The sequence below is a fragment of the Macaca nemestrina genome, chromosome 8 (genome assembly GCF_043159975.1).
Source record: "Macaca nemestrina isolate mMacNem1 chromosome 8, mMacNem.hap1, whole genome shotgun sequence".
In the NCBI taxonomy this organism is placed as follows: Eukaryota; Metazoa; Chordata; class Mammalia; order Primates; family Cercopithecidae; genus Macaca; species Macaca nemestrina.
Window position 1 is genome coordinate 124,927,315 of NC_092132.1, and position 72,089 is coordinate 124,999,403.

At 43.3% G+C, this 72,089-nt stretch overlaps 2 long non-coding RNA genes across 2 annotated transcripts; one reads left to right on the plus strand and one right to left on the minus strand.

Moving 5' to 3' along the window:
* Positions 1–2,978: 2,978 nt before the first annotated feature.
* On the minus strand, positions 2,979–48,482 carry LOC105481985 (uncharacterized). Its single transcript, XR_987326.2, has 3 exons — positions 48,249–48,482; positions 4,594–4,685; positions 2,979–3,439 (listed from the first exon to the last, which is right to left on the minus strand). It is a non-coding gene; the product is annotated as an uncharacterized lncRNA (long non-coding RNA).
* Positions 48,325–54,947, plus strand: LOC139355691 (uncharacterized). Its single transcript, XR_011606553.1, has 2 exons — positions 48,325–48,383; positions 54,605–54,947. It is a non-coding gene; the product is annotated as an uncharacterized lncRNA (long non-coding RNA).
* The last annotated feature ends 17,142 nt before the right edge of the window (positions 54,948–72,089 follow it).

The following is a 72,089-nucleotide window of genomic DNA, read 5'->3' on the forward strand; positions in this document are numbered from 1 at the left end:
AACCTTACTTTACTGCAGTCTTGAACTGCTGGGCTCAAGGAGTCTTCCCACCTTAGCCTCCTGAGTATCTGGGGCTACAGGTACACACCATCATGTCTGGATAATTTTTTTGTTTTTTGAAGAGACAGGATCTCACTGTATTGCCCAGGCTGGCCTTAAATTCCTGACCTCAAATGACCCTCCCACCTCAGCCTCCCAAAGTGATGAGATTACAGGGATGTGACACCACACTGGGCCCTCTTTATATCTTTTAAGATGACTCTGCATATCTCTGCTCTGATTTTAAGTTAATCTTACATTTAACTCTTGGCAACCTTGTTCCCCAATTTGGACAGGAAAACCACTGGCGTTCCCAAGTACTGATAACACAGATGCCACTACTACATGGCCTAAGGTATGAAGGAAGAATACCAGAAAAAGCCATGAAGACGCTGTTTTAAAAGTTGTTGTGTATTATGGAAATACTGTTCATTTTTTTAGGCGTTAATGGTATGGTGGTTTGTAAAATGTCCTTATTCTTAGGAGATGCAAGCTGAAGTATTTCAGGATAAAAGATCATGATGTCTGCAACTTACTTTTAAATGACCCAGCCAAACATGCACACACACACACACATACACACACACAGCTACATATACAGAGATAAAGCAAACCTGGCAAAATGTTATCACCTGTTCAATCTAGGTACAGGATATATGGGCATTCATTCATTGCAGTACTCCATCAACTTTATGTATATCTAAAACTTTTAAAAATAAAACATTAAAGGAAGAAAGTCGTATCCTTTAGGGTACTGTAGGGTAGAAGAAGGATGGAGAGAATCTTCCTTTTCCCCAGCAAGTCTTCTTCTAGAAACAAAACAAAACAAACAAACAAAAACAGTGGAGTAATCTAGATGCAACTGCTTCAGACTGACATGTTAAGTAGAAATCCATCTTTGTTTTAGACAGGGAGTCTGTAGAAATTATTTATGGAATTAAGGCATTTTTGCTTCCTCTGGCCGGAGCAAGGAGATAGGGAGAAGCAAGGGACAAGGGATAGGGAGTGTACAAGTCCTGAGTTCATCATTTTCTTTCATAACTTTGTCCAGTGAACTTAGGAGCAACCAACCAACTTCATTACGTTCCTTGGTTCTCCACATATAGTCAAAGGTATTATGTATAGAGTCACTAAACTCCTTACGTCTCACGAGGGGTGAATCAGGAGTATCAAATGCATTTATTTTCCATAACTCTCTGAAGAGTTCACACCAATGACTATTAGTGTTCTCTATACTATTAGCAGCAGAGTCCTTAGCATTTTGGGATCTAATCATATTAAGGAGCCAACTCCAGAAACCCCAAAACCAACTAAAGAACTCCATCCTTAATATTCTGTTCCTCTAGAACCACTCCTGGTAGCAAAATCTGTATTAGTCAGGGTTCTCTAGAGGGACAGAACTAATAGGATAGATAGATATAAAGGGGAGTTTATTAAGTAGTATTAGCTTAGAGGATCACAGAGTCCCACCACAGGCCATCTGCAAGCTGAGGAGCAAGGAAGTCAATCAAGTTCCAAAGCTGAAGAACTTGTCCGATGTTCAAGGGCAGGAAGCATCCAGCACATGAGAAAGATGTAGGCTGGGAGGCTAAGTCAATCTAGCTTTTTCATGTTTTTCTGCCTGCTTTATATCCTGGCCACACTGACAGCTGATTAGATGGTGCCCACCCAGATTAAGGGTAGGTCTGCCTTTCCCAGCCTCAGATGTTACTCTCCTTTGGCAACACCCTCAGAGACACACCCAGGATCAATACTTATATCCTTCAATCCAATCAAATTGACACTCAGTATTAACCATCACAGGGAGCAAGAGATTCCGGGCCAGGAGGTGACCTCCAGGGCAGGGCACGAGCAGGCAAGGGTGGAGGCAGAGACAATCAGGAGTGAGAGTGTTCACTGTTTTCCAGGGAATGGGCAGGGGGCTCCTGTATCCACCTTACTGCAGAGAGACTGAGCTAAGGGTACCACTGCAGCACAGATTAGGAACTGCTAAAAGGCCAGAGTTAACCTGTAAGAGGACCCAAGCAATGACTTCTAGAGGAAGACAATGGGTAACTGGCCCTTCCCTAAGGGACCCTCAAAAATATGGGGAGGTGAGAGGACTGGATTTGCTGCAGGGCCACAGGAGTGGAGGCTCAAGCCTTTTCCGTGGACAGAGAAGGCTTGGGGATATGTGGATTACATATGCAGAAGGGACACATTTTTGCTACCCACTGTACCCTAACACCAGATGGTGTTAACAGGAAGGCCTTTATTTTGCCAAGTGCTTGGTGGGCTTGTGAAAGTCAATTGGGGACAGAGGCTGATACCTCCGGAATGTTGACCTGTATAGTAAGGCCTCAAAGGAAAGTGAAACCTTCGCATTGAAGCAATGAAAGAATTGGAGCACCCAGGAGCCAATCCAGGTTAGAATGAGTGAGAACCAGAGGGACCAGGCGTGGGGTGGTTCACGCCTGTAATCTCAGCACTTTGAGAGGCCGAAGCAGGTGGATCGCTTGAGGTCAGGAGTTTGAGACCAGCCTGGCCAACGTGGTGAAATCCCGTCTGTACTAAAAACACAAAAATTACGGGCGTGATGGCACATGCCTGTAATCCCAGCTACTTGGGAGGCTGAGGCAGGAGAATGGCTTGAACCTGAGAGGTGGAGGTTGCAGTGAGTTGAAATTGTGCCACTGCATTCCAGACTGGGTGACAGAGCGAAACTTCATCTCAAAAAAAAAAATAAAATAAAATAGGACCAGAGATAGGGGATGGCAGAAGGCTCAGGGCTCCATAAGGGGACCCCATCCCACAAACTCCCCAAATGTAGTAAGTTCTACTTAAATTCAGGATGTTTGGCATGAGCAAGTCCCTAATGAAAACAAAAAGTGGCTTTCAGCACACCGAGACCCATGTTGCCCAAATGAACTGAGGTCTGTGCCTCCAGGGCAGTGAAGCCAAACATTCACACTGAGGTTTTGTAGTGAGAGGAAACAGGGTGTTTATTTGCAGGGCACCCAGCAAGGAGAATCAGGCAGCTCACCTGACCTTCCCAAAGGCTTGCAAGCAACGGTTTCTTTCTAAAGGCAGGCAGGCAGAGGTTACACTCAAAGTCATAAGTCGACACATGGAGGCTACCTATTGGTTTGACCTTAACACACAGGATATCTTGAAGTAGGGGCTTACAGGTTACAGGGGAATTCAAAAATTTTCTGATTTGCGATTGGTTAAGGAAGGGAAGCTCTATTTAAAAACTAGGAGTTAGCAGAAAAGAACGTTAGGTCTGGCCCATGGGCGTGACTTCCTTCAGGTCCTTCAAGAAAAAATGTAGAACAAGAAATAGCGGTCAGAGTTCAGTCCTCAGTTTCCTTTTTTCTGAGGTCTACGTGCCAGCAGATCCATTTGGTGGTGGTCTAGGTTTCTGAAAAATAACACAGGGACGTATGTTAAGATGTATCTTTGGTTTCTACAGGGAACCAAACATCTCATGGCTGTAATTTTATGGCTATTGTTTTATGCTGCGATTACCTTTTTGCTTATGAAGTTGCTCATTAATTTCTCAGGGATAGCTAGGTGCCTGGAATTTTCCTTAAAGGAACTCAAGGTTTTTATTTCCACACTGTGGAGGAGGGGTGGCACGGCAAGCCCCTAAGAGGGACAGAGACAGAACATTCAGACAGACCAGCGGGCCAGGGAAATCTGCCTCACATCTGCTGGCATACACAGATGTATACGGTATTTTCAAGTCTGATGAGAAATGGCTTGGATATATGTCATTCCCTAGCATAGGCACCAATATCTTCCCAAGTAGTTTCCTCCCACTTTTACTAGTGCCTTCTCCCTGCCGTCCCCTCCAGGGTTCCTGCCGTTTCATGCCAATAATTTTAATTACTCTCTTTGCAGAGGCTCAGTTCTACAGACAGCCTAATTTGAGGTTTGCCTTACTCTTAAATATATGTATCATTTCAATGGATTTATGAAGGGGAGAAAAGAGTGCAGAACCAATTAAGGAATCAAAGACAAGCTCATCCAAGCTCCCAAGGACCAAAAAAAAAAAAAAAAAAAAAATGGAAGGACGGGGCCAAGGACCTCTTCCCTCCTTTCGTCCTCTCTGACAGTGACCAACACCAGGCTTTCTGGTCAAACACCCTGTGCTGCTGGGTGGATTTTCCTGGTGTTTTCAGCAGAAGGAACAGCTGTCCCGGGATTTGCTGCTATTCCCAGGGAGCTGGAGCTGAATTGTTGGCCAAACTGCAGATGATTCGTTTAAGGCTCGGAATGAGAGACGGATAGGGCTTTCGGAGATAAATAATGAACTCCATGTGGGTACACCACTGAGCCGTGTATCCTCAAGGGTTAACAGCTTAAAGGTTATTGGGGTTTCTGGCTACACGTTAGGAGTCCTGCTTCCTAATGTAAGCTCCCTTCCCCCACATTCTTTAAACACATTACTTCCTCAAGCACTTCCTCTGGCTTAGGGGCGGGGTTGGGGGGGAAGGATGCAAATGTATCTAATCTCTAAAAAAAAACCTCTGGTATTTGCAGTGAGTTTCAGGCTGAAGAGAAGAGAGAGACCTGAGGCTGTTTCCGCCTACTCGTCCCAGCTCAGCCTCCAGAGAACGCCGCGTGGTTTGTTGCTTGGACCCTCCCAGAGCCTCTTCCAGATGCTGTTGGAAAAAAAGAAAAGGAAAGAAAAGCTGGGCAGCCAGTGTCACAGCCCAGATGCCATCTCGGTCTATCCGCGGAAATGCAAGCACGCAGCGCCCAGCCCAACCCAGTAGGTGCCAAGCCCTGGGTGCAGACTTGAGCTTCACGCCGCATCCTCTCTCTCTTTTCAGTCTCTGAGTGACTTGACTCAGCCAGGGAGAGGAGATACCTACACATCCGCATGAAGGCGCGTGGGAGGAAGCCGAGAAATGAAGGATGGCGCAGGGCCTACTGCAGGCACACGTAGACTAGCTCCTTCTTTACGGGCAAAACCCCCTACTCGTCCGCAGTTGGAAAGGAGTTCGTTCAGGGCAGGCTCTGCTCGCTGAGCTATGAATGTAGATAGTAACTAGGCGCGTGGAGGTCATTACACACCGTATTCGGATGGTGGAAATTATTGCTTATTTCAGTACACGAAAATGGTCCATTTATTTATTTATTTATTTATTTATTGAGACAGAGTCTTGCTCTGCCGCCCAGGCTGGAGTGCAGTGGCGCAATCTCGGCTCCCTGCAAGCTCCGTCTCCCGGGTTCACGCCATTCTCCTGCCTCAGCCTCCGGAGTAGCTGGGACTACAGGCGCCCGCCACTGCACCCGGCTAATTTTTTGTATTTTTAATAGAGACAGGGTTTCACCGTGTTAGCCAGGATGGTCTCGATCTCCTCGTGATCCACCTGCCTCGGCCTCCCAAAGTGCTGGGATTACAGGCGTGAGCCACCGCGCCCGGCCCAAAATGGTCCATTTTTATGTCTTAAAGTTATTAAGAATGAACTGGCTGGGCTGGGTGTTGTGGCTCACTCCTGTAATCCCAAGACTTAAGGAGGCAGAGGCGGGAGGATCATTTGAGGCCAGGAGTTCAAGACCAGACAGAGCAACCTGATGAGACATACACCCCACCGCCACCACCACCCCTACAAAAAACAATTAGCGGCCGGGCGCGGTGGCTCACGCCTGTAATCCCAGCACTTTGGGAGGCCGAGACGGGCGGATCACGAGGTCAGGAGATCGAGACCATCCTGGCTAACACGGTGAAACTCCGTCTCTACTAAAAATACATTTTAAAAAAATTAGCCAGGCGCGGTGGCGGGCGCCTGTAGTCCCAGCTACACGGGAGGCTGAGGCAGGAGAATGGCGTGAACCCGGGAAGCGGAGCTTGCAGTGAGTGGAGATCTCACCACTGCACTCCAGCCTGGGCCGCAGAGCAAGACTCCGTCTCAAAAAAAAAAAAAAAAAAAAACACACAAACAATTAGCTGGGCTTGGGGGTATGTGACTTAGTCCCAGCTACTCAGGAGGCTGAGGTGGGAGGATCACTGGAGCCCAGGAGCTCCAGGCTGCAGTGAGCTATGTGATTACACCACTGTACTCTAGGCTGGGCAACTGAAGGATACTCAGAAAAAAAAAAAAGAAAAAAAAAATGGCTGACTCACTGTAAGGAATTTTGGAATTTTATCTAGTTAAAACAGGCTCTTCCCTCCCACTTCCTCACCGGTCTGGCTGTGCCCCAGGCCCACCCTGAGTGGTAGCTTACCCAGGTGTGGCGGCGCTATGGTCAGCTCGGGAAGCGTCTCTGAGTGGGAAGGTGACTAGTTGTCTCACAGTAAAGTTACACTGGGCCTCAGTAGATAGTCTTTGGACCCCTGCATCAGCATCCCCAGAGAGCTGTGGAAATGCAGATTCCTGGCCCTATGGCACTATAAGTTGGACTCTGGGAGTGGCAGCTCAGAAGCTTTAGTATAAGCAAGCTCCCTGGCTGTTTCCTGTTGCAGATTAGGGTTTGAGAACCACTCCTCTTTCACCACATTGGAAACTCACTAAACGTTTGCCTAGTGAGTAAATAAATATAATAGCATCTAACTCCTGCAAAGGTATTAACCAGTCTCTCTAACAAGGATGGACATTTTTGTAAAGGAACTCTTGAAGTTTCCAAAACTTAAGTTTAAAATGGCAGCTCCTTGGGTATGTGGGGAGTGCTGTCAGAGTGGATACCATGACCACATCCCCTCCGAATACTCACATACACCCACTACTCACAGACTCCCAATCCCATGCCGAAGAACATGATCTTGGTGTTCTTTTCTCACTGCCTACCAAGCTTCCCAGCAGGCACTTCACAGACTTCATCTCCATATTCACATCAACGTACAAAGTACAAGTCCCAGTTTCCAGACAGGGAAACTGGGGTTCAGAAAGATTAAATAATTTGCCTTCTTATATTGCTACTAAGGGCCAAGGTGCAGATTCAAATCCATTCAAGTCTCAAAGCTTGCATGATCTTACCACACCCACCAAAATCTATTTCATAAGTTCAAAATGGCATCAGAGGTTCATAAACAATCAGGACAGGCAAGGCCCTGCAGGTTTATCTAGAACAACTTTCCCACTTTACACGTAAGAGGCAATGCAGTATGAAACTGAGGCTAGCTGATATGTTTTGTATGAGCTGCTTAGTTTTGTTTAAGAAACTTGAATTATTCAACATTGAAAATCCTTGAGATTTTGCATTAAAACTCAGACTTTTTCTCCGTTATAAAAGCAGATTTTTGTAACCCTGAGCCCCGTTCCTGATTCTGTTCATGGTTAACTGTATAGGTTTTGAAATCCACAGACGTGGGTTTGAGTCTTGGCTCTAGGCCTTATTGGCTATGTGACCTTGAGTAAGTCACTTAGCCTCTCTGGGCCTCTTTTCCTCAAGTAAAGTAGACACAGCAATAGTATCCACTTTATACACTGGCTGTGAACATGGGATGAGATGACATGTGTTCACTGCTTAGCACTGTTGCTTAATAAATCTTAATCAGTATAAGCTTAGATTGTGCAGGCCTTGACAATGGCAATACACCTAGTCTATGACAGAGCCAAGACTCACACCCCGATTCCAGATCCCAATCTCCAAACTGCTTCCACTGATCATCCCTCAACCACCCTCATGCCCCTCACCATTCCCCATGAAGTACCTAGGTAATCTTGCAAGCAATGAAGAAACCTGAGTTTTCCAAATGTCTTCGATGGCATTAACCAGATACATCATTTCGCCTCAAGAGACAAAGTGTTCTTTGTGTAAAGAACACCCAACTGAGATCCAGATTCTAGTCTCAACTGGCGTACTTTACTATGCAAGTTACATGTCCTCACCGGCCCTCAGTTTCCTCACCTGTAAGATAGATAGTGCTTATATCATTGGCTGAACTGTGTCACCCCAAATTTCATATGTCAACGTCCCAAACTCCAAAATTTCAGGATGTAAGTATATTTGTAGATGAAGTTTTTAAAGAGATGATTGAGTTAAAATGAGACCATTGGGGTAGGACTCTAATCCAATGTGATTGGAATAGATTCAAATCCATTCAAGTCCCAAAGCTTGCATGATCTTGCTACACCCACTAAAATCTGTTTCATAAGTTCAGAATGGAAGCGGAAGAGACACCAGGCACACACATGCACAAGGGACAACCAGGTGAAGAGGGAGGAAGAGGGTGACCATCTGCAAGTCAAGGAGAGAGGCCTCCAAGGAAACCAAATGGGCCGGCACCTTGATCTTGGACTTCCAGCCTCCAGAGCTGTGAGAAGATAAATTTCTGTTGTTTAAGCCACTCAGTCTGTGGTGTTTTGCTGCCCTAGCAAACGAATACAATCTGTTTTACAGAAGAATCATTGAAGAGCCTGCTACGTAGTAGGTATCTGGTTAGTTCTTGTCCTTACACAAGCTGTGCCCTTACACAAGCTGTGCAGGGGGCGTGGGATCCGCCTGATGGGGACTTTTGCTGTGCTGAGGCTCCTTCACTGAGGGAGTCTGCCAAGCACCCTGGAACGCGTATGCTGTCTGGCAAGAACGCCCTCTGCCTTGGACAAGACTGGAAGGATAATGACAGATTTGTCAACTCTCCTTCAAGCCACCACCTTCCTGTTAGCACTTGTCATTACAACAAACCCTTTCTTCATTTCAACATCTTTCTTAATGTGCCTCAATCTCTAAATACCAACTCAATCTCTAAATACCAGCTCAATCTCTAAATAGCAACTCAATCTCCATGACATCTTTTAAAAGTTCTTAATAAAATCCAGGAAGCTACCTGGACTCACAGATAAAATTTCTCTCAACGTAGAATGAGTTATTCATCGGACACATTCATTCTAGTTTTCACACCCCTTGGGTGCTGATTTTGCTCATTCTAGGAGCCCTGTGTTTCATATCTGATTGCCCTGACCTGCTCTTGTCCTTGCATCTATGGCCTCTTGTGATTCATAGGATCACCATCTGATCTTCTGAAATTTACTTGAACCTCCAACTCCATGAAAGAAAAAAAGACTATTCATATTTTTGGTTGGCACCACTATGACTACCTGTATCTCTCATGTTGTTTAAAGCAGACATTCACTCAACTCTAAAATACTACACAATACTCTTGAAAACGGAATCACACATCCATTATACAGAACTGCTATGTTGGCTAGTGGCTGCTGAGCGCTTGAAATGTGGCCAGTCTGAATTAAGTTGCACTGTAGGCCGGGCGCAGTGGCTCATGCCTTTAATCCCAGCACTTTGGGAGGCCGAGACGGGTGGATCACGAGGTCAGGAGATTGAGACCTTCCTGGCTAACACAGTGAAACCCCGTCTCTACGAAAAAATACAAAAAATTAGCCAGGCATAGCGGCGGGCACCTGTAGTCCCAGCTGCTCAGGAGGCTGAGGCAGAAGAATGATGTGAACCCGGGAGGCAGAGCTTGCAGTGAGCCGAGATTGCGCCACTGCACTCCAGCCTGGGCAACAGAACGAGACTCTGTCTCAAAAAAAAAAAAGATGCACTGTACATGTAAAATAGACAACAAATATTGGACTTGGTATGAAAAATAAGAAAGTAAAATGTTTCATTAGTAATGTTTTAGGCCGGGCATGGTGGCTCACGCCTGTAATCCTAGCACTTTGAGAGGCCGAGGTGAGAGGATTGCTTGAGCCCAGGAGTTTGAGACCAGCCTGGGCAAAATGGCAAAACCCCATCTCTACAAACAAAATTTAAAAATTAGCTGGGTGTGGTGGCCTGTGCTGGGTGTGGTCCCAACTACTTGGGAGGCTGAGGAGGGAGGATCACTTGAGCCCAAGCAATAGAGGCTGCAGTGAGCCATGATCATGCCACTGCACTCCAGCCTGGGCAACAAAATGAAATCCTGTCAAATAATAATAATACTAATGTTTCATATTGATTATACCTTAAAATGATAATATTTTGGATATATTGGGTTAAATAATGTATATTCAAATTAACTTCACTTATTTCTTTTTTGTTTTGTTTTCAACACATCCATCACCACCCATGCTGTATATTAGATCTTCAGAACTTGTTCCTCTTACCAAGTTTGTACCCTTTGACTAACATCTCCCAATTTCCTGGAGAGCACTGTTCTACTCTCTGCTTCTGTTAGTTCAACTTTTTTAGATTCCAAAAAGTAAGATCAAATGGTATTTGCGTTTCTGGGTCTGGTTTAGTTTTTTTACTCTTTTAATGTGAATTCTAGAACGTTTGAAATTATGTATGTGGCTCACATTCTGTTTCTATTATCAAGCTGTTAAAGAAGGGAAATTGAGGCACAGGAATGTTGTCAAATGACTAGCTCTGGGTTTCATGAGATTCAGAACTAAAATGAATGACTGATAGCCTGGGAAAACGTCACTAAAGGAATATGGCCAAATGAAATACAAATGGCAGCATTGGATGTGATTCGTTTGAAATATCTCTCTAGCCCTGAGATCATTTATCACTTAGTATCTCCTGAGAAGGAAGCAGGTGCATATGAAATCAGCCCAGAAGATCAACAGAAAGCCGTATGGCATATGAGTCTTGAAGGGTAATGAATGAGCTAAGAATTTTCCATCTCTGATATCTAGAGCAGTCATAACAGAATTCTTTACTCCCACTACCACATCAGAACATATATGACTAAAAAAAATAGTGAAACTCATATGACAAATATTTTCACTCTGTTATCTCTTCTTTATCAACAATAGTTGGGGTGGTTGATAGCCACTCGACAAATCTCCAAATGATGTCATCTAAGGTTCTGAAAGGATCATTATCTTGTGGAGGGACCCACCTGGGTATGTGCATTGCATCTAAGTGGAAATATGAGGAAAAGGTAGGGCGCCTCAACTCATTCTGCCTCAGCCTTGAGGAAGGATAGCCCACACAGAGAGAAAACACCAGCATCCAGTGTGCCAAATGTCACTGAGTTTAGGGGCTCAGCTCCCAGCAGAGAGGTCCTCTTCTCAGCCAGATCTTGTCTGTGCCCTCGAACTCTCAACCTAATCAGAGCCATTCAGAGAAGACCCCTGCTCACCTGTCACAGCCTAAAATGCCTTCCTTATCTGGAAGTCACCACTGCAGCATCCTCCGCAAGACAGGCAGAAACACTGATGTAAGAAGAAGACAAAAACAAGCCTGGGAACAGCCTGAAGAGCTATCAGTTACGTTTATAGAAAACTTATTGGGTTCTTTCCAGAGCTTGTTTACTCTTGCCCTCATATATGACTATAATGAAGTAATTTATTAGTTTCAGTAGAAAGGAGTGGGGGAGAAAAAAGGAAGAAAATACCAAGACTGACCCTGAAACCATGTCAAAGCAGCAAGGAAGAGAAGGATGATGAAAAATAAATTCATGAATTCAAAAAGCATCACAGTTTATAGCTGGTCGATGTAGTTCTGTAAGTTTTAATACAGTGTTTGTTTTGTTTTTGTTTTTGTTTTTTTGAGATGGAGTCATCCAGGCTGGAATGTGGACTAGAGTTGCGCTATCTCGGTTCACTACAACCTCCACCTCCCAGGTTCAAGCAATTCTCCTGCCTCAGCCTCCGTTGTAGCTGGGATTACAGGTGCCCACCACCACACCCAGCTAATTTTTGTACTTTTAGTAGAGACGGGTTTCACCATGTTGGCCAGGCTGGTCTCGAACTCCTGACCTCAGGTGATCTGCCCACCTCGGCCTCCCAAAGTGCTGGGATTACAGGCGTGAACCACTGTGTCAGGCCCACAATACAGTGTTTTGAACACCAAAATAAAACAGTAGTTATGATCATTGATTATGCTTAAAATTTGATCTTCATATTAATGACCCAAAACATTCATAGAGGTTTGTATTTTGCTCCCTGTTTTCTGCTTTAACAAAGATATACGATGTTTAGAAATAGTTTGGTCACATTTCCTTAAATGTTTAATCCCTTGCAGAGAGGAGCTTGTATATTTTCCGTTCCTCCAACAATACCCCACAAAAGAGGCTTTGTTAGAGAAAGCATGCTTATGGTGGTCACAGAACATATGTCTCAGTAATCCCCGGACAGAAGTCAGTTGTCCCATCCTTAAGAGCCCTAACGTGCCTCCTGCACACTGCACACCATTTGTGCAGTGGCCGCGTGGGCCAGGGGCTGGCTGGCTCGGCTTCCTGAGTCAGCATACTCTCCTCTCCACGGAGCAGATGGGCCAACCCTCGGGGAAAGGAAGCTCTTCTAAGATCCTCCTGTCTTCATTCTTCCCAAATGGGCTTTGCTATAAAAAGCAAATTAAACAGCCATTGTTCCTTTTCTTCATGGCGCTGGCATGCTAACATCCTGCCTAATACCAAAGGCTCCCGGATGTTTGTTGCTGGCCTAGGGATGCCTGCCACTGCTTACAGCAATAAGAAAAAAATATGCCTTCCACTTGGGAACAGAATCTCTCTTAAAAGTTCCAGGCCTTTCTTTCTCATCATGTCCCTCCCCTCTTTTTTTAATGTTATGACATATAGTACACAGCAGAAAAGGGCTTTTTTGTTAGCTCAGCATTCTTCTCCGTGCCTGGCGAAGTACTCCCACGGCCTTACAAATAGGCTTAGGCATCTAATCACAAGAGATCCTGAAGGCCTGGCCCTTAAATCTTCCCCGCTACGTGATGTTTCTCAGTGCAACACTTATTGCATTGTGTTCTGGAGTCCTTCTGAAATACCAAGAAGTCACCCTCCTCCCAACCTAAAGAAGAACACATAAAATACTTTCTAAAAAGACAAACAGCCGAGGGTAAAATAATAAAGCCATATTGAGCCCCTACAAGACAAGGCCCTGAGGGGGAAAAAGGGGAAGTAAAACTTATCATGTGTCTTCAGGCAGATTTTGGTCTCTGCAGAGAGAAGAAAAACTGGGAAAAAGAGAGAGAAGAGAGAGAGGGAAATTGAAAGAGAGAGAGGAGAGGCAACCTGTATTTACCATTTATCACATTGTAATGTAATTGCTGGTGTAATTTTCTCTCTCCTCTTGCTATACACTCCGGGATCTATAATTTAGGCTTCTATTTTATATGTAAACTTTATTTCAAATTCAATTTGTTCTGAAATCTGATATTTATCGGCAACTCACTGAAAGTCAAACCATCCTGAAGTGGCTCATGGGGCTATTTCTCCTAGGAGAGTATCTCTGCAGCTTCTTTGTGGACCATCCAAAGGTAATTCAGCACTGGCTGAAATTCTATTTGATAAGCTGAGATCCCGCTTTTCACACTTCTGTATAGTCCTATGACTGCCATTAACCACAGAGCCCTCTCTCTCCCTGATGGAATTAATAACTTACCGGCCAGGCACAGTGGCTCACACCTGTGATCCCAGTACTTTGGGAGGCAGGCAGATCACTTGAGGTCAGGAGTTCGAGACCAGCCTGGCCAAAATGGTGAAACTTTGTCTCTACTGAAAAAAAAAAAAAAAAAATTCTGGGCATGGTGGCATGTGCTGTAATCCCAGCTACTCGGCAGGCTGAGGCAGGAGAATCACTTGAACCTGGGAGGTAGAGGTTGCAGTGAGCCGAGATCACACCACTGCACTCCAGCCTGGATGACAGAGACTGTCTCCAAAAAAAAAAAAAGGGAATTAATAACTTACCACAAACAACTCAAACATTCAATTCATTACTCTTCAATAACCCTAAGGCAGGAATTCAACAATGCAAATAAACCTCAGGAGAGTTCCAGATACAAGGTACCAGAGACAGGCAGTTCTAGGAAAGTGAGTCCCAGGAGGAAAAATATGGCGGAACAGTAGGCTTTTAGCCAAAAGGATTTTCAAAACTAATTACTCTTCCATCTTTTAGAGAGAAGACCAGATATTTTAAATACTAGTTTTTGAAAGCCAAGTGGATTCCTGGGACATTTCACAGTTACTTATTCACTACACCACTGCTAAACTTGGGGGTCTTTGAGGTTTCCAACCTCAGCTCTCACATGAAGCTTTTCAAAATGAAACCTTGGTAGGTGTTTACTGAACAGCTTCTCTCTACATGGTCAAGCGGATTTGTTCTCAGTAAAAGGACAGACATTTCTGGTAAGTAAATGACCCAAACAGGAAGTGAGCCCATGACAAGTGCGCAGAATGTGCTGGAAAGTGTGCAAAGATGAGAAAGGTCCTTGGGGACATAACTCATGCTTTTCCCAGCAGAGCTCCTCAGCATCGTGGTCTTCTTCCCCTCACCCCCCTGCAAGGAGAGTCCTGGCAGGAAGGTGCCAGGCAGGACCTGTGTGACCAGTAGGAGCTCATTTCCTGGCCCATGGCTTCTACCTGATGGTGTGATACTGACCAAACTAACATTGTAGGAGATGCAAATTATACGTTTCCTACGACTGCTGTCACAAATCACCACAAACCTGGTGGGTTTTTGTTTGTTTGTTTGTTTGAGACGGAGTCTCACTCTGTCGCCCAGGCTGGAGTGCAGTGAGGCAATCTTGGCTCACTGCAACCTCTGCCCGCCAGGTTCAAGCCGTCCACCTGCCTCAGCTTGGGACTATAGGCACGTGCCACTACGCCCAGCTAATTTTTTTCTGTTTTATTTTAGTAGAGATAGGGTTTCACCATGTTGGCTAGAGTGGTCTCAAACTCCTGACCTCAAGTGATCCGCCCACCTAGGCCTCCCAAAGTGCTGGGATTACAGGCATGAGTCACCATGGCTGGCCCAAACTTAGTGGTTTAAACAATACCACTTATTATCTTTCAATTCTGGAAATTGGAAGTCAGAAATGGGTCTTTCTGGGCTAAAATTGAGGCATCAGCAGGACTGTGTTTGTTCTGGAGGCTCTAGGGAAGAATCGGTCTCTGTGTCTACAAGAACACCCTCAAGCTGTGCCTTCCTCTATCTTCAAAGCCAATAAGGGTGGTTGGGTCCTCCTCACGTTAAGTACCTCTGACCTACCCTTCTGCCTCCATCTTTTTTTTTTTTTTTTTTTTTTTTTTTTTGAGGCGGAGTCTTGCTCTGTCCCCCAGGCTGGAGTGCAGTGGCGCGATCTCGGCTCACTGCAAGGTCCGCCTCCCGGGTTCACGCCATTCTCCTGCCTCAGCCTCCTGAGTAGCTGGGACTACAGGCGCCCACCGCCACGCCCGGCTAGTTTTTTGTATTTTTTTTAGTAGAGACGGGGTTTCACCGTGTTAGCCAGGACTGCCTCCATCTTTTAAGGCCCTTTGTGTTAACATAAGATAGACTAGGATAATTGTTAAAGTCAGCTGATTAGCAACTTTAATTCCATCTGCAATTTTAATTCTCCTTTTGCCATGCAGTATAACACTCACAGATTCTGAGGATTAGGATGTAGACATCTTTGGCAGCCAGTGGGAGGAAGGTGGTAGGGCGCACATTGGTCTTCCTACCACACAAGCAGACCAACATAAACAGGATGTAAGATGGGGAAGCATGCCCTCTAGATTAATACACATGAAAATGTGAAAACACCAGGCAATACAAGGTGCAAGCTTTAAAGTGAAAAAACACAAGACATTCATGGGCAGGGGCCAGAATGCCCCCGTGTGTCAGGGGAGATCATAATGAAATCAAAGAAGGATGAAGCCCTCCCAGAGATTTTTGATCTGTGAGAACTGATAGGAACCTCGAGAAGTCATAGCGCTACTTTTATTGAGTGCTCCTACACTTTCGTGGTCAAAAACTTTGGTGCAATGTTTGAAGATATTAAAAGACGCAAACCGGGCAGGCGCAGTGGCTCACCCCTGTAATCCCAGCACTTTGGGAGGCTGAGGTGGGCAGATCACGAGGTTAGGAGTTCGAGACCAGCCTGACCAACATGGTGAAACCCCATCTCTACTAAAAATACAAAAATTATTGGGGCGTGGTGGCACTTACCTGTAATCCCAGCTACTCAGGAGGCTGGGGCAGGAGAATCGCTTGAACCTGGGAGGTGGAGGTTGCAGTGAGCCAAGATTGCGCCACTGCACTCCAGCCTGGGTGACAGAGCAGGACTCCATCTCAAAAAAAAAAAAGAGGCCGGGTGTGCTGGCTCATGCCTGTAATCCCAGGACTTTGGGAGGCCAAAGCAGACGGATCATGAGGTCAGGCGATCGACACCATCCTGGCTAAGACGGTGAAACCCTGTCTCTAGTAAAAATACAAAAAATTAGCCAGGTGTAGTGGCAGGCGCCTGTAGTCCCAGCTACTCGGGAGGCTGAGGTAGGAGGGTGGCATGAACTCAGGAGGCAGAGCTTGAAGTGAGCTGAGAGGGCGCCACTGCACTCCAGCCTGGGCGACAGAGTGAGACTCTATCTCAAAAAAAAAAAGAAAGAAAGAGAGAAAGAGAGAGAGGAAGGGAGGGAGGGAGGGAGGGACGGACGGAAGGAAGGAAGGAAGGAAGGAAGGAAGGAAGGAAGGAAGGAAGGAAGGAAGGAAGGAAAAAAAAAAAAAGCACCCATAGTTTTCACACTATTTACCACTATTTACTCAATTCCTACCCCTATCGCTTTCAATTCTAAGTCAGGATTGAAAAGAACTGTTTACAGCCCTGACAACTGAGAAGGCAAAGTTCTCACATGGCCCAGTAAACACGTTTTTTTTTTTCCCCAAGAGTTTGCTCATAGTAAATTGTTTCCCTATTAGCCTAAGTGTTGAACTGGATTTGAAAATCTGGCAAATATCTGGTGCCCATTAGAGTCACAGTACAGAGGGGACCTCCCCGAGAAGGGCTTGAGGGATACCAGTGTATCTTTGCACACTGATTGAGACCCATGGACTTCTTAAGAGCCAATTCAAATCTTCTTTCCTCTCATCTGCCCAGCAAAACTTTTTGGCAGGTAAGGAATGCTGAAGTTCCAGCAGACCTGAGATAGAACCTAGGTATGCGCTACCTACCCGTAAGTCAGAGTTTTTCTGTTGTGTTTGCTGTCACTCATGTAATCATCCCTGGTTGCTCCATTCTTCCTATTGCATTAATTATGGAGAAGATGGATTTCCTGGCTGTTATATTATAAACCATAATTTAACTATAGTTAGTTAAATTATGGTTTATAATATAACAGCCAGGAAATTAAAAATAATGAAGTTATAGTATAACATATATATGTAACATATAGTATAACATATATATATATATATGTTATCCGGATATGCAGTGGGTGTCAGTACATATCCCTCTCAATCTCTTCTCTAAATTTTCCCAAATTCAAAACTTCCTTATTTTTAGTTTTCCTATGAAATATTATATCCATTAATCTCTGTGTCTCTGTTTCTGTCTGTTGACCTCTCTGTACTTCTGTCTTCAACTCTGTCTCTGTCACTCATCTCTTCCTCTATCGCTCTCTCCCTCTTTCTCTCTCCCCATCTCTCATTATCTCTTCCCTTGCTTTAGAAATTCACCTCATGGTGTCAGATCCATTTTTGTAGACAAGAAGAGACAAGTACTATTCCAAAGTAGATTTTGGGGTACTTCCTTATCCTAAGCCACCTCATTCATTTTGTCCTACCACTGTTGGGCCAAACAGTCTCAGGTTTAATGTACTTCCCTTTCTTAATATGACTTACTGCTCTGTTCTTAGTCTCAGCCCAAACCGTTGGTCAGGTACTCATCCATTCAAGCCCCCCAAATCAATCTGCTCTGCAGATTTCTGCCTTTGCCTTCTTCTTGGTTCATTTTACTCACACTTTTAACGTTCCATCCAAAGTGTTCTCATGGGAAAGTTTTTCGCCCAGACACCTACCCACTTCACTCCTACCCTTCCCCATCTGGTAAACTCCTCTCATCTTCTAGAATTTCCATCTGTCCTGCAAAATTGTCACAACTACTGTGTTTAACAAACACACACTTCACTGTAGGGCACAGGGATATTTGCATAAATACCAGGTAGCAGCTCTTTTGAATAAAATTCAGAGAAATGGTCCAATATTATAATTCACGAATGTAAATTCATTCAGGAATGGTAATGTGTTAATCAATGCAGGCTCCTCCCTTCTTCTTCAGAGAGGGATTTTGCCCTGTCAAAGAAAAGAGAACAAGTCTAATCAAGATACTCAATCTACTCAATTCACTTAGTTGCAGAGATTTGTAACACTTATCCTGTGAGATTTTTTGCAAAGGAAGAGCTTTGTTCAAAGGCATCCATGCTAGAGAAAGCTCCAAGGTTCAGGAGAGCAATTGAAATTAAAATCAGCCAGAGTGGAGGTGAGGCAAGAATAGCAGAGAACTGATTGTTTTCCCGGATGAGGTGGACAGCTGAGGCAGGACAGGATTTTGTGAAGATCTGAGGGTAGGGGACGCAGTGCCTGGCTGATGTAGAAATCTACGGTTTCTTTGTGTAGGGAGGGGAGGGAGAAGATACAGCCTTGCCCCAGTGCTTGCTTTGGTTAAACTGGGATGTTTTACCCCACTGTCTGGACACGAGACGTAGCTACTGTCCAGAAGGGTAAAATTATTTTGTTCCCACCTTTAAATGCTTAGGAAAAATATCAAATGGGAAAATTGAACCAGGAAAAAAAACAGTTGATGCCTTGAAACAGAACCCAGTAAAAGTGAGAACATTTTCTTTTCTTTCTTTTCTTTTCTTTTTTTCCTTCCTTCCTCTCTCCCTCCCTCCCCCTACCTCCTTCCTTCCTTCTTTCCTTCCTTCCTTCCCTTCTCCTTCCTTCCTTTCTTCCCATTTCCTTCCTTCCTCCCTTCCTTCCTTTTTCCTTCCTTCCTTCCTTTCTCTCTCTCTCACTCTCTTTCTTTTTCTTTCTTTTTTTGAAAAAGAGTCTATTCACTCTCACTTAGGCATGATCATGGCTCACTGCAGTCTGAATCTCCTGGGCTCTCAAGTAATCCTCCTGCCTCAGTCTCCTGAGTAGCTAAGACTGTAAGTACATACCACTACGCCTGGCTAATTTATTTTAAATTTTTTGTAGACAGGGACTCACTATGTTGCCCAAACTGATCTCAAACTCCTGGGCTCAAGCGATCCTCCCCCTTCAGCCTCCTGAGTAACTGGGACGACAGGCACAAGCCACTGTACCTGGCTAGAGGTAGGAACCTCATTCAATGCTTGGTGACAAGGTCCCTGAGAAGAACGCCCCAAAGCGTTCCAGACTACATAGAAATTCTAGGAGCTTTCTTATACCCAAAAGAGGAAAAACTATCATTTATCAGCAGTTATTATGTGCCAGGCATGATTTATTGCTCCAAAAGTATTGCAATTCTTCAAGAAAAATATTTTTAGGTCCATTTTACAGTTGTAGGAACTAAGGTTGTACTAACTAAGAAGTTGGTAGAGCCAGGACTTAAAACCAGCTCAGCCTAATTCCAAAGCAGATGTTCTTTCATTCTTTAGGGGAAGGAGAGAAATGTACGTTCCTCAGTACACTGTAATTTAAGAGACTTCCTGTAAGAATACACTAGTTCCTACCTTTAGGCAATGGGTCTGAATGCAAGTCCCAGTTCAAATGCTTTTCTCCGTCATTCCTGTAAACACTTGTATTATTGAATCATTACTCTTGATGATATTTCAAAATTATGAATATTTAGAATGAAAACTTCAACTGTCAGCACAGAAGAAAGGATTCTTCAAGAGAAAGATACTACATGGATGATTTCTGATAGGCCTTTTGTAAATCACCTGTATCAGCGATCTTGGCTGCACATCAGAATCACCTGGTGATATTTTAAAACTAAATGCCCAACCTTAGGCCTGGAGCTTCTGTTCTGTAGGTTTGGATCCAGGATTAGCAATCTTTCCTTTTAAAAAGTTGCTGTGCTTGTGTTGATCTGCAGCCGGGGCTGATACCCACAGATACAGGGCAAAAACAGACTACAGATTTCATCTCTGTTCTGTCACTTGCAAATGCAATCACAATGCAATCAAAGAGAGGCACAAATCCCTGATCCAGAAACTCTTCCAAAGCAACACAAAGCAATCACAGAATCGTTTTTTAAAAATGCAGGCCAAAGCTAAGCATAAACTAGGGCAGGAAAACCACCAGATGTGAACATATTAAGCTTTATTTTAAGGGATCTCAATTGGAAATTGTTTAAACAGGAGCGTGAGTGCAGTGAGGTGGCAGATGGTGAGTGGCCCGAAGGAGAAAGGCAGCCTCCTCTCACAATCCTACATTAATCCAGTCCCACCTCTCTGGTCACCACTATGGGAGGTGCTGTACTGTTTCTTTGGCACAACTGCCCTCTGGCTATACCGGAGCCATTCCCATTTTAATCCAGACTTGATCCTTTCAAATAGACAAGGTCTCAGATGTTACCATTTTCAGAACTGTAACTGTAACAGTAATATCCCAAAATGTATTATGCATTTGCCCTATGTACAGAAGCTCATCATTATCCCCATCATCAGCCGTCTCCATAAAAATCTGGAGTTTTATTTATTTTTGTTTATTTGTGGGGAGAGGATGGTCTGTACAATTTTTATTGGAAAACCACATGCAGAGACGTACCCAAGCATAAGGACTAACTTGATGAATTTTCACAAAGTGAACACAGCTACGATGGAACCAGCACCTATATCAAGAGACAGAATGTAAGTGTGGGCTGCTTTTGGACTTAATACAAATGGAATCATATATGTACTCTTCGGATCTGGCTTCTTTCAATATTATTCTTTCAAATATTGGGTTTGTAAGATTCATCTGTGCTGTGGGTAGTTCATTCCTATTCTTTGTCTAGGGTTCCAAAGTATAGTATATCACAATTTATCCATTCTACTTCTTAAAAACCTTTTTTTAATTTTTAACTTTTATATATTTAGAGAGAAAAGTGCAAGACGTCTTATATGCATCTATTATTGCACTGGGGTGAGGTCTGGGCTTTTAGGGTGCCCATCACCCAAATAGTGAACATGGTACCCAATAGGTAATTTTTCAGCCTTCACCACCCTCCCATCTTCCCACCATTTGTGGTCTCCAGTGTCTATTATTCCACTCTGTATGTCCATGAGTAAGCATTGTTTAGCTCTCACTTGTAAGTCAGAACATGCAGTACTTGAAAGGCTGAGCTTTAAAACCAAATGCACAGAAAGAAGAATGAAAGTGTTTCCCATGGGCCATAGAATGTCAGGAAGAACTGTCCACTGTGCATGCTGTCTTCACGGATGGTAGTCTGAGGACAGTATACCAGCGCCAGGATCTCCTACAAGAGCTACATCCGCCTGCTACAAGGTCCAACTTCTGGGATTCACCAGGTTAGTTCAGAAGAGCTTTTGTTTTTTGTTTTTGTTTTTGTTTTGAGAGAGGGAGTCTCACTCTGTTGCCCGGGCTGGAGTGCAGTGGCGTGATCTCGGCTCTTGGGTTCAAGCGATTCTTCTGCCTCAGCTTCCCAAGTAGCTGGGACTACAGATGTGCACCACCACACCCAGCTCATTTTTGTATTTTTAGTAGAGATGGGGTTTCACTCTATGTTGGTCAGGCTGGTCTCAAACTCATGACCTCAGGTGATCCACCTGCCATGGCCTCCCAAAGGGCTGGGATTACAGGCATGAGCCACTGAGCCCAGCCCAGAAGAACTTTTGATGTCTTCCAATAGTGTTGTTTTAAGAGTTTGGTGGATACATTTCAGGGTCACAGAGAGACATCGCAATAGCCTCTAGTAAGCAGAATAGGTGTATCAGCACAGAGGGTCATGTAACCTGAACAGATGAGGCTCTGGAAGGAAGCAGGCTGTGCATTCCCTGACAGCCCTTTCCTTGAGGGGATGAAGTAGAAAGGTGAAGGAAACATCCCAGGGAAAGTAAGACTTAATGAACCGTGCTGCAAAGGGCAGGTAAGAATGAGCCTGCCAACACTGAGACTGGGAGAGAGGACGGCCTGTGAGAAGTGAGGTCCATTCCAGGCAGCAGAAGTTCAGCGTGACCAAAATGCAGAATGATAGAGTGGGAAGCCCCAGGAGTTAGAGATGAGGCTGTGAGGCAGGCCCTGCAAAGAATGGTGGGAAGTTTAGACTTCACTCAAGATGCCATGGGGTACAGCTGCAGGGTACAGCCGATGAGTGATAAGAAAAAATATGCAATCCAGAAGATTACGCAAGCCAAGAAATGGACTAAAAGAGTGAGTCGCCAGTAAGAGGAGATGAGCTAGGAGGCCAGAAGGGAGATAATGGTAGCCAGGGTGAGAATAAGAGAACAAAGCGAATAGAAGAAACAATGGATCTCAGGATGCTCAGAGGCACTGTCAGCAAGACCAGAGGGTTCATTTGTTTGATGGAGGCAGGACAGGTGAAAGACAGAGAGAGAAGAGAGAGTAAATACTTCAAGATGATTCCAGCACCGTTTAATGGGAGCAGAGAGATACTGGGACCATTTTGGACTTCGGCGTTTGGGTTCCTGGGACATCCAAGCAGAGGTGTCAAGTAGGCAAGTGACTAACAAGCCTGGAGCTCGTTCAGGACACTTCCCTTCTCCCCATCAAGTTAATTTTGCTCTTGTGTCACCTCTTTATATTTCCCTCCCAGTGACATATAACCAACACCAGAAAACTCTCTAGCGAAAGCGAATGCCATAGGCAAATGCCCAGTGGTATGCTGGTATATGTTGACAATTGCTTATTCCCATCCCACCGTCCCTCAAAAAGCCCTGATTTGTAGCATTTGCCAGTTTCCATGGTGTCAATATTCTCCATATGGCCAGGTTCAAGACCTGTCAATGTGATGTCACTGAATGTGGAATTGGGAAGAGATGTGTAGAATCAGTGTTCACAAGCCTGTGTGAACCAGTTCCACAAACCAAGGCACACACCCATCAAACCTAAAATAAACAACACCCCAAGGCAGAGTGCAAGACACACTGGCCCATCAGGCCAACCCAAGTGACCTCTGCTCTCGAAGACCTGTGTCGTACAAAAGTCCTAGAAAAAAATAATTCTGTGGGTGCCTGGGAACACCATAGACCTTAACTGAAATTGAGCTGAACCCTAGTTTGATCCCTGTTCTCTAAAGCAAGGATCAGCACTTTACAACCTCAAAGTCAAATTTGGCCAGCAGCCTGACTTTAAAGTCTGTCTGCTAAGAATAATTTTTACATTTTTTAACTAATTTTTTTTTTTTTAGAGGCAGGGGTCTCACTGTGTCACCCAGGCTAGAGTGCAGTGGGACGATAATAGCTCACTGCAGCCTCAAACTTGTAGGCTCAAGCAATCCTCCCACCTCAGCCTCTCAAGTAACTGGGACATATGGGTGTATGCCACCATGCCTGCTATTTTTTATTTTTATTTTTTATTAAGAGACGAGATCTTGCTATATGGCCCAGACTGGTCTTCGACTCCTGGCCTCAACTGATCCTCCTGCCTCGGCTTCCCAAAGTGCTGGGATTACAGGCATGAGTCACTGTGCCTAGAGAGTTTTTACATTTTTAAATGGTGGCATTTTTAAATAGTTCTGTAAGTACCTACATAATATCCTTGATTTTGCCTCTTAGCACACAGCCCCCAAAGCCTAAAATATTTACCACCTGACCCTTTAAGAAAAAGTGTGCTGACTCCTGTTTTAAAGAACCCTGAAGACAAAGCCAGATCTGCTTCTTAATACCTCCTGGGCACCACCAAAGCAAGTATTTTTTTTTCCTCTCCTCTCCCAGGCCATCTCCCAGCTCCTCAGACTGGGAAAACCCACATCGAAATCAGGAGGCCAGATTGAATTAGCCTCTCCACTCTCAGGCTCTTTTGCCACTTGCTCCATCCAGCGCTCATCCTGGGCCTCTCTGTCTGCTCCCTCCCCTGCTGGATTTTGCTGAAGCCAAAGCACAGGGTGTGAGTCAGGCTTTCCCAGGGCTGACCTATGCAACGTGGAAGTGCAGGGCTTATCTGCCCACGGAACAAACCTTGACTTATAGGACACAAAAGATACAAGGGAGCCAGCAACTAAATCGCCTCTCCACTCTTCCCTCCAGTGGATTGTTCTGAAGCATGATATTCCTGTGTAATCTGTCTAGATTCATCCCGTGGAGTCAAGCACCTACCTGTGTGCCTTGTGAAATAGCAGCCGCTTCAGAAAGCCACCTTCTCCACCTCCTTTCTCTTTCCCTTCATTCTGGCTTCCCTGGGATTGCACCTCTTAATAAAGTTTTAACACTTAAGCTGAGCATTAGGCTCTTTTTTCTAGGAGACCTGGCTAAGAAACCAGATGGTAAGGTATTATTTCTGATAATCCATCCCTTTCCTAAAGCAACAACAAACTAGGTCACCATGCCATACCCCTTGAATAACTTCAGATGGCATAAAGCTTTAAAAAAAAAAAAAAAAAAAAAAAAAGCACAAGAAGAGCTTTTTAGAAGACTACAGAAAACCAAAGTGTTATGTGATGCTCTTTTTGAAACCATAAGATACATCCATTAGAAAAGAAAGCCCTGAAAAAAGTATGAAAAATAATAGTGGCAACTAAAAGAAAGCCACCAGAGGCAATGAGCCCAGGAAGGCAAGACTGATTCAGTGAAATTTCTCAGTGGAGGCCAAAAGACTCATGACTCAGGATATTTGGGATGCAATCTGACCTCAAAGGTGAGGGCCAAATAAATCCATTGGAATGAATCTTACTCATTTATTGACTAGGGAACTTGAGGAAGAAGTTTTATCTGGGACAGAAATGAAAGGAAAACAGAAACCCAGACAGATAAATAGAAATCAACTGTAGAAATGTAGTGGATTGGCCAGGCACGGTGGCTCACATCTATAATCCCAGCACTTTGGGAGACCAAGGTGAGCAGATCACCTGAGGTCGGGAGTTAGAGACCAGCCTGACCAACATGGTGAAACTCCACCTCTACTAAAAATACAAAATTAACTGGGCATGGTGGTGCACGCTTGTAATTCCAGCTACTTAGGAGGCTGAGGCAGGAGAATCACTTGAACCTGGGAGGTGGAAGTTGCAGTGAGCTGAGATCGCACCATTGCACTCCAGCCTGGGCAATAAGAGTGAAACTCCATCTCCCACCAAAAAAAAAAAAAAAAAAGAAGAAAAGAAAAAGAAAGAAATGTAGGTTAAGGTAATGTGATAGTGCCGATGTATCTGTAACTTACCTACTGATATGGTTTGGATCTGTGTCCCTGCCCAAATCTCATGCTGAATTGTAATCCTCAGTGTTGGAGGTGAGGCCTGGTAGGAGGTGACTGGCTCATGAGGGTGGTTTCTCATGAATGGTTTAACACCATCCCTTAGTGCTGTCCCTTATGTTACTGAAATTCCTGCAGTTCAGTCTAGGTCCTATTATTCACTGCACAGAAAGACAATCACTGAGACAGCCATTATTGCCAAGAAAGAAGGTTTTAATCAAGTGCTGCAGCCAAGGAAATGAAAGGTCAGTCTCAAATCCATCTCCCTGACCAACTAAAATCAGGGCTTTATATAGCAGGGAAGAAATGTAACTATATGCAGGAAAACAAGAATCAGGGAAGGATAAGGAAGAAGAGCTGGTCAACAGGAAGCAGGTGGTTGATTAGAAAGTCATGATGAGTGAGGGATCCAACATCTCATTGTTCAGATGCAGTGATCTGGTGAGTTTCAGTTCCCTGATACTCTCTGGGAGACCTGATAGTTGGTTTCCTGAGAAAGGAACTCAGATAAGACAGATAAGATAGTGAGTGAGTTCTCATGAAATCTGGTTGTTTAAAAGTGTGTAGTACCTGCCTGATCCCTCTCTTCCTTCTGCTCAGCCATGTGAAGTGCCAGCTTCCCCTTCAACTTCTGCCATGATTGTAAGTTTCAATCATGCCTGAGGCCACCCCAGAAGCCAAGCAGATACCAGCATTATGCTTTCTGTACAGCTAGTGGAACTGTGAGCCAATTAAACCTCTTTTCTTTATAAATTACCCAATCTCAGGTATTCTTTAGAGCAGTGTGAGAACTAATACATCTACATATCTGCTGTTTTGTCCCACAAGTCTTCTGCAGGAACCTGTGCTCTGCTTCAGAGGCTCTGCCCAAGGAGTATTCAATCCTTTGGAGGATCATACTAGATCTCTAGCAATAGATTCTTAGGGATGGAAGGGGACTCTAAGTCCATTTTGCACATCCTTTCCTGTATCTTTTAACTTTTACCATTAAACTCTATCAAGTGTGAATTGTTTTCCTTGGCCCTAGATGAAGATGTTAAAACTCAATTTGTGCTGCAAGTTCAAGAGTATCTCTAAACTAAGTGCATCAGCAGCAATGTATCAGCACCCAAACACAGATTCTGGCATAGGGAACACATAATAAATATGGTTCAAGAAATTAGGCCGGGTGTGGTGGCCCACACCTGTAATCCCAGCACTTCAGGAGGCCCTGAGGTGGGAGGATTGCTTGAGGCCAGGAGTTCGGGACCAGCCTGGGCAACATGGCAAGACTCTACCTCTGCACAAAAATTAGTTGGTTTTGGTGGTATACACCTGTGGTCCTGGCTACTTGGGAGGCTGAGGCAGGAGGAGGTGAGGGCCACAGTGAGCTATGATTGTACCACAGCACTCCAGCCTAGATGACACAGTGAGACCACTGTCTCTAAAAAAACAAAATTATTGAACACATGACCAGTCCTTGAGTGCCTATTTGTCCTTTTCTTAGGGCAGAAAGCGTAAATCAATTTCAGTGGACTTTCTATAGAAGCAAATGATATCCTCCATTGAGAAAAGAGTGGCAAGCAGGCCTACATAGTCCCCTTACCATAGCACATGGCTTAAATTCTGCCATTTGGGCTAAGAAGTTGAAAAATAAGGAGGTAAGAGACTCTTTCACTGCCTCCTTGCCTAGATAACCATTTGATGTGTCTCAAGGATTAAGTGAAGTAAGGTTTGCAAAGCTTTTAGTACAATGCCTGGCACATAATAAGGGAGAAAGAAATGTTTGTTAATGTGGTGGATTTTACTATTGTCATTGTTGCTGTGGTTGTTACTTGTGTGTTGCATATTCAGGTGAAAGAGTTAAATTAGCAATCCTGTCTCAGCCTTTTCATGAGTTCCATCTAAATAACAAGCTTTATGGTAATCCTTTATCTAGACCTGCACAGGCTTTCCTGAGATGATTTCCAAACACAATCACACAATTTAAGCTTTAAAAAGGTGGAGGTATTAGGAGTGCTTTCTGTTCAACAAAAGCATTTAGGATTTTACAGGGGAAAAAACGTATATATATATATATAAATATAAACCTTCCTTGAGCCTAGCACATGGCAGAAATTTCCCAGAGGGCAGTAAACACTTGTCCAGGAATGACATGCACACCTAAAATTCAGGACAGAAAGACACTCCCCTGAATCCCTTCCTCTTGCAGGGTTCAGGGGTTATTGAAGTTTGCCTCTATTCTCAAAGACATTCTGACCTCCCCATGTCTAGCCTGCCTTCACCCAAATTGCTCCCAGTTTCAAAGAATATTCTAAAAGCACACACAGAGATAATAGGTAGGATGCTGACACTTTGGTCTTACTCACACAGGGTAGCAGTGCGCTGGCAAAGTTTATGGCATTTGAAAATGAAAGTAAAGTTTTGCATTTCCCTGATGGCTGCCAATATCCAGGCACAGAGTCACTGCTTTGCAAACTGCATCCTTACCAACAAACACTCCCCATATTACCTGATACTAGAACTATCAGTTGGTGTATTAAATAGAAATTTAGGCTCAGTCAGCAGAATTCTACCACAATTTCATTAAGGCAAAATACACAGGTGTATTGTAAATTGTTAAAACTTTTTATTTTCCCAAGGCTTAACATCCCCACAAACTAGCTGTGAACACCCCACCCAGGTGACCAGGTACATTAGGGTGACAAAGCTGGTCCTAGCCCCACGTTCCTCTTCTCACTCTCACATAACTATGACCTAGTGACATTCAAAAGCATCAAAGAAATCACTCATTTCTTACGGGATACTCTTCCAACTTCCAATAAAGGCACTTGCCTATGAGTCCTCACTCTCTCTCTCTCCCTCTCTCCTCCCCACCTGCTTGGTTGAGTTCCTTGGAGCTCCTTCCCTATGGCCCCTCCTTCTCTAGGTGCTGAGAGTATAATAAATCCTTTAACTTCCTATGCCTCCACATGCAACTTCCACAGTCATGTTGGAGTGACCCTTAAAGGTCCCACAAGCAGGACCGGGCACAGTGGCTCACACCTGTAATCCCAACACTTTGGAAGGCTGAGGCAAGAGGATCACTTGAAGCCAGGAATTCAAGACCAGCTGGACAACATAGTGAAGCCCTCTCTCTATAAAAAAAATTCAAAATTAATTGAACATGGTGGCACATGCCTGCTGTCACAGCTACTCAGGAGGCTGAAGTGGGAGAATTGCTTGAGCCAGGAGGTAGAGGCTGGAGATAACCATGATTGTGCCACTGCACTCCAGCCTGGGCAACAGAGGGAGACCCTGCCTCAAAACAAACAAACACACACACACAAAAACACGAGGAGGACTTGCTATTCATTTACAACATAACAGGGATTCTTGGGTGCCTCCTCTGAAGGGAACAATAGAGATTCTCCTCTCCAAGTTTATTCTCCAGTGACTATCCTGCTGAGCCTGCAAACCAGAAACAAATAGACACCTGCCTGTCAGCCCTGAAAAAAAATAATCCTTTTCCTGTTGCCATTTACTCTTTCTAGCACACACACATTTATGCAGATTAACAGCATCCCCACTGGCCCCATGGCCTCCACTGGCATTCACGGAGCATAATGCTGTCTTAACATAGATTTTACACTGTGCTATTGCCTTTTAGAGTCAAATGGACACCCCTCCGGGACACTGAAAGCTGAGCACAGAACAAAGATGAAGAGTAGGGGGTGGCTGGGGCATTTCCCGTCACCCCAGGCCCCTGGGACCCTGTGCCCCAGGCCACAGCCCTTGTGTTACTGAAATGCCTGCAGTTCAAACTAGGTCCTATTGCTCACTGCACAGAAAGACAATCACTGAAACAACCATTATTGCCAAGGAAGAAGGCTTTAATCAGGTGCTGCAGCCAAGGAGATGAAAGGTCAGTCTCAAATCCATCTCCCTGACCAACTAAAATCAGGGATTTTAACAGGGAAGAAATGTAAATATATGCAGGAAAATGGGAATCAGGGAAGAGGAGCTCGTCAACAGGAAGCAAGGTGGTTGGTTAGACAGTCATGATGGGTGAGGGGTCCAGCATCTCGTTGTCCAGATGCAGTGATCTGGTGAGTTTCAGTTCCTTGATACTCTCTAGGAGACCTGGTGGTTGGTTTCCTGAGAAAGGAACTCAGATAAGACAAATGTAACTTTATCAAGTTTTAAGAATGGGAGGGTCAATTTCTATATTTATTCAAAAGAAACCATAAACATCAGCTCTATGGGACAATTGAGCCCATTTCACCTGGGCCTTCATCTCAGGACCCAGGGAAATCTGCCCAGAAGAAGCAGGGAGAAGGTTGTCACCCTGTGGCCCTCACCCATTAGGAAGAGTGTGGATTGAGGACTGAAAGGAAAAGGATGATGTATGGGGGACCCTGCAGCCATGAGGGGTAGCCGTGTAGACTTGTAGGACGTTGCAGTAGACCCACCCTGGGCACAGCAGGGGAGGGGCAGACATCCAGGAGTGAGACACGTCCAGTGTGGATTCTAGAAAGCCCCTCTCCCAGAGAGTCGATGGTGCATCCTCTTGGTGACCTGACCCCAAAGTGGGAGGAGGGTGCTCTCCCCTGGGAGTGTTCCCTCTTCTCACTGGGAGTTGACAAGGAAGGAGAATAAGCTACATGCACATAGACTTCACACATTGCCAAAATCACTCCAGGAATCTCCATAAGAAATGTGCCTCAGAATCCAAAGAACTTAAAACAGAAGTACCATTGGACCTAGCAACACCATTACTGGGTATCTACTCAAAGGAATATAAATCATTCTGCCAAAAAGACACATGCGCCTGTATGTTCATCGCCATGCTATTTGCAATAACAAAGACATGGAATCAACTTAGGTGCCCATCAACTGTGGACTGAATAAAGAAAATGTGATACATATGCACCATGGAATATTGCACAGCCATAAAAAAGAATGAAATCATGTTCTTGGCAGCAACATGGATGCAGCTAGAGGCCATTATCCTAAGTACATTAATTCACCATTTCCTTTGAATTTGTGAGACTGCAAAGTAACAGAAAGCCAAATACCACATGTTCTCATTTATAAGTGGGAGCTAAACATTGAGTACACATGGACCGAAAGATGGGAACAAAAGACACTGGGGACTACTAGATGGGGATGGGTGGGAGGCAGGGAAAGGGTCCAAAAACTACCTATTAGGTACTATGCTCAGTACCTGGGTGATGGGATCAATCATACCCCAAACCTAGCTGAATCTAAAATAAAACTCAAGAAAAAAAGAGAGTCAAATTAACTGGAGACTTTTCTCTTACCTCTGACTTTGCAGTGGTGTTTGTTTCCCTCTTGTCTCCTTGTTCTGAGATGAAAGAAGAGCCTTACCCAGCTGCTAATTGCCTGCTCAGAGGCACTGACAGTCACTAGGAAGGGGTGGCAGAGCTCTAAGAGAGCAGAGGCCATGCACATGTGGCTTGCAACCCTGCAAGGAGCTCAGGGAAGCATCCCCAGAGGAGAGAAGTTTTTCACCATCCTTTAGCAGACTTCCTACACTCAGCTGCCTTTGTGTGAAGGTAAAATCCTAAGCACCTTCTTCATAAAGCTGTTAAGAAACACAGATTTCTTCTGGGCTTCCACGGCCGATGTCACCATTCCTCCCCTGCATGTGGAGACTGACTTTTGGGCATCTTCAATGAGCTTCTGTGGTGCTGCAGAAAGAGCGCTGCAGCCACAAGGCCTGGTTTTAAGAGAGGTAGACTAGATATCTTAAGAACCTTTCTAGACCAGCGACAATTCTAACACTGAGTGAATGAAGAAGAACGCTTTAGATTTTGCCCAGGACCCAGAGTGGGAGAAGGTTGCCTTCCTTGGGACTTGAGCTCAACTAAGGCAGCTAGTTATACCAGACTCACACCTGGATGAGATCAAAACAAGGGGAGACTAGAAAATGGAGAGAAACAGCGACACCATGATTTTTAGTCGTATTCAGGATTGTAAGTCAATACTAAGGAAGCTCCTGGGAAAGTGAGTACATCCATTAATCAACCTAAACTGAATTCAATTAAGGTTAAGAAGGGGAGGAAGGGGAGATGCTAAAATATTACCCCACCATTTTCTAGAAATGTCCTAACTGTCCAGTTGAGACCTGGGGGAGAAGGTTGGCAAGGGTTCATGTTGGACCAGTCACCTAGGCTCCCTGGCTTGGGATCATCTTGATGAACAGCTGGGACCATCACCCTGTGGCTGCCACTCCCCACTGCTCAGCTGAGTCTTCAGCAGCACAAGGGCTGTCTGTCCTCCTTCCAAGTCTAGACACAACCTCTTCCCTCCTAAGGGGGACGCCACTTTCTAATCAGCAGGGAAAAGCCAACAGCAATAGTTTTCACATGAGAGAGGTGGGAAATCCCTAAATAAAACAGAAGTCGGTCCAACAGCCCTTGCAATGCCCTTTAAACCCTGGCAAAACAACAGCTGCCTTGTTCTGATTCAATCTAATCTTTCAGAATTTATGTTCCTGAATTCTCTTACTTGGCCTCAATATAGACAAAGGAAGTACATGGCTTTGCCAAGTCAGGTCCTACTGCCCTGCCAAGTCACAAGCATTCTCAAAAACCAGGAGGCCCATGTTCCTCCAGGCAGCTACCCTGTGACATACCTGGCACACTGGACTCAGATATCAAGTGGGTTAAAGGGGAATCTGTCTGGGAAGGTTGGGCTTTTCGAAGGATCTCAAGGGGTGATGATGTTTCTTCTTGGGAGTCACTGAGATTTCATGGATGGATTCCAGTGTCATTCCCTGAATTGAAACTCACAGACTGACTGCTGCCTGATGAAGTATGCTCTACAAGAAGCGGATTTTGAGACCAGACACAGGACTGTGTCACAGCAAAGTGGGAAGAATATACTCGCCCCTGGGGAGTAAAACTGAACCCCAACATCAGCCCTAATACACCTCCAAAGATGGTTATAAAAGTAAGAATCCCATGAATGCTTTTTTAAAGCACTGTGATCTAAAGAGGTTGTAGATTGGGATGGGGTCATCTAGATCTATTTTAAAATAACCCCGACCCAAAAGCGGGTAATATACAAACGATTTGCTTGTATCCAGAGCTGATTTTGAAAAAACATCACATCGAAGTAGCAGTGCTGCTGAGTGCTGAGTCTGTGTTATTTGACCACCCTCCATGGCCTTCGTGGTCACACCAGGACACAAAAGTCACCCAGGGCCAGGAGAACTTGGTGCAAAGCTCAAGACTTTTAGTGGGTGAACCACTAAATAGAAGCAAATTACCTCTTCTGAAGACCCAATCTTCTCAAACAAAGGGAATTTACTTCATATAAACAAGCACATAAGTGACAAGAAGGCACACATTTCCAAATCCTTCACCATTATTGCATAAAAATGACTGGGTGCCAACACCACAATGGTATCTCTGAGAACAGGGAAAAGGCATGGTCTTCACATAGAGTTTCATGTGGCAAAGAAAAATAAAATGACCCTCATATTTGGAAAACATATAATCCCCACAAGTGCAAATCAAGCTGATTCCATCCTGTTAAGAAGGAGAGGATGGATTGATGTCTGTCTGCATTGCCGTCCCTTGTTCTGAGGTTGCTTTGGGGAGCTGGGGAAGACAGAATTGGAGATTAAATATTTCCCGTTCCCCTTCAGCAAGCATTCAAGAGGACTTACAGGGTCAGTTGCATTTGGGAAGGAATTGGAGAAGGGCAAAACAGAGATATGAAGAGAAAAACAATCATGACACTAGATGAAAGATACAAAGACAAGTGAAATGAAAGACTCCAACTGTTTCCAAAAGGAAAAGGGATAACATATTTGCAAGTAGCAGTGAATCCCATGGGCTGGAAATCTAAAAGGGAGGGGTCAGTTTTTCCACTATGAGGGACAACAGGAGGGGTCTGGTTCCCTTTTCTTACCCAATGTTAAATTTTCTCATTCTAATACCCTAGAACACACATGCACCAATATTAAAAATTGTCACTTTTAAGTGGTACAATAAGGTACAGATTCATGAATTACTTGCATAAGGTAACCCAGCAGAGACTCAGCGCCAGAACCAGTACAATCCTCTAAATGTCCAAGACAGTGGCATCATGATTTGAATTACCCACTTTGGACAGGTAAGTTTCTTGGATGTTAATACACATATGAGCACACCCCAATTAAGGTCGCCACATACAATAAAGGACAGTTGGGTACATTTGTATTTCAGGTAAACAATGCATAATTTTTAATATACATATGGGCCAAATATTGCATGAGACATACTAAAACTTATTTGTTATTTATCTGGAATTCAAATTTGTCCAGGCATCCTGTGTTTTTATTTGCTAAATCTGGCAACCTTAATACCAACGGTCTTTGCTCCCCTTTCATTCTGGTCTTCCTGCTAGAAATGCCATCCCCTCTCCTTGTACCTATTTCAATCATGCTTATCCTACAAGGTGTAGGTCACACCTTGCTGACTTTGGCAGTCTTCTCTTGACTTCTCCCACCCATGCTATTTGTCTCCCTTTATCAACACCTAAAACAGATACTGATGGAACAGCATGAAGCAGCCTGGGATATGCCGCTGTGTCATTCTCAAATTGTTTTATAAGCTTTCATTCCCTCTGTCCATCAATATTGCAAGCTACTTGAATGGAAGCCATGCCTGACTCTTTCCTCTGTTGTATCTGGTGTGAGGCTTGGCAGAAGAAGCTTCTCAATAACTGATGGAAAACTGCTTTAAGGCATACAGAGAAGGTGACCTAGGGAAGCTGATGCTATCTTTTTTTCCCCAAGTTTCTCCCAAGGCAAAGGGTGGAGAAGGAAGGGTCTAGAACAGGGGTGTCCAATCTGTTGACTTCCCTGGACCACAATGGAAGAAGAAGAATGATCTTGGGCCACACATAACATACACTAACACTAACAATAGCTGATGAGCTGAAAAAAAAAATCACAAAACAATCTCATAATGTTTTAAGAAAGTTTACAAATTTGTGTCGGGCCACATTCAAAGCTGTCCTGGGCCATATGCAGCCCATGGGCTGCAGGTTGGATGAGGTTGATCTAAAAGGCTCAAAAAATGATTTGCACATAAATTAAAGATGACATTTGTGTGTGAGATAAGAAGCCACAACCAAATTTTGAATTAGGAAAATTACAAGAGCAGGTGATATTACCGACCTGTAGATTTGCTTCTATGGAAATCTTCTCTCCTTCCAAAGTCTGCAAATACCATAAGTTTCCCTAAGCATTAGAGCTGGAAGGACCTTAAGCATCACCTGGGCCAAACTATCATCATACAGGAGAAGAACTGAGATCTGGAGAGGAAAGTCACTTGTCTACAACCCTATAGTGGGCTAGAGACAGCCTCCTGGTCCCCAGGCCAAAGATCTTTCCGTTTGTCAAACTGACCTTCAGTTTCAGGGTCAGAGTCTCATGCCTGGGGGCAGATTTTCAGCTCTGCTCAATTTTTAAAATAACATTTATTGTCTTTTTCTTTCTGTGAAAGGCATTTACTTTTAGTAGAAAATCTGGAAAATACAGAAGTACATAAAGAAGAAAATTCAAATTACCCACCAGCCAGAAAAATGCTATTATGAATATTGGATATATTTGCTGTTATGTCTTTTTCTATGCTAGACTATAAGGGAGACAGGAATTAAATAAATCTTGCTCATCTCTCTAACCTCAACCCCAGCCCAGTGTCTGGTACATAAAAGGCATGCAATTCACATTTGTTGAATAAATGCCTGTATCACTATGCACATCAATATATGCATTATAGATGCATACATATGTTTATATAATTTTAAAAGTGGAAGTCATACCATTATAGTTCACCCAGTTTCTTTCACTTAATATTGTATTATAAATATTTTCCAAAAAAATCTTCCTATAAAAATATTTTCAATCACTGCATAGCAGGCTGTTGTATAGCTAAACTGTGATTTACCCATCTCCAATTAATAGACATTTAGGTGATTTCCAAATTATTCTGAAAAACAAATTGTACTAAGATATCTACTTCTGGGCATAAGTCTTTGTGAGAATCAGTCTGTGGGGAAACTTAGGCCTTTACTTTCACTAATGGGAAAAGTTTGGGCAAAAAAGTCATAGCGAAACAGCTACCTAGGATCATTTAATCATCCCTGCATAGGTCATTCGACTCAGCCTCCCTTACAAATCACAAGCCTCGAGACAGACGATAGCATTAGATTATCAACTTAATTTTATCTCAGTTATTGCTTACATGGGGAAGTCACCTCGTGTAAGGGTGATAAGAATATCTGAAACAAAGGGCATTTTAGAGGTGATTTCATCAGTCCCACTCTTAGCCAAAGAGCACTAAAAAGTAAATAAGTTCCCTCCTCTCCCAAATAAGTTCAAAATATATATTCTAGGAATGTGACTTTAAATTCAAGAAAAATAAAATAGGTGACTCAAATTCAAATCTAAGTATGACATTTATTTTTTCTAAAAGAAATCTGTCTGTAAGTTCCCTGCAGGACTCACACGTGGCTGGACTTTTTTCTTTTCTTTTCTTTTCTTTTCTTTTCTGAGACAGGGTCTCACTCTGTCACCCAGGATGGAGTGCAGTGATGTGGTCACTACAGCCTTGAACGCCTGGGCTCAAACGGGTCTCCCATCTTAGCCTTCCCAAGCATCTGGGGCCATAGGCACACACCACCACGCCCAGCCAATTTTCTAATTATTTGTAGAGATGAGGTCTTGCCATGTTGCGCAGGTTGGTCTCAAACTCCTGGGCTCAACCAATCCTCCTGCCTTGGTCTTCCAAAGTGCTGGAATTATAAGGATGAGCCACCACACCCGGTTGGTTGAACATTTTTCAGTGATGGTACATTACAGATCGACTGACGTTCAGCAACCTATGAGTTCACGTTGCCGCTTTCACTTTCCCTTTCAGCTAAAGCAAAGCAGAACAGAGCGGATCTTTCAGCGGCTAGGGTCCTCAGTTCTAAGAAGTAAAGGGGATCTTCATGGTATTGTTTTGTGTGCTGCTCTGAGCACTGACATTAAAGAAGGCAGCCAGAGAAGAAGTGGGCAGAGCAGGTTCCTTCCTCACCAGCGTCACCCGCTTTTCTCTTTCGAGTTCAAACTCGGCTTAGGTCCTGGCCTGGGGAAAAGGACATCAGATTCCAGGACTGGCCTGCTGCACCAGGCGGAGAGCATGAGTAACCTTCCTGCTGTATGGTGTTTAGGCATAGATATTCTGGATGTGACCTGAGACTGCTTGCTGTTTCAGGACCATTTACACCTATTGTTGTCTTGTGAGCCCAGTCATGGCCTGACACGGAACGCCTCTCACGTAATCTTCTCATAGGAATATAACTAATGCAGAGTGCTGTGGCATTGCCAGCCCTCATCTTACACACTGCTCAGGCTGCCAAGGTGGCTAGTATAGTAACATCTGCCTGTTCAGCCAGAGCCTCAGTTGCTCCAGTTCAAATATGGGGAGGGAGCTGAGTGCAGTGGCTTATGCCTGTAATCCCAGCATTTTGGAAGGCCAAGGCAGGAAGATGGCTTGAGCCTGAGGAGTTCAAGACCAGCCTGGGCAAATTAGCAAGACCTCATCTCTACAAAAATTTTTTTAAAAAATTAGACAGGAGGCCAGGCCCAGTGGCTCATGCCTGCAATCTCAGCACTTTGGGAGGCTGAAGGGGACAGATCACTTGAGGTCAGGAGTTCGAGATCAGCCTAGCCATGATGGTCAAACCCCTTCTCTACTAAAAAAATACAATTACAGGCACGTGGTGGCGTGTGCCTGTAATCCCAGCTACTTGGGAGGCTGTGGTGGGAGTGTCACTAGAACCTGGGAGGCAGAGGTTGCAGTGAGCCAAGATCGTACCACTGTACTCTGGTCTGGGTGACAGAGTGAGACCCTGTCTCCAAAAAAAAAAAAAGAAAAAAAAATTAGAAGTGGTGGCAGGAGGATCAGTTGAGCCCAGGAGTTAGAAGTTGCAGTGACCTTTGATTTTGCCACTACACTCCAGCCTAGGTGACAGAGCAAGACTCTATATCTAAATAAATAATAAATAAATAAATAAAACAAATGGAGCTATTGGACAAGGAGAGCAAACATTTTTCATCTTAGGAGCTGGTTCTACCTGACTAGTAGTAACCCTGGGAGTACTATCTGAAAACTATCAGATCTTATCCAGAGCGTAGGGAAAAAAGGGTTTAGAGTCACCGAGTGACAGGACCTGAAGGAAAACCTAGCATACCCAAACCTCAAGCATGTGACCCCTGAGAGCAGGCATTCGTCTGATTTATCTCCGACCTCCAGATGCTGGCACAGTGCCTGGCACACGGTGAATACATGATTACAATGAGACAAAATGAAGACATGGAATACACCATCGATGGAATGAATAAACAAATCCTAAAAGTCTGACGACAGAGCTTAATTCTCTTCATGTTAAGTTGTTACTGTTGAGTACAAATAAGAAAATCCTCCCCTAGCAGACATATTGCCACGCCTTCAAAAGATCAGAATGACTCTAACATGAGACACATCTTGCCAGGGCTGCTGAGGACTCACAGGGCAGGAAGAACAGGACAGAGGAGATGCTGTCTCTCCTCCACCTCGGACTCAGCTAGCAAGACTCTGAGTATGCTCCTTGCTGTGGCACCACATTGACTTTTAGATGCTTGCTGGTCTTCTTTGGACTTTCCAAACCTGGTGACTGGCCACCCTTAGAGCTTCCTAGGTAAGCTCTGTTTTCTCCCAGACTTGAACAACAAAACAAAGACGACACCAAGGGCACTTGCGTAGCCAGCAAGTTCCGAACATTATAGGCTGAGTGCAGGAACGTGCACCGGTAGCCCGAGTTACTCGGGAGGCTGAGGTGGGAAGATAGCTTGAGCCCAGAGAGTTGGAGGCTGCAGCGAGCTGTGATCATGATTGTGCCGCTGCACTCCAGCCTGGGCAACAGGGTGGGACCCCATCTCAAAAAATAAAACAAAAAAACGAAACAAAAAAAATCATTATAACACTCTGTTGCTGGGTTTACGTCCTCTACAGATGGATAATACATGACGATGACAGCACAAGGAAAAGCGTGAAGGAGAATATATTAGAGCAAAATTGTAACATTTTACCTGAATGAAGTCAGTATTAACCTGAGGCAGATTGTGCTGAGTTCAGATGTATCTAGTAATTCCTAGAGCAACCAATGAAAAAATAACTAAAAATCAAAACACTGGAAAAAAATCAAAAAAAGAAACTAAAGTGGCACACAAAAAATATATTTGTTTAACATGAAAGAAGATGATAAAACAGGTATAGAAGACTATTAAATGAGTCAATATCTGTAAAGCTCTCGGAACAGTGCTGGTTACACCAAGTACCCTTGGTGTCATCTTTGTTTTGTTGTTATTTAACTCTGGGAGAAAACATAGCTTACCCAGGTTTGGAAAGTCCAAAGAAGACCAGCAAGCATCTAAAAACCAGTGTGATGCCACAAGCAGGGATCAGCGCTCTGACAACCTCAGAATTCTTAAGAAAATGCAACAGTTGACCGGGCGCGGTGGCTCATGCCTGTAATCCCAGCACTTTGGGAGGCTGAGGCGGGTGGATCACGAGGTCAGGAGATCGAGACCATCCTGGCTAACACAGTAAAACCCCGTCTCTACTGAAAATACAAAAAATTAGCCGGGCATGGTGGTGGGCGCCTGTAGTCCCAGCTACTCGGGAGGCTGAGGCAGGAGAATGGCGTAAACCCAGGAGGCGGAGCTTGCAGTGAGCTGAGATCCCGCCACTGCACTCCAGCCTGGGTGACAGAGCGAGACTCCATCTCAAAAAAGAAAATGTAACAATTGTTGGGGGAGAAAGTGAGAGGGGATGGAGATGACATTGACCTTAAATAAGCCCCCAAGTGCATGGGTCCAAAAGATGCCTTGGAGTTTTAGCCAAGAGAGAAGGCTTGCACAAAGGTGTCAGATGCTGAAAGGGATTTTCTAAAGATGTGTGAGTAACAACAGGGATCGACTGGAGTTGAGCCCGATGGTCACATTAATGAATGACAAGGATAAAGCAGAGTTCCAACCGCTGCTCCCGTGCTTCTGCCTTCCGAGGAAAGCAACATTGATGGGCTTGACTCCACAGCAAAAACTTTTCCCATGGGTTCATTGAATTCCAAGCCCAGGAAGTCAGAAACTAACATCTCCAACTAAGCAATGGAGAAACAGAGTCAACAAAAAAAATTGCACTCTCTTGAGGACACACAGCAATAATTGACAAATCAACATTCAAGTCCTACCTTTTTGTCTTCAACACCACAGCTACTATCTTGGTCAAATAAAAAGATCTTTGGTGCTGGGCGCGGTGGCTCATGCTTGTAATCCCAGTACTTTGGGAGGCCTAAGTGGGAAGATCTCTTGAGCTCAGGAGTTCAAGACCAGCCTGGCCAACATAACGAGATCATGTCTCTATTTAAAACATTTTTTAAAAATTAAAACAAAATTAAAATTAAATAAAAATTGTAAGAGAAAAAGATCTTTGGTCAAAAATTGGATTATTGAGAAAGAACTCAAGACTGAGCAGAATGAGTGAGGGTCTTTAAGGAAGCGCTGAATTGCCCCACATAAGTACAGTCTCCTGCCTTTGGTGAAATCCACCCAATGTGTGGAGAGAGCCTGTGTTTTAATTTCCTAGGACGGCTGAAACAAAAGACCACAAAGCAAGAGAAATTTATTCTCTCATAGCTCTGGAGGCTAGAAGTCCAAAATCAAGGTGTTAGGAGAGCCATGCTCTCTCTGAAGACTGCAGAAAAGTCTCTTCCTTGCTCCTCTCCTAGCTTCTGGTGGTGGCCAGCAACCTCAGCATTCCTTGCCTTGTGGCATCTTGATTCCAATGTCTGCCTCCGTTGTCACATGGCATTCTCCCCGTGTGTCTGTGTCTACACCCAAATTTTCCTCTTCTTACAAGGATACCAGTCATAGGTTAAGACCCACCTTAATACAACATGACCTCACCATGACTTGATCATATCTGCAAACATTCTATTTCCAAATAAAGTCCATTCACAGTTACCAGGGGTTAGGACTTCAACATATCTTTCAAGAGGACACAATTCAACTCATACCAGCCAGCAAATAAAACCACAGCTCCATTGCAGGAGGAGCCACAAGGCTGGAGAAAAGATAAGTGGCTCTTACATTTGCTCTCCTGGCCTCCTGCCTCTGCTCAGAGAGCCCACAGGAAGTAGATTGGCTTTCACAGACCCCTTCCCATTGGTGCAACCCTGACCTTCTTTTAACTGTCGAGCTATTCTGCCTCAGAAGCAAGAAACAGGCTCTACCCTGTCTTTTTCTTCCTCAGTGCACCTCACAGATGGGTAAGGAGGGCCAGGACACCATATTGGTTCACTCCTCCCATGTGGGAGACACACTCTGGTAGGCTCTTCTTTCCTGGAAAAAGATACACCATTTTCCAGTTTCTTTGCCTGAAACTGGTGAAACAAATTCAGTTTCAAATGAAGATAGAAAACCTTATTACATTTCCCAATCTTTGTACACAGATAGTGGTCCATCATGAATAAACTTCTACTTGCATTAACCACCCTGTTACATCTCAAAATGCTATCACTTATATTGCTTTATTTTATTCCTATAAGCTTCTCTGGAAATTCGTAGGTATCGTTATGCTCAATTTACAGATTAAGAAAAGCAAAAGCTTGGAAGGAGTATTTTGTTCAAGACTGCACAGATAGTAAGTATAAGAACAGGACATGAAATTCAGCAACTTGGACCCTAAAGTCCATGCTCTTTCCTAACCATTACTTCTCTCCTGGCCTCCCAGGTCCCAGTGGAAGTTGGCTTACTCCTAGACTGATCAGATGAGGAAAATTCATTAGCTATCAAGTAATAGGACATTATCTTGTCTGTAAATTGATCACAAAAAACTTTGTCCTGTCTTGGGCTGGATGCTATTATATTATAATAGAAAGGTGTATAACTGGTGAAAAGTCCTGAGTCCCCAGATGTTCACTGATGGACTGATACCTGAGATTCTAAATATGGTCAGTTCAGCTACCTTAATACCTGTCCATGTGCTCCTTTCCCCATCACAGTCTTTTGCCTGATCATCTCTTACTCATGGTCACCCTCCTAACCAGTGGTCAGGGCTCCAGGCCTGCCTCCTACGCCCATGATCACTCCCCTAACTGGTGGCCAGGCCTACAGCCCTGCCTCCTATGCCTATAATTGCTCTCCTAACTGGTGGTCAGGCCTCTAGCCCTACCTCTTACACCTCCTACATTTGAATGAGGAGAAAGGATGGAGAGTGAACAAACCACAGTCTAGGTTTGAATTCAAGCTGGAGACATAAGGATGGAAGAAGTGAAGGTTGCCGGAGATGTTATGAAGGTAGAATTGACCCAATGTCGTGATTCACTGGATACAAGGGATGAAGGAGAGGGAGTGCAAAATGACTCACAAGTCTCTGACTCAGATGGCTGGGGTGGCGAAGGGTATTACTCAGGATAGCGAATACAGAAGGCTGTGCAGGTTTAGGGGAGGACTCAGGCATGCTCACTTGAATGGGCATGTTGTATGGGCCTGGGTACTGTCCCTCAGTTGCCTAGTGAGCAGCCAGCTCTAGAGGAGAGCTGTCAGGGCCAGAGATTTGGGTAAGAACATTGGATTTATGTCCTGGAGCTACCATGATAAATTACCACAAACTGGGTAGCTTACAGTTTGAAGTCTAGAAGTTCAAAATCAAAGCATCCACAGGGTTGGTTCCTTCTTGTGGACCCTGAGGAAGAGCTATGCCATGCCTCTCTCCTTTCTAAGGTTGTGGCCATTCTTGGTATTCCTTTGTTGGTAAAGAGATTACTCCAATCTCTGCCACTGTCTTTATATGTAATCCTCCTCTGTTCTTCTTGTAAGAACAGGCTTTCTTACAAGGCCATCAGTCTCTGACTGTAGGGCCCACCTGAATCCTGATGACATCATCTTAACTAATTATATCTGCAAAGACTCTGTTTCCCAATGTCACATTCAGGGTTCTGGGTGGGCATGAATTTTGAGAAACACTATTCCATCCAGTAGAGATGTTATTATCCGCAGGCAAATGGAAAGGCAGGCTTGTACACATGAGAAAGCCAGAGAGAAAGACGCAGGAGAGAAGAGCCATGAGTGGAGGAGGCAGGCCAGTGGGAAGGAAGTGGGAGGGTCAATTCCAGGTGTCAACTTGATTGGATTGAGGGATGCCTAGATGGCTGGTGAAGTATTGTTTCTGGGTGTCTGTGAGGATATTTCCAGATAAGACTGGCATGTGAGTCACTGAACAGAGAGAGGAAGACTAGCCCTCAGTGTGAGTGGGTGCTGTCCAATCTGCTGGGGGCCTAGTTGGGACAAACAGGAGAAAGAAGGGGATGATTTATTCTTTCCATCCCTCTCTCTCACTCTCTCTCCCCTTTCCCCTCCAGAGCAAGATGCTTTCCTTCTCCTGCCCTTGGACATTGGACTTTGGACTCTGAGGCTTGTTCCACCAGCCTCCCAGGGGCTCTTGGGTCTTTGGCCTTGGACTGGGGACTGCATGGTCAGCCTCCCTGGTTCTGAAGCTTTGGATTTGGACTGAGCCACGCTAGTGGCTTCTCTGGTTCTCCAGCTTGCAGATGGCCTAGCATGGGACTCCTCCATCTCTGCGATTATTTAGGCTAATTTCCTCATAAATTCCCTCTAATACATCCTATTGATTGTCTCTCTGGAGAATGCTGATTATTACAGGAGGCAAAACAGAACTCAGAGACATGTCCTGAGAACAGGAGACAATGGCATAGAAGTCAAAGAGGTGTGGGTTTCCAAAGGGAAGAAGTGGTAAATGTTGCAGAAAAGCCAAGCAACAAAAACCAAGCAACCCAAACTAATCGCCCCATTGGGTTTGGCAATTACAAACTCATTCCTGACCTTCATTGCATGCTTTCTGTGGAGCAATGGGGCAGAGGTATGATGGTCATGGGCTGCAGAAGAGAAGGGTGGCAAGGGGGTGGGGCAAGAGCAAAGACTGCCCTGAGAAATTTGTTTTGTGATGAGGGGCAAGGAAGGTAGACTCTAGAAGGGGTGCCAGGCAGGGGGAGACTTCTTATATATTTACTGTTTTGAAAATGAGAGACACTTAACCATAGTAATATGCTGAAATAAAAGAGCCCAGAGTAAAATGTAGATTTTATATGAAAATGAAGGGGAAATTGATTAAACAGGAAACCTGAAAGGGTAAGAATTAGGGCAGTTTGGACAACAAGGCTTAGACAAAAAGGAGAGGCAGTGTGGTATAATAATATATTCAGGTTTTCTCCCCAGTGCCTGGTACAGAACCCTAAAACCCTTGGGATTTCTTGAGTGATAGGAGTGTCTTTTGTTATTAATAATAAGTCCCTTCTGATTATTCCTGAGTTTATGCCAATGAGGTGACTTACATAGGGGACCCTGATAGCTTCAGGATGGGGATAGTCCTCAGAAAGACCAAATGATTAGAAGGCTAAAACTTTCAGACCAGGCGCAATGGTTCACACCTGTAATCCCAGCACTTTGGGAGGCCAAGGCAGGTGGATTACCTGAAGTCAGGAGTTCAAGACCAGCCTGGCCAACGTGGTGAAACCCCAACTCTACTAAAAATACAAATATTAGCTGGGCATAGTAGTGCATACCTGTAATCTCAGCTACTTGGGAGGCTGAGGCAGGAGAATCACTTGAACTTGGGAGGCAGAGGTTGCAGTAAGCCTAGATCACACCATTGCACTCCGGCAGACAGAGCAAGACTCTGTCTAAAAAACAAAACATAACAAAACTTTCAGCCCCACCCACTGACCTCTGGGAAGAGGTGTCAGGTCCTGAGGGTTAAGCTCTATAAAAACTACTGAAGGACAAGACGCGGTACATTTCCAAATAGCTGAGACTGTGCAGGCAGTGGGAGAGTGGTGTGCCCAGAGACAGCATGGAAGCTCCATGTCCTGCATCCCTAATGCCTTACTCTGTACATCTTTTCCATCTGCTCTTCCTGAGTAAACAGACCTAAGTTCTGAGTGCCTGAGTTCTACTGATAGCAAGTCACTTGGCATCCTGAGTCCCTGAGAGTACAGGCCTGGACTTCTGATTGGCATCTGAAGTTGGGGGAGCAGGCTTGTGAGACTGAGCCCTGAACTCGTAGGATGTGATGCTAACTCCAGGTAGACAGTGTCAGAATTTAATGAAATTTTAGGACTCCTAGCTGGTGTTCAGAGAATTGGAGACTTGCTTGGGCTGGAAAACAAAACAAAACAAAACCCACACATCTGTTAGAAGTGCTGTGTGAAGGTAAAGAGAAACTGTGTTGTTCTCTAGGCAGAGAATTACTGGAGACAAAACGAATTCCTGGAGGGAAGGATGAGCACAGTTGAAGAATGAGAGGACTTGCTGGTGTTTAACTTGACGGCCTCACTCGTACTGATAAGAACAATGTCAGCACTATTATTCATATTTGCTGTGATGGAGAGGCCAGATCAAGTGCTGAGGCTGACAAGAGGAAACCAGCCAAGCTTCTGTGCAGAACTGCAGAGGCCCTGCTGTGGTTGGAGACCACAAATTTGTAGTCACACCCACCTGCATTTCCTCCAACTGGGCTGCTGTTAGAAGGAATTATTGCAAGGTCCAACATTTGCACCCCCAAACCACCACAAAAGTACAGGCTGGTTAATGTATTATTTTAGTGGGAGCTTGTGAGAGACAGACCTCAGAGCGTCTGCCAAGCTAAGTGAGTGGTCTAGTCATGATGATGCACAGAAGTTCATGCTTCCTCACACGCGCTCTGTTCTGAACACATAAAAATGAGAGAGAGAATATCGGAAGAGGAGCCCACTAAGACACAGGTGGTCTCAGAAACCAGCTAAACATCTCCAAAAGCCAGAAGCAGATCCAAAAGCAAGCAGTGTGTGGAATTGAAGCCTTTAGCCTGCAGGGTTCTGGGGCCAGAATCAGGTTGCTGAGAGGTCAGCTGCTTGAATAACAGGGACTCAACATGTTCCTGCTTGAGGCTGAGAGGGAATCAGACCTGATGACACTCAAGAGGCAGCTGAAAAAAATGGCACCTGCCCAATGCCTGGGACTGTTTTAGGGAAAACAGAGGGAAAGGTTCAGCCTCAGTTCCAGGACCTGTGTCCACCACCTGCTGACCAGAACATTGGACCTGGCACATCCCCAAATCCCAGGGTGTAAAGAAAAATCCCACCCAAATGACTATAGATGGGATCCTGGTCCTAAGTTGAGGCCACTCAAACTTGCTGAACAGAGATGAAGACAGTAGCAAATGGGAGGTCATGGCATGTTTGAGCAATAGCAAGCGGGCCAGAGTGGGGAAGGCAGAGAAAATTCAGGGCAGTGTCAGGAGAGGAGGTGGAAGAGCAGCCAAGGATACATCATGCTGGTCCCTGGAGACAGTAGTGCTTGGGATTGGGATCCCAATACAAAGAACAGCAGAACTTTTTCTTAGGAGGAAAGCACTTCTGGACAAGAGAACTGTGAAGTGAATGCAATGGTTTGAAAGTGCTTTCTTTGGGCCCTACAAGTTGAAATTTAATTCCCAATGTTGCAGGTGGGGTCTGGGGGGAGATGTTTGGATCGTAGGGGTAGATCCTTCAAGAATGGCTTGATTCCATTCTCGCTGGAGGAAGCAAGTGAGTTCTCACCCTTAGTTTCCATGAAAACTAAACATGGTGGTTGAACAGAGCCTGGCAACTCTTCCTTCCATCCTCTTGCTTCCTCTCTCACCATGTGATCTCTGTACACTAGCTACTCTTCACCCTCTGCCATGAGTGGAAGCAACCTGAGGCCCTCATCAGACATAGATCCTGGTGCCACGCTTCTTGTACAGCCTGCAGAACCATGAGCCAAATAAACCTCTTTTCTTTATAAATTGTCAAGCCTAGGATATTCCTTTAGAGCAACACAAATGGACTAAGACAGTTAATACAGGAAAATTATAAAGCCAGTTTATCCAGGAATCCATTTTGAAAATGGACAACAATGGAGAAAAATAATTTCTACTAAATGCTAAAACGTAAAGCCACAGTAAACAAAATAATGTCAAATTAAAACATTATTAGGCCAGGCACGGTGGCTCATACCTGTAGTCCCAGCACTTTGAGAGGCTGAGGTGGGTGGATCACCTGAGGTCAGGAGTTTGAGACCAGCCTGGCCAACATGGTGAAACCCTATCTCTAGTAAAAATACAAAAATTAGCTCGGTGTGGTGGCAGGTGCCTGTAATCTCATCTACTCAGGAGGCTGAGGCAGGAGAATTGCTTGAACTCAGGAGGCAGAGGTTGCGGTGAGCTGAGATCACGCCATTGCACTCCAGCCTGGATGACAAGAGTGAGACTCCGTCTCAAAAAAACACAAAAAACAAAAAACATTATTAAGCAGACAGATCAAGGTAACAGGCCTAAAATTCCAGAAATAGACCTAAATGTACTTAGTATGGAACAAAGTGACATTTCAAATCTGGGGTAAAAAAATATATTTGCACTACCCCAGACAATCACTAGTATAGTATTAAAAGCAAATCTGATTATGTTACACTTTTCTTAAAGTGGTTTACAATTGCTTTTGGGGTAAAACCCAAAGTTCTTGGCCTATAATATGAGGCCTCCCATCATCAAGAGCCTAACTACATTTACAACTTCTTCTCCTACACATTATCTAACCGCGAAAAGTTACAAACCACACAATACAATACAAGGCCTTCAATAAAACTATGCACATATTTTCTCTTGATAAACACTTTTGTATCCCTTATGAAGTAAAGAATTACTTAGAAAAATAGTCTTATTATCTGACACAGGATAGATGGAGGCTCATTTTACTAAAACACAAAGAAGTACCAACATTCCAAAGAATAACAGGCAAACAAACAAACAAACGAACAAAAATAGTTTACAAAAAAGGTAATCCAAATGGCTCGTAAGTACATAAAATGGCATTCAAAAGAAATGAAAACAGGTTGAGGTGACATGTTTCATCCACCAGATTAGCTAAGACCGAAGGATTGGATGACATGCCGTATTGGTGAGCTTGCCAGGCATTTACCTATTTTGCTGTCAAGCCCCTTCCCAGCTCTTTTCCACCCTGCTGCTTTTATCATGTATCCTATCACCAAGAAGCCTCTGGGAGAATGGCCCTGCTGGGCAATCATTCTCCAGCCGTAAGACCACACACCATCAGGTGGGTAAGCTCTCCTAACAGGAGGTAGCACATACCTTGAACCAGAGATCAATATATCATATAGTTTCTTAATACCTGGGGACAGGAACAAAGTGGTGAAAGAGTGGCTTCTCTCTATATACCCAATGGCCATTCACAGAATTTTTGCTTGCCAGCTTTGCAACCTTCGGTTCTGCCCAATTAGAAGTATTGATTTTTATATTTAAGAAAAAAAAAAAAAAAAAGAGGCCAGGCGCAGTGGCTCACGCCTGTAATCCCAGCACTTTGGGAGGGCAAGGCGGGTGGATCACGAGCTCAGGAGATCGAGGCCATCCTGGCTAACACGGTGAAACCCCGTCTCCACTAAAAATACAAAAAAGTTGGCCGGGCGTGGTGGCGGGCGCCTGTAGTCCCAGTTACTCGGGAGGCTGAGGCAGGAGAATGGTGTGAACCCGGGAGGCGGAGCTTGCAGTGAACCGAGATCACGCCACTGTACTCCAGCCTGGGCGACAGAGGGAGACTCCATCTCAAAAAATAAAAATTAAAAAAGTATTGATTTCTAAGAGAAAAATGCACCCACCAGAGATACAATGGCTTCACAGAATTGGAAGCTGAGACCACCATCGGGCTGCTCTGGGATGCTCATGCCACCAAACCAATGGGCAGAGAAAGATAGCACAAGGAACGTCGTATTGGCTGAGGAGAATAATCTCAATTTCTCAGAGAAAATCGGCTTTCTGATATATTATGGGGCAGGGAAGTCTACATCTGAAACTGAAGAGATTCTCAGCAGTGCCTCTTAGTATTTCATGATCGATAGTAAAAGACAATGGAAGGCACTGCAGACCTGAAGGGGAAATCAAATAAAAAGACAGGACTATTAAGAAACCAGATCCTTTGGGAACAAAGACTTGAATCACTCCGCCAGGTAAGGATTTTCAAACAGCCAAGTGCTGGCAGAGGTCAAGGGGATTATGCAATGAGCGGTGGAAGAAGACTGCGATAAATGTCAACTTCAATCTCACGGCCAGTGGCAGACAAAGAGGACTGAACAGCTATACTTACTTTTGTAGGCATGTATTAACCCATTTTTTTCTTTTTCTTTCTCATTCCCTGACAGTTTTGCATGAGACATGTTCACAATAATTACATTTACAACTGGAGGAACGACGTCCATGCCTGAGACCCTGGACTATCAAGGTGCACATAGTGAGAGCGGGACGTTACTCATCTCCTTTTGGGGTCTGGGCTAAAGTGTCAGAGTTGGTACAAACGACAGTTACATTCTGTTAGGTAGAAGCGCCAAGTCGTTGTTGTCTGGCAGTTAAGTATGAAGCTGAGAGCAACAAGATTAGATGGTGCCAGGCCAAGGGAGGTGGCTCATGCCTGTAATCCCAGCACTTTGAGAGGTCAAGGTGGGCGGATCACCTGAGGTCAGGAGTTCGAGACCAGCCTGGCCAACATGGTGAAACCCCATCTTTACTAAAAATACAAAAATTAGCTAGGCGTGGTGATGGGTGCCTGTAATCCCTGCTACTTGAGAGGTTGAGGCAGAAGAATCTCTTGAACATGGGAGGCGGAGGTTGCAGTAAGCGAGATCATGCCATTGCACTCCAGCCTGGACAATTCTGTCTGGAAGAAAAAAAAAAAAAAAAGAATAGCCGGTGCCATACTTTTTGTTTTTGATTTGTTGTTGTTGCTGTTCCTGGATCCATTTTCCATCCTTCTCCACTCTGGTCTGCATCATGGGAAAATGCATTTATTTCCCAAGCTGAATTCAGGTGGTTTGCAGGAATGGGAGACATTGGTAGAAAACAAGAGTGTAGAGGCCAGGGCACTCCTCCCCTCCACTTTGCTTCAGGAGGCATCTCCATCAGCAGCTACTTCTCCTCCGCTCCCTCCTGACAGCCCCTCACTCCATCTCCAGTTCCTGACAGGCAGCCTGCTGGGGTCCTGGCTTCATCAATGGCCCTGGCTCCTGGACCCTATGACATTGCCAAGTGGTTCTCTAGCTCTGGGGGTTGCCTTTCCCCTGGGCTGCCTCACTATCCCATGTTAACCTTTCCAGCTCTCCCATCACCTGGGTACTCATTTCCCGTTTTATGTCCCCCTTTGTTCAAAACCCCCAGAGATGTCTCCATTTCTTGACTGGCCCCTGGCTGCTATGGTGAGGACGTGGGAAAACCAGCAAGTAGGAGTATGAATTAGGACAGCCTTTGCTGGTGGGAGTGTAAACTGGCAAGCCTTGATGCCGGAAAATTAGGCAATCTCTATATATCTATTAGAATTACGAAAGCAGAAGCCAGTTGTCCCGGCAATTCCATTTGTAGAAATTTCTCCTATAGATATACATGTTTAAATAATGTTTGTATAAGATTATTCATTACAGCATTGTTTGTAAAAGTAAAACACTGGAAACCACCTAAAAGTCCTCTGATGGGAGGTAGGTTTAATAGATAAGGAAACATTCATAAACTAATATGTAGTCATTGAAAAGAATGAGGAAGCTCTTTATTCACAGTTAAATTGCTAAGAAATGAAAAAACAAGATACTTAGCAGTGCCTACACTGCCACCATAAAAGGAATGAATATACAGAGTATATTTACTTATATTCACAATGATTATTTGCAGCAAGAAACTATTAATACTGGCTACCTCTGGAGAGAAAGACTGGGAAGATGGGAAAAAGAGATGAGGGGGAAATCATTCACTGTTTACTCTTTAGTATACTTAGAATTTGATAATATATGAGGGATCACATATTTCAAAAATAAATACAATTTAAATTTTGTTAAAATGCAGCTCTATGCTGCTTACAAGAGACATGTAAAACACACATACAAATGCAGAGAGAGATTGAGATTCGAAATAAATGAATGGAAAGTATATTCTATGAGAAACCTAGTAGAAAGCAACAGAGTTCTGGGAGTAACATTTAAATCAGACAAAATTAAAAGTAAGAGAAAAGCATCAACAGGGACAAAGAATGACATTATAAAAAACTTAATAGAAAAAATGTACCAGTCATAGGATAAAGAAAATGTGGTACATATACCCATGGAAAACTATTCAGCCATAAAAAGGAATGAGACCATGTCCTTTGCAGGGACACGGATGGAGCTGAAAGCCATTATCCTCAGCAAACTAATGCAGGAACAGAAAACCAAATGCTGCGTGTTCTCACTTGTAAGTGGGAGCTGAACAATGAGAACACATGGACACATGGGAGGGGAACAACACACACTGGTGCCTGTCGTTTGGGGGGTGATGGGAGGAGAGAGAGCAACAGGAAGAATAGCTAACGGATGCTGGGCTTAATACCTAGGTGATGGGATGATCTGTGCAGCAAACCAACATGGCACACATTTACCTGTGTAATCAACCTGCACATCCTGCACATGTATCCCCGGAACTTAAAAGTTGAAGGAAAAAAGAAAACCTACCAGTCATAAATATGTATATATGTAACAACAAAGTCTCAAATATACAAAAAAAACAACAAAAATAATCACAGAGAAGAAACTAACTGTGCCAGTAAAAAAATTAGTAATGGCAGAAGGTTAGAACAATAAAATCAAGTCCCATCTGATAGAAAATATAGAATCTTTCACCAACAAGTGCAGACTCTACCTCCTTTTCAGACACACATAGAACATACATTAAAAATGGATGCAGGTCCTTAGGAGATGGAAGATATCTCAATACACTTCAAAGAATGCATGCCATACAGACCACGTTCCCTAACCATGTGTTGATCAGAAATCAATAATAAAAAGGTTGTTTTACAATATGTTTGGAAACTTAAAAATTCACTTTTGAGTAATTCATGAACTTAAAGTAGGATCATGGTGGAAATAGTTAGATATTTGCAACTTGCCAATACTCGAAATACTAAATATCAAAATCTGTGGAATGATTGTTTAGTGGGAAATTGATAACTGATTGCACCTATTTAAAAAGCAAGAAAGATTGAAAATAAGTTAATAAATCATTTCTCAAAGCTAATAAATTTAGAGAAAATGGAAGAAAGGACTCTGCATTAGGATGTTTAAACACACACATCTAGTTTCTCTCCCTCCAGAAACTTCACTATATAAAACTGTAGTAAAAGGATTTTTTTTTCCAGACAGGGTCTTGCTCTTTGGCCCAGGCTGGAGTGCAGAGGCATGATCATGGCTTACTGCAGTCTACCTTCCAGGCTCAAACCATCCTCCTGCCTCAGCCGAAAGGATTTCTTAAAAGGACAAAAAGCCCGGGTGTGGTGACTTGCACTTATAATCCCCGTTACTCTGCAGGGTGAGGCAGAATGACACCTTGAACCCAGTAGTTCAAGACCACCAGCCTGGGCAATATAGTGAGACCTTATCTGTTTTTATTTGTTTGTTTGTTTGTTTGCTTGCTTGTTTGTCTGAGATGGATGGAGTTTCACTTTTGTTGCCTAAGCTGGAGTGCAGTGGTGCGATCTCGGCTCACTGCAACCTCTGCCTCCCGGGTTTAAGCAATTCTCTGCCTCAGTCTCTTGAGTAGCTGGGATTACAGGCCTGTGCCATTACGCCTGGCTAATTTATTTATTTAGATAGATAGATAGATAGATAGATAGATAGATAGATAGATAGATAGATAGATAGTAGAGATGGGGTTTCATCATGTTGGTATGTTGGTCAGGCTGGTTTCAAACTCCTGACCTCAGGTGATCCACCTACCTTGGCCTCCCAAAGTGCTGGGATTACAGGTGTGAGCCGTGGCACCAGACCCTTTTTTTTTTTTTTTTTTTTTTTTTAAGACAAAGAGCACAAGCACAACAGAGAGGACAGAGGAGACAACAACAATAAGAGATGGAAGCTGGAATGCATGTGATGGACTCATAACTGACTCTGCAGACCTGTGACAGGCACATCCTAAACCTGCAGTGGGAAGAACTGGGAACAAACCTGGTTGACATGGTGGCAACTCTCTAGGGCTAAGACGCTGGCAGTACCAAATGCTTAAGCAGGATTTGGTGAAAGCTGTTTGAGAAACAGTAAATCCTTAGAGTCCCCCTGGTACTCCACACTGCATATAACCACCCTCTCCCACCCTGGCAAGGGACCTCTACACTGGGGGCCACCAGACACAGCTGAAGATACAGATGTCCTGCTCCAAACAGGGAGATCACATGTCATATGCAACTTGGTTGAGACAGGAGATCATAAGATTTTTCTCTATGGAATCCAACAGGAAAGATCTAACGAGACTGACATCAGAGATTTCCCCAATAAACAGTCCACTGAGGTCACTCCATGGCAAAGTCAAGTGATGACCAGCCTCCCTCATTCTCTCAGTGCTTCCAGCCTCCTTTTTAATCTTCTACTTTTAACTATAGAAGCTTGGTAGCCAAGGATCACTTTCTGCAGACGGGGCTTTTATACATTCTCAAGAAATCTAAAGCCACAGCGTGACTTGAAGACCCTATTCAGCATTTCTTCTCTGGCTGTGGAACTATTGCTCTTTCTTTGCACAACTAGATTTGGGCTGGCTCCCCAATATTTCAAAACTGATCTCCAGAGCATACTCAATACATATGTAGGTGGTAAAACTATAATAATATGGGTGGTGCATCTCTGGGAGAAGGACACATTAAATGAGGTCAGTGCACCCCGGGAAGAGCTGTGTGGGCCCCCTTCCATTTGCACTGTCACTGGAATGCTTTCTCTGCCCTTCACTGCCCCCTCTGAGCCCTGGGGAGGCCTATCCCTACAGACCTCATCATCAGGGCACCCTTGCCGTCTGGGTTTAACTTCTTTGGAGTTTGACCAATGGGAAATAACAGCAAAAAAAAAAGGAAGCCTGGAGAAGACAGATGTCGAGATATTTATTCCCTGACATGCTCCTACTTTGGCACGTTTCTACCATAAACTACATCTCCCTAGACGATCATTCTTGTAGCATGGCCCCTCTTCAGCTCCAAGTCTTTCCTCAGTCCCACTACCATTATCCCCCGCCTTGCTCTTACAAGTGGAATTGGATCAATATGGGGAAATGGTATTATGCAAAAAATATTCTGGGGCAATTGGTGATCTTCATGAAAAATACAAGAAAATTAGATTCCTACATCATATCACACACAAAAATCAATTCCAGGTTAATTAAAAACCCAAATTAAGGTCGAGGGAACTATAAAACTTAATGAAGAAAATATAGAATAACATTTATAACCTCTGGAGAGTAAGAATATTTCCCTTAGAAAAAAGAAAGAAAGAAAGAGGGGAAATCATTAAAGTGTATTTTATGACATTAAAATAGAAATATTTTGTTCACTAAAAGACTCATAAACTGTTAGACAACAATGTGTAGTCTCTGGGAAATGATACTTGCAGCACTTTAATAAAGGGTGATGTCCAAAATGTTAAAAGGATTTCTACAAATGAATAAGAAAAAGACTAAGGTCCATAGAAAAGGCAGCAAAGTATAGAAAGAGGCAAACCACAGAAGAGTAAAACTGAAAATAAGCATGTGAAAAACACACTCAGCAGCCCTGATAATCAGGGAAATGCAAATTAAAACAATGGATACCATCAGACTAGTGAAAAATGTTGGTGTGGCAACACCATGGATAGGTAAGGACGTGGAGAAAGGAGACCTCGCATTTGTACGGGGAGCTACGAAAACTAGGCAGCAGTAGACCCGGAAATTCTACTTCTAAGTGCACATGATAGAAAATAAATCTTCCGTTTGTATGCTGGAAGACAGGTACTAGTATGTGTGTGTGTGTGTGTGTGTGTGTGTGTGTGTGTGTGTGTGTATATACTTTTTTTTTTTAAATACAATTTCACTCTTGTTGTCCAGGCTGGAGTGCAGTGGTGAGATCTTGGCTCACCACAACCTCTACCACCTGGGTTCAAGCAATTCTCCTGCCTCAGCCTCCCGAGTAGCTGGGATTACAGGCATGCACCACCACATCCGGCTGATTTTTGTATTTTTAGTAGAGATGAGGTTTCTCCATGTTGGTCAGGCTGGCCGCGAACTCTCGACCTCAGGTGATCTGCCCGCCTCAGCTTCTCAAAGTACTGGGATTACAGGCATGAGCCACTGGGCCCAGCCTACTTTTTTGTTAATTTGTTTGTTTGTGTTTGTTTTTGAGATGGAGTCTCACTGTGTCACTCAGATTGGAGGGCAGTGGCATGATCTCGGCTCACTGCAACCTCCATCTCCTGGGTTCTAGTGATTCTCCTGCTTCAGGCTCTCAAGCAGCTGAGATTACAGCTGTGTACCACCACACACAGCTAATTTTTGTATTTTTAATAGAGACAGGGTTTCACCACATTGGCCAGCTGCTGATATGTCCCACTGCCTGTAAAATTTCAGAAGGTCTTTGACTCCAGGCTAAACATCCCAGGTGCATTCTGTTTCTTTTCTGATCTAGTTTGTGTCCTCTGACAGGTCCCGGCCAATGTGTCGAAGTGCCTAGGAGCAGCAATCTATTCACATTCGCTGCAGTGAACCAATAAATGGGCAAAGCGCTCAAGTGTGGCACTAAGTACAGCTTCTCTCTAACATGAACAGTCAACAACGAGCTCCCAATCTTTTCTATTCCATTAAACATTGCAAATTGGAGTCCAAGGAGGAAGCTAATTTCCAATCAAACAGAAGAACTAGGGGCCTGAAATCTGTTCTCCAGTTTTTGCCCAGATGGCCACATAGGCCCACTCGCACAGGCCAGTTCACCCACTTCAAAAACATAACAGAGCAAAATACATGGAAATAAACAAGTGGCTAGATCCTGTGTCATGGGTTCTTTTGCTTTTATCATAGTCATCCGTTCTTAACACAGCTTGAGGGGCATGATCTGGGTGCTCTAGTATTTTGGGGAAAGGGTACAGGTGTCTAAAATGGGTTCGGTTCCTGACTTGGGTCCTCTTGCCCCAAATACCCAGGCAGTCTCATAGCACACTACATTAAAGCCTTCCATTTGAGCCAAACTTACACTCTGCCCAATAAGAGCACAACATCCACATTTCAGACCAATTTATTGTACTCGAATATAACATGTCTCATTAATCTCTTCCATCTGTTGCTTATGTGCATGGACAACTTTAATAGGAAATATAAAGGACTGACACAGGATTTACTACTCCAGCCTCTGAGTTCAGGTTTAATTTGTAAGGCATTACTATTCCTGCAGATGGGACACAGATTGGTAAGAACTGGCTTTTCCCCAGTTGCAAAGACGTTTGTGAGAATTTTCGTGTCTGCCCGGGCAGTGTTCCCATGGCCAGCACCATGCAGACACTCCTATGTCATCCTACCCTGGTATCATCAGAAGTCAAAGGCAGAATAGGATTTCCAGGGCAGACATCTGCCAACTCTGTTATTCAGGAGCTTTTCTTCTTCTTACTGCCTCTACTTTCAGATCAATTCATTACTCAATGTACCCACCACCAGGCTCCAGACCAGACAGACAAAGGTCATTGTCAGTCAGTTTTACCACTTGGAAATAGTGCAATTTAAAGTGCTTGTGTGAGAATATGCTGACATGAAATTAGCTACCCTGAGGATGGGGGATTACTGAATGTACAGTCTTCCAATTCCCACATCACCAAGGATAATCTGTGTCTTTGAGGGAAAATTAACACCTCATGAAAAGCCAAACTGAAAAACACCAAGTATAATTAGATGAGGATAACTATGTGTTTATTAATTCAACAAATATTTGAGAGCCCAATATGTGCTTTGTGCTAGACGCTTGGCATGCGATGGTAAATGAAGCAGACACAATCCTCACTTGACTAAATTATTCAGTGCTGTTATGGGGTTGAGTCGTGTTCTCCAGAAATTCATATGTCCTAACCCACAATACCTCAGAATGTGATCTTATTTGAAAATAGCATCTTTAAAGAGGTAATCAAGTTAAAATGTGGTCATTAGAGTGATCCCTAATCAAACATGACTAGTGTTCTTATAAAAGGGAGAAATTTGGAGACAGACCCACATACAGGGAAAACACTACATGAAGATGAAGTCAGAGATTGGGGTATTACTTTCATAACCAAAGGAACATCAAAGATGGCCTTCAGAAAACACCACAAGGCAGGGGAGGGGCCTGGAAGAGATTCTCCCTCACTTCCCTCAGAAAGCACCAACCCTGCTGACATCTTGATCTTGGACTTCCAGCCTCCAAAACTGTGAGGCAATGTGTTTCCGTTGTTTAAGTCACTTAGTCTGTGGTCCTTTGCTGCAGCAGTCCTAGCAAACTAAACACAAATGCCTTCTATAAAATAAAGTCACTTAAAAAGGAAGAATTCATGAAAAATTCCAACAAACTTTGTTTCTTTCTCTTCTATTATTGGAGGAATTCAGCTTCCAATAAACATGGCGAACTTCCATCTCTCCCAGCGGTGGCAGTTGTAGGGAATCCCAAGACACAGTCCTGGCCTAGCCACCTCTGAAGGAACCAGGACCAGAGTAAGTGGGGGCTCCTTGGAGTTCTGTGGAGGGACCTCACAGGTCAGTTGGATACCATGCAATGAATCCTTCCTTTTTAAGTGACTTTATTATATAGGAAAACCTTTCCAAAATTTCTCTGGGGGACCCAGGATTATCCTGCCACTTCATTGTCTCAAAAAATGCTGGAAAATGCTGGCTGGCTTCAAAGATACATGTCTAAGTAAATATTTCTCACCGAATTTTTAATTCTATTTATGTTACTAGTGAATTCTGTGACCTTAGGCAAGCCTTGCCTCCTTCCTGGACCTCAGTTCCACCCATTTGCAAAGTGAGAGGTTAGACTGGAGGGTATCTGGGCCTTCTCTTCAGATTGAGTTGTGTTGCAACTTGCAGCTCATTGGTGCCAGTCTATGATAACAATAATAAGAGTTAAAATGTGAATGCTTACTTCTACCAAGATTTGATCTACACCATCTTCCTAAATTAGTGCATTAGTCTATGCAACACTTTTATAAGAAAAACAAAAGCAAATATGTTGATTATTCTGAAATTTCTCTATGTACCTAGATTCAGTGGAATAAAAACGTTGTTATCACAAGAAAGAAAGTCACTGTCTCAGGCAGAGTATGAGGTGGCCTCTAACCTTCAGAATGCCCAAGGGAGTGCTTGGTCTGCCCTGCATGCTGGATGTAGGGCTGCAGTTTGCTGCAGGAGCAAGCTATCCACACAGTGGATAGGGGCCTGTGTAGCCTATTAAATATCTCATAAACTGTCATACAGAGGCCATTGATCAAAAAGCTATGGGCAGAGAAGAGAATGTGGTATGTGAATGTGGGAGTCATTGCTAATGATTCCACCTAGCCCAGACACAAGATTTCCTAAAATACATTTTCCACAAAAAATTGCTACGCTCAAAAGGGACCAAAGGCCAACCCGTTGTAGTGGCTTCCAGCTGCTGCTACGAGACAGTGCTTTTTTCTAGAAAGGAGAAGTAGTGGAGTAGGTCTGCAATATCTTGGAGGAAGAAATCACCAAGGTCCATCTCTCATCCCGAGAGCTGGCCTGTGGGACCAAGATGGCCAGGGACATGCCACAGCACCTGCCTGCTGCCAGGAAAGAATATATCACCCCAGAAAGAATACTTCTTGCATCTCTGTATTGCTGAGATAAAGGAGACTGTGGTGAAAATTTGGGACTGAGTTCAGCCTGTTAGGCATGCATTTTTAACTCTCGCTTTGTGATGGGAGTATCTTTAAAAATTATACCAGTGAAAGCACTTTGAAAAGTGAATTAAAATATTTTTTACATTCTTATTAATGTTAAAACCAAAAATCCAGTGTAGATTGTTTTATGGAAAAGACAAATAGCTGATTACATTTGGATCGATTATTCATTTATAAATTCAATGGTATTTATTCACCTCTACAAACTAGTAAGTTTGTCTTAAATCCATCATTCTATAATCCACTCCTGAGAAGGGGTGGTAATCACAACCATAGATCCATGGCTGATAGAGATGGAAGGAATCTTCTAGAACATCTGGTCTAATGTCTTTTTTTTATTTTTTTCTTTAGACAAAGTCTTGCTCTTGTTGCCCAGGCTGGAGTGCAATGGCATGATCTCGGCTCTCCTCCACCTCCCAGGTTCAAGCGATTATCCTGCCTCAGCCTCCCAAGTAGCTGGGATTACAACTGGGATGTGCTACCACGCCTGACTAATTTTTTCTATTTTTAGAAGCGACGGGGTTTCTCCACGTTGGTCAAGCTGGTCTCAAACTCCTGACCTCAGGTGATCCGCCTGCCTCGGCCTCCCAAAGTTCGGGGATTGCAGGTGTGAGCCACCATGCCCAGCCTAATTTCTTATGTTTACATTGAGGATACTCAGTTGTGAAAAGAAACGAAGTGATGTGCCCAAGATTACAGTGGTCAGAGGCAGCACTACAGGAAAACCCACAACTCCTGACCCCAGGTGGGTGAGGACTCTGAACTATAGCCACAACACCTTCTGAAAGCCCTCCCTCTTCCCTGTACCCCCGACCATGACTCTCCACCTGCCTGGTCCTTCCCATCTATCTTTTATGCACGGAGGCTGGGGGCTGACCCTTCACAAAATGGAAGCATTTTGAGATTATATTTTCAAATCTAGAAACATCATTTTAAGTTCCTAGGCTTACAGCCAGATTTTCCCATTGAATAGTACAACTGGATAACTTGCATCCCATTTGCCAGACTTTCTTCCATAATCTTCTTTCCCCTGCCCTTTATTTGGGAGAAAAATAAGTCAGAAAGAAGGAACAAAGAGGTGCTATATGCACAGAAAAATGCATAATCCATCCCCGGCCATCAAGGCCTGGCTGAAGCCCAGGAGAAGGCTGAGAACAGTTTTATAGAAACAGGCTCATCTAGAGGGATTCCCAGGCTGACAGCACTTGTTCAGGGTGTGAACTGAGGATCTAGCCTTCGTTGCTAAATTGCTTAGGTCAATGGAGTATGATGGAAAATAATGTCACACTTCATTGTGATAATCCCAAATTGGGAGAGCTCTTAGGCATGATGCAACACAACTCCTTGAACTGTATAATATAGACCCTTAGCACTCTGATGTGTGATGTTCTCAGCTGCAGCTGTTGACACATGATCTCAAAATCCATGACATACTCATTTGTAATTTTGAGGAAGTACAAGTTTGAATCCAAGTTTTGAGCCAGCAGTGAAGGAGTAGATCAGTTGGCTAAAGAATTGGCCTTGCTAAATGCCCAACTCACATACTTCACTGGGGCCCTAATATTTTTCTTCTGACCCCAATTTCTAACATTAAATTCTGTTATAATGATATCTGTATGTGTGGGGATTTCCAAAGGTCTAGTAAGTGTTTTCCCCAAGTATCAAAGATTTACTCTGTAAAACCTCTCACCATGGAATCCCTCAGAGATACTCATTCAGCCTCCGGTTGCAGAGTGAAACAGCGAAATCTTTGACCCACTCGCCTTGAAATTCTTTCATCATTCTCTTAGCAGTTTACCTGCTGCCCCCTCTTAGTCTTCAGCTATATTCCTTCTCTTTCATTATTGCTTTTTTCCTCACTTGTCTAACCCAATAGTCTTTCACATTGCCACTGGAGGGTCCTTGCAGTGCTTCACAAGTATGGTGGAGAGTCTCAGCTTCCCACAGCAGAGATTCGGATGCATATGGCTTTTGAGTTAGGTGGCATTTCATACCATGGTATCCTCTAGTACCCATTGAGTTCCATCTAGTTAGAAGCACACTACGGAAAAAAAAAAATTAAGTATGTCTGCATCCATGGTGGGAGAGGCAGCCCCACTGAGGAGGCCACAGGTGCCTGGGGAGAGCAGCCCTACAAGTAGCAAGCCGTGATTCTGGCCAGGGTGGCAAGAGAATCCCAAGGGGCATATACCCCACAGGCCAACACAGAGTGGTAGGACAAGAGGCTGCCAAAGATCATCGTCTACATTAAAGATACCTCCAGGGGACTCCCAGGCATTCTACAGGAAGGAGAAGACCAACCTTGAAAGGCTTTGGGGGTTCTTCAGTTGAGAGGGTGGAAAGATCAAGTATAATTGGGGCCTGGATAGTCCTGTAATGTAATCTCATTTTTCTTAACATTTGTGAGGTCAGGCAACATAAGAGTTTACCCACCCAGGAAAGGGACTGTAGACAGTTTCTCAACCATTCACAGAAAGGAGAATCCCTTCATCTCTCTGTCAACCTCTATGTATGATTTGCACAAATACAACCATAGAAGTAAATCATAAAAAACAAGCAGGCATGTAAACCCTTGTTGGGCACCATGGAAAATGTGGTTTGCCACAAGATAGTGGGGCTCAGAAATGATCCCACCAAGAGATATTTAAAACTGGGTGACACATGGGTTGCCTGATGTTTTCAGTGTTTTCTCATTCAGAAGAGCAGCATTTTTGTGTACCTGTGAACTCAGACCCATCGAGCCTCTAGTTCACAAATCAAATCCCATGCACTCTGGAATGAACCTGTCTGTCAGTGATGTCAAAGATGTCCCTGAGAACTTTCAACAAGGTGATGTCACCTTAATGCTTTGGATTTAACACATTTCCATTGACTCAGCCCTGACACTGTCCTATGTTCTATGATGAGAAAGCAGGGGAGCAGAGGCCAAGGCTAGCTCTTCCTCCTCTGAAGATTGAAGGGACTGTGTAGAGGCCAAAAAATAAAAAATAAATGCTGCTGGGCATAGTAGCATGCACCTGTGGTCCTAGCTTCTTGGGAGGCTGAGGTGGGAAGATCACTTGACCCCAGGAGTTCGTGGCTACAGTGAGCTGTGATTGCATCACTGCACTCCAGCGTGGGTGACAGAATGAGACTGTCTCTAAAAAGGAATTTTTATAAGTAAAAGTAATAGTAACAAATAAATGTTTATTGTTTAGAAAAAAAAAAACTGAAGAGTATAGAAATACATAAGAATTAAAAGTAAGGCCAGGCACGGTGGCTCACGCCTGTAATCTTAGCACTTTGGGAGGCAAAGGTGGGAGGATCACAGCTCAGGAGTTCGAACCAGCCTGGCCAATATGGAGAAACCCCATCTCTACTAAAATTGGAAAATTAGCTGGGCATGGTGGCAGGCACCTGTAGTCCTAGCTACTTGGGAGGCTGAGGCAGGAGAATCGCTTGAACCTGGGAGGCAGAGGTTGCAGTGAGCCAAGATCATGCCACTACACTCCAGCCCAGGTGAGAGAGTGAGCCTCCCGTCTCAAAAAAATAAGTAAATAAAATAAAATAAAATAAAAGTCCAATATTTTCCAATAACCCCACCCAAATGCAAACAATTCAGACCCCTAAGGTAGACACTGTTAAGAGGTTGGGGTGTGTGTTTTTATTGTCTAAGACTAGACAAGAACTCCCCACCAACACATCAAAAAAAATGTAATCACACTAAACACATAGAGTGGGCATCTTACTGTTTTCTTTTTTCTTTCTTTTTTTCTTTTTTTTTTTTTTGTTTGATTGTTTGCTTGTTTGTTTTTGAGACAGAGTCTGGCTCTGTAACCCAGGCTGGAGTGCAGTGGCACGATCTCAGCTCACTGAAACCTCCGCCTCCCGGGTTCAAGTGTTTCTCCTGCCTCAGTCTCCTGAGTAGCTGGGACTACAGGCACACACCACCACACCTGAATAATTTTTGTATTTTCAGTACAGATGGGGTTTCACCATGTTAGCCAGGCCGGTCTGGAACTGCTGACCTCAGATGATCCGCCCACATCAGCCTCCCAAAGTGCTGAGATTACAGGCGTGAGTCACCGCACCCGGCCCATCCTACTGTTTTCAATCAAAACTCTGTCTTGGATAGCTCTCCATGTCAGTATATACAGCATCTCCTTATTATATTTTTTAATAGCTGCATGGCTATCCCATTCTATATGTGAACCATATTTATATAACCTATCTTTTATTAATAGACATTTAAGTTATTTTGAGTTTTTTGTTATTACATGGAGTGCTTCAATACATATCTTTTGTACAGTTATCCTTGGAGACGTGTATAATTTATTTCTATAAAATAAATTTCCTAAAGTAAAATTGCTGGATCAAAGGTGTCTTAGTCCATATATACTTCTATAACAAAATACCTGAGACTGGGTGCCATGGTTTTACTGTTTATTCCCCTCCAAAACTTATGTTGAAATGTATTGCCAATGTAACTGTATTGGGAGATGGAGCATTTAAGAGGTGATTAAGACATTAAGGCTCCATCCTCCTGGGTGGGTTTAATTTTTTTTATTTTTTGAGACAGGGTCTTGCTGTGTTGCCTAGGCTGGAGTGCAGTGACACGATCATGGCTCATTGTAGTCTCAACATCCTGGGCTCAATCGATCCTCACACCTCAGCCTCCCGAGCAGCTGGGACTACAGGTGCTCACCATCATGAATGGCTAATTATTTTATTTTATTTTATTTTATTTTATTTTATTTTATTTTATTTTAATAGAGACAGGATCTTGCTATGTTGCCCAGGCTGGTCTCAAACTCCTGGGCTCAAGCAACCCTTCCACCTCAGCCTCCCGAAGTGCTGGGATTACAGACTTGAGTCACTGCACCTGGTCTACCTTAGTAAAAGGACTTTCAACAGTGGACTGTTTCACTCTTCTGCCATGTGAGGGACAGTGTTTCTCCATTCAGAAAGATGCAATGTTCCAGGCACCATCTTGGAAGTAAAGACCAAGCCTTCACCAGACACCAAAACTGCTAGTGTCCTGATCTTGAACTTCCCAGCCTTCAGAACTGTGAGAGATAAACTTCTAATGTTTACAAATCACCTCATCAGTGGCATTTTGCTATAGAAGCACAAAACAGACTGAGACATTGGGAAATTTATGAATAATAGAAAAATATTTCTCACAGTTCTGGAGGCTGGGAAGTCCTAGATCAAGGCACTGGCAAATGAGACGTGGTGTCTGGTGAGGGCTGCTCTCTGCTTCCAAGATGGTGCCTTCTTGCTATGTTCTCACATGGTGGAAGGGGTGAAAGCTGTGTCATCAGACAGCAAAAGAGATAGAAGGGCCGGTGGCTCTCTGAAGCGTCTTTTATAGGGGTACAAATTTCATTCACAAGGTCAGAGCCTTCATGGCCTATTGACCTCTGAAAGGCTCCACCCCTTAATACTATCACATTGGGTCTTAGGTTTCAATATGGATTTTGGACAGACACAAACATTCAGACCATAGCAAAGGAGAGGTGTCTATTTTTTTATTTTGATGAGTACTTTCAAGAGGCTGTACCAGTCTGTAGTGCATATGAGGTGGCTTTTACAGGTACAGAGAGTGTCATAGTTGCAGTAGTGATGTATCCCAACCTTGCTCACTTGGCTTAGCAGTGAAATACTGTTCTGATCAAGACTGAAAGAACAGTCTGGTGTCTTGGCCTTTGGAAATTCAACAAGTTTACCCAGCTCTGCCAGTTTATTTATGGACAAGGTGGTCTTCAGCAGTTACAGGGGTGGTGGTGTTTCAGAATGACAGAAGGTTGACACAGTGGAGTCCTCAGGGAGATAATTGAATCAACCACCTCATTTGGCAGCTGAGCAAATGGATCTGTGGGTGGATGCTGTCTCTGGGTGCATGTCACCCTGTCCCCATCCTCCTGTAACGTGGGTGTGCAACAGTCATGCTCAGAATTTCTGGGTCTTTCCAGTGAAACCTCAGTGGGGGAAAACATGCTCTCAGAAGTGCAGCTGCCACTAAGGGTTTGAGAGATGTTCTCGAAATGTACACCATCCCCAGCTGGATGTGTAGTACCTGTCTGGGATGATCAAAATGATAAGAGTATACTTGTTGAACAACAGAATGAAGTAGAAACTACCTTCTGTGGCATGACTAACTCTTCAGCATGTGATCTACGGGCAGTATCCTTCTCCCATCCAAACCTTCCTGTTTCAGCCCTTAACGTTGGAACTTCTTCCCTTTCAAAAGACCCTTGCAGAAGTAGGAGAGAGTAAACATCTACCCACGTTTTCAACTACCAATTTTTCCAACTCTCTGACTTCTCAACAAAGCAGGAAGCCTGGTGTCTCTGAGTGGCATCTCTGAGTGGTCGGATTGGGAAGGAGGAACAGCCACACCTAGCCCCCTGTCTAGGAAGAGTCTGAAGGGGGCATCAAGCTCTGACTATGGGTACACATAGGTGTGGGGATGGATGGGTAACTTGATTTGAGTTCATGGTGGTTGTAGTTTCAAGCTGCGTCCTCAGCATAGCTCATCAGTAAGGTAATATTTTCATCTGACCCCTGTTTCTATCTCTTGATTGGTGCAGAACTCATAGGAAGAAAGGGATTTTTTTTATTGGCTCTCTTTAATCCACAACATCCTCCCTCAAAGACTGTGGGCCTAGAAGCTCAGGAAATAAGTGCTCCATGGTTTTCCACATGCAAAAGTGCTGGGTCACAGGTCTCCCACTCTCTTTAACTTCAAGGAGCAGGCATCAGATTGAATTGAGTCTCTCAAGTGTATTCAGTTAGGTGGTACCCCTTTCGCCTACACTGGTGGGATTAGGAGCTAGGAACATTGTGGAACAAATGTAGGCCTGTTAACAAGGTGGGCAGAGGTGCCAGCAAAGACAAACTGCAAATAAGAATTGTAAGACCAATACACACAAACACACACACACACTTGTGGTAGTGGGAGAAAGGGAGAAATTAGAAAAGAAAAAATATACAATTGAGCCATATGTCTTGAATTGTTAGGAATGTTCCTGGTATACAGTAGTGCTGGGGGAGATAAAAAACAAATTGTAGACTAATGGGTTTACTTCAATTATATTTGGGTAAAAACAAACCAAAAAACAATCTATCTGTATGCAAATGTGCATTTGCATCTGTTTGAAAGAACAAGGGAAAAATGTGGAAACTCTGCAGCAGGTGTTAGCATTGGCAGCTCAAAGGGACGGGGTTGAAGATGAGGCTAAAGAAGATGATTTGCTTTTACTTTATGTATCTTCATATGATTTCAGTTGTTAGAATAAGCATGTATTACTTTTGTATTTAAAAATATTAATGGCTAGGTGCAGTGGCTCACGTCTGTAATCCCAGTACTTTGGGAGACTGATGTGGCTGGATCACATGGGGTCAGGAGTTCGAGACCAGCCTGGCCAACATGGTGAAATTCCATCTCTACTAAAAATACAAAAATTAGCCCAGCATTGTGGTACACACTTGTAATCCCAGCTACTCAGGAGGCTCAGGCAGGAGAATCACTTGAGCCCGGGAGGCAGAGGTGGCAGTGAGCTGAGATCGTGCCATTGCACTCCAACCTGGGCAACAAGAGCAAGACTCCATCTCAAAAAAAAAAAAAAAAAGAAAAGAAAAAAGGAAAAGAAAAATATCAATGAAGGAGATTTAGTGAAAATAAAAAGGAAATGTTAGTTTCACATTTGTATGTTTCTCTGTATTTAGGGGTAAAGGAGAGAAGGGAAACAAAGGAAAAGTATAGAATAGAGTCTGTCATATAATCTATTATGTCAACAAAAAAATTCATTCATATATACAATGGTATATACATCAAAATATCTTTCAGTATCATGTAAAATAGTTGTCAAAGTGTGTAATTCTTTCATTTGTCAAAAAATTATATTTATGAATAATTTATAATACAAGGAAACAATGCTCATAATGTCTTAAACAAAAAAGTAGTATATGAAACTGCTTATAGAGTAAAATTTCAGTAGTGAGGTAACAGTAGGGGAAATTGCACAAAGGACTAGATGGGAAAACGCCAAAATGTTAATAATGATGGTAAAATTATAGGTGATGTTTCTGAGAATTAAAATTGTGTCCTGTGACAGGGCAGGGTAGCTCACACCTGTAATTCCAGCACTTTGGGAGGCTGAGGCAGGCGGATCACCTGAGGTCAGGAGTTCAAGACCAGCCTGGACAATATGGCAAAACCCTGTCTCTACTAAAATTACAAATATTAGCCAGGCATGGTGGCACACACCTGTCATCCGAGCTACTGGGGAGGCTGAGGCATGAGAATCACTTGATCCCAGGACGCTGAGGTCACAGTGAGCTGAGATTGTGACACTACACTCCAGCCTGGGTGACAGAGTGAGACTCTATTTAAAAAAAAAAATAGTGTGCCCCGTGGGTATGACTTTACCTCTGTTGCAATGAGGTTGGGACAGGCTTTGCCTGCTGGTGGATGGAAGCAAAGTCTAGGACCACACCATCTACTTGGTATCTCTCTAAGGTCACAAATGATGCCTTAACCTCAGGCTAGAACATGCAAGGGAGGGTACAGTAAATGCTACTTTGGCAGCACAGAGAGAAAGCAGCTACCAGTCTCTGCCCTAATGGCAGGATGAGTATCCTTTGCTCTGAGTACAAACAACATGATTAAAGACAGAAAAGAATCCATTGGGCTTAATGGAAGTGAGAAATATTCCATGTTAAACAGCTGCTTGGATTCAAATTCCGGGTCCACAATTTCAATCAGGTGTAAGCTTCTTAATCATTTCTCCATATTTCCATTTTTTCATTGGCAAAATGAGAGTAATAATAATCTATGCCTCATGGGATTACTATGAGAATTTAATGAGTTAAGACATGTGAACACCTCAAGATAATGTTTTTCAAATAGTGTTTGTTATTGTTATTAATATTATCCTTTTTACATTTAAAAAATGATATTAATACTTGATTCATCATCATTACTTTAATAATTACTATGATTTATTGAGCACCTACTATATGCCAGGCACTATGAGGCATTTTGTTTACCTTAGATAGGATTATTCTTTAGGACTACCATGTAAGTATTTAATATTACAAACCCCATAATAAAAAAAAATTGAGGCTCTAAAACAACAGCTCTCAACCTTTTTAGCACCAGGGACCAGTTTTGTGGAAGACAATTTTTCTATGGACCAGGATGGGGAGGATGGTTTCAGGATGATTCAAGCCCATTACATTTATTGTGCACTTTATTTCTATTATTATTACATTGTAATTTATAATGCAATAATTACACAACTCACCATAATATAGACTCAGTGGGAGCCCTGCGCTTGTTTTCCTGTAACTAGATGGTCCCATCTTGGGGTGATGTGAGACAGTGACAGATCATCGGGCATTAATTCCCATAAGGAGCCTGCAACCTAGATCCCTCACATGCACAGTAGGGTTCCGGCTCCTATGAGAACCTAATGCCGCTGCTGATCTGACAGGAGGTGGAGCTCAAGCAGTAATGCTAGCAGTGGGGAGCGGCTGTAAATACAGATGAAGCTTCACTCAAAGGCCCCTGGCTCACTTCCTGTTGTTGGCCCAGTTCCTAAGAAGCTGCAGACTGATACTGGGTCCATGGCCCAGGGGTTGGAGACCCCTGATCTAGAAGATTGTTTTTCTGGGATCCATACCTAGTAGGTGGCAGAACTAGGATTCAAATCCAAATCTCTCTGCCTCTGAAGTCCAACAAGCTGTGTCTACCATCCACTGCAGCTCCTGTACTATCTAAGGTATTTACACATAGTCAAACACAGAACATCTCTTGGTATTTACCGTCTGTGAATTAACCAAGCAGAAGCCAACTTTGGTGTCCTTACTTAAGAACCAAGTGACCATCTGCCAGGTGTGCTCTCCAGCCACCCAGCCAAGCAGGCAAGGCAGCCTCAGCCCTATTCTTCTACGCATGACTCACTGGCACTTGGCTCAGAAGTGCAGGGAAGTTTCACTTTATTCCACTCTGCAAACTTGCAGATGAACTCAATATATCTAATTGACTCACTCTTTAAAATGTAATTTAAGTTCCTATTGGTTAAAAGAAAAAAGTTCACAGCAAACAGGCAATAAAAGAAAAAATAGATAAGTTGCACTACATCAAAATGCAGAATTTTGAGCATCAAAGGATGCTACCAAGAGAATGAAAAGATAACCTACTGAATAGGAGAAAATATTGCAAACCACATATCTGATAAGGCATTAACATCCAGAATATTTAAAGAACTCTAAAATTCAACAACAAAAAACTCAGTTCAAAGAGGGGCAAAGGACTTTAATAGACATGTCTGCAGAAAAGATATACAAATTGCTAATAAGCACATGATAAAATGTTCAACATCATTGGTCATCAGGGAAATGCAGATCAAAACCACAATGAGTAACCACCCAGACCCACTAAAATGGCTATAAACAAACAAACAAATGGAAAAGAACAAGCTGTGGAGAAATGGGAATCCTTGTACATTGCTGGTGGGAACATAAAATGCTGCAACAGGAAATGAAATAAAACAATAGACACTGAGCCCCCTAAAAAATGCTGCAGCCATTGTAGAAAATAGTTTCACTGTTTCTTAGTTAAACATAGAACTATCTTTTTTTTTTTTTTTTTGGTTGGGGGAGTGGTATGAATTTAATGAAGAGTTTAGTCAGAAGGCAAAATTTCATAATGAACAGAGGTTTTAAAGCAAGGAAAAAAGTCACCCACTAATAAAATTGAAAGAGGCCATGAAAAGATAATTCATAGAAGAGAAAATCCAAATGTTTCACCAAGCATATATTAATGAAAACATGCTCTAACTCACTTGTGGTCATATAAATAAGTAATAAATAAAATAAATCCAAGAGTCTGATTACAAAAGATTTTGTGAGCTGTTCAACTAGAACTATCATATGACTCAGCAATGCCACTCCTAGGTATAAACACAAAATAATTGAAAGCAGAGACTGGAGTAGATTATTTGGTTATCAGAGTTCATAGCAGCATTTGTCACAATAGCTAAAATGTAGAAACAACCCAAGTAACTATCAACAGATGAAAGGATAAACAAAATGTGGTATATACATGTAATAGAATATTATTCAACCACAAAAGTGATTCAAATTTTAATATATGCAACAAAATGGATGGGCCTTGAAAACATTATGTTAGTAACACAAGTCAGATATAAGAGGACAAATATTGTATGATTCCACCTATATGAGGTACCCAGAATAGGGAAATTCACAGAAATGAAAAAGGAGCTAGGGGGAAGTACTGTGATGTGTGTACTGTACATTCACCTACACAGCAATACCTGGCGAAAAGTATTTGGATACATGTGCTATTGTATATGTGAATGTACAATAGTACATGCATCAAAATATCTTTCAGGATCATTTCAAATATTTGACTCAAGTGTGTAATTCTTTCATTTGTCAAAGCAATTATATTTATAAATAATTTATAGTATAAGGAAACAATGTTCACAGTATCTTAAACAAAAAAATAGTATAGCAAACCACCTATATAGTAAAATTTCAGTAGTGAGGTAACAGTAGGGGAAAAGGTTAGATGGAAAAATGCCAAAATGTTAATAATGACAGTAAAATTATAGGTGACACTTCTGAAAATTAAAAATGTGTTCTGTGGGTAGGACTTCACCTCTGCTGCAACAGGGCTGGGGCAGGTTTTGCCTGGTTGCTCAAATCCAGAGAGAGAAAGTAAAATAGAGGCATCCAGGGGCTGCAGGGAGAGGGAAAGGGAAAGTTATTGCTTAATAGATATGAAGTTTTTGATGGGAATGATTAAAAATTGGGGGGCATAAATACCAGAGACAGTTATAAAACATTGTGAGCATATTTAAATTGTACTAATTGTACACTTGCAAATGGTTAAAATTATAAATATTATGTTCTATATATTTTATCACAACAAAAAAAGAAAGAAATCCATCAACATATTCCTTTCTAAAACTATTTTAAAATGTTTTATTACAGGAAATAAATGCTTGTCTTTAAAAATTAAACCCTGTAAAAATGTATCATATAACACATACGTACACACACACACACACTTCTACTACCTAGAGGTAATCGTTGTCTGCAGTTTATTATAAATTTCTAATTATGCCTCTACAAGGATTTTTTTTTTTACTTGACAATGGACTGTAGATGTCTTACAGCATCAGTCTTCTAGTACTTACTCTTTTTCATGGCTGTGTAGTATTACACGCATGGATCAGCCATATTTTGTACAGTCACTCTCCTATTGATTAATCTCTATGTAACACCAAACAGCATTCTATGCACCAGTTAGGTCTCAGTTCTCACAAATAAGGCAATAAGCATATGCCATGTTTATTTATCATGAGTCATTTCATTCACATAGGTTTGGAAATCATCACCACCTTTGTGGTCCCTACTTCCTACCACACAGTTAGGGTTGAAAACAGAGGTCAAAGTTGTGTCTTGGAAAATATATCAATTTCTTCTGAGAAAGAGCCAGAGGGTTCAAAACAGATAGTATGTGAAGAGAGGAACACAGTCTGTGTTTGAAATTTCAGAAAGCCTTTCTCATGTTGGTACTTGCCACGTGCAAGCTTGGGTTTGAGAAGCTAAGGGTCCCGTGGAGAATTATTCACTCCGAAAGGTGGTAGAGATAGAGACATTCTCAACAGGCAACACCTCACACCAAACTTTGGGAATTTTCTCTGGTAGATTAGAAGCTTCTGTACTATTTTAATACCTGTCACTACTTCAGTAACTAACCAGACCTGAAGCCTTCATTGTATTTCAGGACATGGTCTGTGTATTTCTTGCAGCCATCCATCACACATTGATTCATTCATGCTAAGAACCTAAGTGAACCAAAGAGAAAATTCTACAACTGATATGTCATTTGCATCTCCTTGTATAAATGCACAGGTAAGTGACAATATCCACACAAATAAATCAATATATATATAAATATATTGCATGCAGATATATGTTTTTCCAATATATACTTATAGGTACTACATACAGTATTTATTTATTTGAAATGCCTAAATCTGCATCTCCCAAGCTCTGCCCAGGTAAAGCCCTTCCTTACCAAGTCCTCTACAAAACATCCCCTAGTCATCTTCAGATCCCATTTATACTCTGTTCTTTGGATTCTTAAAGCTTTAAAAAATTTTTTCAATTATAGACTAACTTGCATTGTTATAGGTGTTTCACATGTGTTTATCCTTCTCATCTTGAGAAATTTTTTTTTTTTTTAAAGACAGGGTCTGACTCTGTCGCCCAGGTTAGAGTGCAGTGGTGCAATCATGACTTGCTACAGCCTGGACTCTCCAGGCTCCAGGGTTCCTCCCATCTCAGCCTTCCAGGTAGCTGGGACTACAGGTGCACACCATCATATCTGGCTAATTTTTAAAATTTTCTTATAGAGATAGGATCTCACTTTGTTGCCCAGGTTGGTCTCGACATCCTGGACTCAAGCAATCCTCCTGCCTCAGCCTCCCAAAGTTCTGGGATTACAGGTGTGAGCCACCATACCCAGACTTAATAAATTTTTTGATGATACATGGTGTAAAGGGTTAAATCTACTCTCTCCTACCCTCCCTGCAAAAGCTGACAATACTATAAAACCCAATATAGAATACTAATTCATGGAATTTTAGTCCCAGCAGGGACTTGAATCTGTGGAAGGGACTCCTTTCATAACTGAAGAACCTGATCAGGCATCAGTTTGTAGGATGACTATTTATCTGAACTATGGACACTGATGGTAAACACAGATATTCTTTGTTGTTTTTGTTTTTGTTATTTGTCTTGCTTTTTGTATTTGTTTGTCTTGTTTTTTGTATTTTTGTTTTTTGTTTTTTTTATTATACTTTAAGTTCTAGGGTACGTGTGCACAATGTACAGGTTTGATACATATGTATACATGTGCCATGTTGGTGTGCTGCACCCATTAACTCATCATTTACATTAGGTATATCTCCTAATGCTATCCCTCCCCCCACCCCCTCCCCACAACAGGCCCTGGTGTGTGATGTTCCCCTTCCTGTGTCCAAGTGATCTCATTGTTCAATTCCCACCTATCAGTGAGAACATGCAGTGTTTGATTTTCTGTTCTTGCGATAGTCTGCTGAGAATGATGGTTTCCAGCTGCATCCATGTCCCTACAAAGGACATGAACTCATCCTTTTTTATGGCTGCATAGTATTCCATTGTGTATATGTGCTACATTTTCTTAATCCAGTCTG